The 71,472-nt window shown below is 35.1% G+C and overlaps 7 protein-coding genes across 9 annotated transcripts; 4 read left to right on the top strand and 3 right to left on the bottom strand.

The window, feature by feature from the left end:
• The first annotated feature begins 5,503 nt into the window (after positions 1–5,503).
• LOC127086407 (uncharacterized) lies at positions 5,504–6,097 on the top strand. Its single transcript, XM_051027165.1, has one exon. It carries the CDS (start codon positions 5,577–5,579, stop codon positions 6,066–6,068), a length of 492 nt encoding a protein of 163 aa, XP_050883122.1. The 5' UTR covers positions 5,504–5,576; the 3' UTR covers positions 6,069–6,097.
• A 6,285-nt stretch (positions 6,098–12,382) lies between these two features.
• On the top strand, positions 12,383–15,081 carry LOC127086405 (uncharacterized). The gene is made up of 3 exons (XM_051027164.1): positions 12,383–12,565; positions 12,771–12,825; positions 14,797–15,081. Exons 1-3 carry the CDS (start codon positions 12,481–12,483, stop codon positions 14,957–14,959), a joined length of 303 nt encoding a protein of 100 aa, XP_050883121.1. The 5' UTR covers positions 12,383–12,480; the 3' UTR covers positions 14,960–15,081.
• A 7,403-nt stretch (positions 15,082–22,484) lies between these two features.
• On the bottom strand, positions 22,485–24,269 carry LOC127086404 (uncharacterized). The gene is made up of 2 exons (XM_051027163.1): positions 23,409–24,269; positions 22,485–23,267 (listed from the first exon to the last, which is right to left on the bottom strand). Exons 1-2 carry the CDS (start codon positions 23,989–23,991, stop codon positions 22,855–22,857), a joined length of 996 nt encoding a protein of 331 aa, XP_050883120.1. The 5' UTR covers positions 23,992–24,269; the 3' UTR covers positions 22,485–22,854.
• Positions 24,270–29,555: 5,286 nt separating this feature from the next.
• LOC127086403 (ADP-ribosylation factor GTPase-activating protein AGD5) lies at positions 29,556–35,277 on the bottom strand. Its single transcript, XM_051027162.1, has 11 exons — positions 35,021–35,277; positions 34,006–34,064; positions 33,728–33,818; positions 32,943–32,997; positions 32,740–32,830; positions 32,413–32,638; positions 31,580–31,805; positions 30,997–31,175; positions 30,624–30,857; positions 30,475–30,533; positions 29,556–29,927 (listed from the first exon to the last, which is right to left on the bottom strand). Exons 1-11 carry the CDS (start codon positions 35,069–35,071, stop codon positions 29,774–29,776), a joined length of 1,425 nt encoding a protein of 474 aa, XP_050883119.1. The 5' UTR covers positions 35,072–35,277; the 3' UTR covers positions 29,556–29,773.
• Positions 35,278–35,635: 358 nt separating this feature from the next.
• LOC127086402 (uncharacterized) lies at positions 35,636–36,483 on the bottom strand. Its single transcript, XM_051027161.1, has 3 exons — positions 36,214–36,483; positions 36,004–36,109; positions 35,636–35,913 (listed from the first exon to the last, which is right to left on the bottom strand). Exons 1-3 carry the CDS (start codon positions 36,397–36,399, stop codon positions 35,825–35,827), a joined length of 381 nt encoding a protein of 126 aa, XP_050883118.1. The 5' UTR covers positions 36,400–36,483; the 3' UTR covers positions 35,636–35,824.
• Positions 36,484–48,233: 11,750 nt separating this feature from the next.
• LOC127086401 (uncharacterized) lies at positions 48,234–50,878 on the top strand. Of its 2 annotated transcripts, XM_051027160.1 has the most exons (7): positions 48,234–48,888; positions 49,570–49,647; positions 49,978–50,012; positions 50,120–50,175; positions 50,289–50,384; positions 50,485–50,584; positions 50,673–50,878. In XM_051027160.1, exons 1-6 carry the CDS (start codon positions 48,478–48,480, stop codon positions 50,538–50,540), a joined length of 732 nt encoding a protein of 243 aa, XP_050883117.1. In that variant the 5' UTR covers positions 48,234–48,477; the 3' UTR covers positions 50,541–50,584; positions 50,673–50,878. The 2 variants fall into 2 exon arrangements, with proteins under 2 accessions (XP_050883117.1, XP_050883116.1); XM_051027159.1 differs by having other exon boundaries at positions 50,485–50,878.
• A 10,707-nt stretch (positions 50,879–61,585) lies between these two features.
• Positions 61,586–64,002, top strand: LOC127086400 (uncharacterized). Of its 2 annotated transcripts, XM_051027157.1 has the most exons (3): positions 61,586–61,602; positions 62,734–62,960; positions 63,065–64,002. In XM_051027157.1, exons 1-3 carry the CDS (start codon positions 61,586–61,588, stop codon positions 63,853–63,855), a joined length of 1,035 nt encoding a protein of 344 aa, XP_050883114.1. In that variant the 3' UTR covers positions 63,856–64,002. The 2 variants fall into 2 exon arrangements, with proteins under 2 accessions (XP_050883114.1, XP_050883115.1); XM_051027158.1 differs by lacking the exon at positions 61,586–61,602 and having other exon boundaries at positions 62,610–62,960.
• The last annotated feature ends 7,470 nt before the right edge of the window (positions 64,003–71,472 follow it).

Genomic DNA, 71,472 nt, shown 5'->3' with positions numbered 1-71,472 from the left:
CTAGATCGTATCTGAGTTGCAGAATGAGCCGTACGTTAGGCTGAATCTGATGACGAAAGGGGTAGTCGTACGTTAGACTACACTTCAGAAATGTACCGTATGTTAGGTAGGATCTGATGATGAAAGAGGTAGTCGTACGTTAGACTACACTTCAGAAATGTACCGTATGTTAGGTAGCATCTGAGGATGAAAGCGGTAGTCGTACGCCAGACTACACTTCAGAAATGTACCGTATGTTAGGTAGCATCTGAGGATGAAAGCGGTAGTCGTACGCCAGACTACACTTCAGAAATGTACCGTACGTTAGGTAGCATCTGAGGGTTGTAAGATCCAAACGGGTCGTACGTTAGACCGCGTTGGGGTTGTTGAAGTTCAGAATGGATCGTACGTTAGATCGTATCTGAGTTGTAGAATGAGCCGTCCGTTAGGCTGCATCTGAAAAAGAAAGTAGTCGTACGCTAGACTACACCCCTGAATGTACCGTATGCTAGGCAGCATCTGAGGATTTGAAGGTCCAAATGGGTCGTACGTTAGACCGCATTGGAGTTGCTGAAGAAGTCATATGTTGGGCTGAATCAGAATGAACCGTACGTTAGGCTGTATCTGATAACCTGTATATGTTGTACTTGCAATAAATGTCTGGGATGGGCTTAGAGGTGCCATCGTTAGGAGGATATCGAAGTGTTGTCAGAATGAATGTTCCCATGAACTGTATTTGAAATATGTATCTGAATCTTGAATGTGATTGATAAAGGTGTCTGTCTGAATGAACCTTCTACTTTGACTATATCAGGAGGATAATTAACCTGCAAAGAAAAAGTTAGCTTCATGCTATGTCATGATGCATGAGATGTTTCGTGTTATGCTAAAATAAATGTGAATGTTGTATGCATGCGTATGCTGTGAAAGGATGTAATGAATGAGTTATGCGTATGAGGAGTTCTGCTTGGGGACTCTACTGAGGAAAATAAATCCTGGTTTCACGACATCAAATGCTTTTTGCAAAATCAAGAATATCCAACAGATGCAACAACCCTTGACAAGAAAATATTGAGGAGGTTAGCATCCAAATTCTTCTTGAGCAATGGTGTGTTGTACAAGAGAAATCACGACATGGTTCTGCTCAGATGCGTGGATGGACGTGAAGCGGACCTGTTGATCAAGGAGATTCATGAAGGATCCTTTGGAACTCATGCCAATGGGCATGCCATGGCCAAGAAGATTTTGAGAGCTGGTTATTACTGGTTGACCATGGAATCCGACTGTTTCAATTATGCTAGAAAATGTCATAAATGCCAAATCTATGCTGACAAGGTACATGTGCCTCCGACTCTACTAAACGTTTTGACGTCACCTTGGCCTTTCTCAATGTGGGGCATCGACATGATTGGCGCCATCGAGCCTAAAGCTTCCAATGGTCACCGGTTCATCCTGGTTGCCATTGATTACTTTACCAATAGAAGCCGCCTCTTACGCTAATGTGACAAAACAAGTGGTTGCACGGTTTCTCAAGAAAGAGATCATTTTCCGTTATGGAATTCCAAGTCGGATCATCACAGATAATGGGACGAATCTGAACAATAAGACCATGAAAGAATTATGCGAGAGCTTCAAGATTGAGCACCATAACTCTTCACCATATCGTCCAAAGATGAATGGCGCCGTTGAAGCCGCTAATAAAAACATCAAGAAAATCCTGCAGAAAATGGTGAAAACCTATAAGGATTGGCACGAGATGCTACCTTTCGCACTGCATGGATACCGGACTTCCGTCCGCACTTCAACAGGGGCAACCCCGTTCTCTTTGGTATATGGGATGGAAGCAGTTCTCCCAATTGAAGTGGAGATACCTTCAATGCGAATCTTGATGGAGACCAAGCTAGAAGAGGCTGAGTGGATTCAAAATAGATTTGATCAGTTGAACCTCATAGATGAGAAACGATTGACTTCTTTGTGCCATGGACAATTATACCAAAAACGGCTTAAAAGGGCTTTTGACAAGAAAGTACGTGTTCGGGAATTCAGAGAAGGAGACCTCGTGCTTAAGAAGATCTTGCCAATACACAAGGATTCACGTGGGAAGTGGACTCCCAATTATGAAGGCCCATATATTGTGAAGAAAGCTTTCTCCGGAGTTGCCTTGATTCTCACAACTATGGATGATGAAGAGCTCTCGCACCCCGTGAACTCTGATGCAGTTAAAAAATACTATGCCTAATAAAAAAAACTCGCTAAGTTGAAAACCTGAAAAGGCGACTTAGGCAAAAAAGAGCGTCCCGGTGGGTTGAAAACCCGAAAGGGCGATCCAGGCAAAAGTTAGGGGCATAAAGGCATAAACTGCATCAGTTGTTACTGATTTACACCGAAGAATTTGAGGTGGAAGATTAATCCAGTCACTCCCCTTAGGAGCAAGGTTTTTGGGGGATCATATCTATTAAGGATGTTAGTGGTCACTGAATTCAATGTAAACCTTTCCTTATTGCCATTTTCAAAAAAATTGTAACACTCTATGAAGCTACGCCATTTGCGTGCTACCATTCTTGAATAAAATACAAGTTTTCCCAATCATTGTTAATTTGTGTTCATCTATGCTTTCTTTGTTATGCAAAATGTCATTTATTTGTTAATAATGAAATTTTGAAACTTGGAAAAAGAATTTGAAACTTAGAACAAATTTACTTTGATACATGTGAAAATCGAAGGAAAATCATTTGTTTCCCCAAAAGGCTCAAAGTTTGCATAAATACTCCAGGATCACCAACAAAAGTCCCCATGGAATATAACTCATTAATCCTCTGGAAGGATGGACCTCTGGTTATTCATAACTGTCAATCATGATAGATTCTCCCCCGGATGCGCCTGTTAATTGTACGGGTATGAGTTATTGGTGTTGAGGAATCAGAATCTCTGTCCCTACAAACACCCAGTCTGCTAAGCGTAAGCATTTTCATAATCATGATCATCCATATATCATGCATTCAAATCATGCATAGCCGAAATGTAATTCGCGCTCATTTTGCATTGACTCATGTCTTGTTGTCGATCCTATGATCCTTTGACCTTTGATTCCAGTTTGTCTTTGGTATCCTTAAACCAACATCCGGTTTTCATGGTCATTTTCAAGTCCAATTGTTGTTGGCAAAATCCGTTAAAAGCTGGTTGTAGTCCATTGCTTGCGGTCAAAGTCCAATTGTTTTTATTCCGGTGTCAGGTCATACTTGAACCTGCTATGAAGATTTTTTCTCTGTTTGTTCAATACCATTCAGGTCATGTATGAACCTGTTGTTGAACCCTTATTCCGGTGTCAGGTCATACTTGAACCTGCTCTGAAGTTTTTTCTCTGTTTGTTCAATACCATTCAGGTCATGTATGAACCTGTTGTTGAACCCTTATTCCGGTGTCAGGTCATATTTGAACCTGCTCTGAAGTTTTTTCTCTGTTTGTTCAATACCATTCAGGTCATGTATGAACCTGTTGTTGAACCCTTATTCCGGTGTCAGGTCATACTTGAACCTGCTCTGAAGAGTTTTTCCAATTTTTGTTCAATACTATTCAGGTCATGTATGAACCTGTTGTTGAGCCTTATTCCGGTATCAGGTCATACTTGAACCTGCTATGAAGATTTTTTCTCTGTTTGTTCAATACCATTCAGGTCATGTATGAACCTGTTGTTGAACCCTTATTCCGGTGTCAGGTCATACTTGAACCTGCTCTGAAGATTTTTTCTCTGTTTGTTCAATACCATTCAGGTCATGTATGAACCTGTTGTTGAACCCTTATTCCGGTGTCAGGTCATACTTGAACCTGCTCTGAAGTTTTTTCTCTGTTTGTTCAATACCATTCAGGTCATGTATGAACCTGTTGTTGAACCCTTATTCCGGTGTCAGGTCATACTTGAACCTGCTCTGAAGAGTTTTTCCAATTTTTGTTCAATACTATTCAGGTCATGTATGAACCTGTTGTTGAGCCTTATTCCGGTATCAGGTCATACTTGAACCTGCTCTGAAGATTTTTTCTCTGTTTGTTCAATACCATTCAGGTCATGTATGAACCTGTTGTTGAACCCTTATTCCGGTGTCAGGTCATACTTGAACCTGCTCTGAAGATTTTTTCTCTGTTTGTTCAATACCATTCAGGTCATGTATGAACCTGTTGTTGAACCCTTATTCCGGTGTCAGGTCATACTTGAACCTGCTCTGAAGTTTTTTCTCTGTTTGTTCAATACCATTCAGGTCATGTATGAACCTGTTGTTGAACCCTTATTCAGGTGTCAGGTCATACATGAACCTGTTCTGAAGAGTTATTCTCCATGATTATTCCCCAGCATTGTCAGGTCATATATGAACCTGTTTTGGTCGTATATGAACCTGTTGTAGCATCTTTTCCTTTATTCGGGTTCGGTAAGTCATGTGTGAACTTACTACCGAAATCCCTTGTATTCTAAGTGTCGTTCATCAAACCTCACTTTGAATACTCCCCAGTGTGTGTCTGATTCTCCAGCAGGACTGTTTCCCCAGCAATTTGTTTTTTTTTACCCCATTTGTCTGTCTCCCTGTGGATCATCAGTATTCCCCACAGTTTGGTCTGTCTAGTAGCATCTCCTGTCAAGGGTCCATCATATCCCTAGCAGATGAAAATTACAAAAAAGAATCATGCATCCATGCATATCATGTCATATCATATCATATCATATCATATCATATCATATCATATCATATCATATCATATCATATCATGTCACATCATGTCATAGGGATTCAGGATCAAAATCCGAGTCTTCTTAGTATTTAACCATCTCCCACTACGATCATATGAAGAGTGTCCTGCCTCATATTCTCTAGTTGAAGATACTTAAATAGGGGCAACTGTCATACCCCGATTTTGGTCCTGAATTTTTTATTTTTGTTTGGCACTTGGCCTAAAGTTCATGTGCATACATTCATTCCCAACTCCATATTTTTGCTACACATTGATCATTGTCTATGCCTTTTTTATCATGGTGCTTTTGACTATAAAATGGATTTTAATCATTTGACTTTTGTAATTTTTCAATTTTTGATTTTAATTTTAAATTAAGTTCAATTCCCAAATTTCAATTTAATTTTAATTGTTATTTTTACTAATGATTCAAAACTCTAATTGATTTTAATTTTCAAATAGATGTTAGAATTGATGTCAAAGGTAATTTTAACAAATTATTGGATTAATTTGATTTTAATTGGGTTTTCTACTTTTTTTTTATTTAAATTGATATTTAAATTAGTCTTGGATTATTCCTAAAAAAAATCCATTTTATATCCATAGTACATTTCAAAATCAGAATGGCATTACAACGTTATCATGAATTACAAAGTCATCTTCCAAAGGACAAACAATTCCATTTCCATATCAATACATTGATACTAAAATGTGACATTACATGTTGTTCTTACAAAAAGGTCCTAATCCTACACTAGCTTTTATGCTACATGACATGTTCCAAATACTACACTTCATGATCATCGAACCATCCTTTCATTTCAACGCTATTTCTTCTTCAACGAACCACAACAACAAATCTCATCTGATCTCTCACCATGGCTTCCGCCGCCGCAGCCGCCGTTTCAACCTCTTTACTTCTAACCAATTCCGTGTCCATAAACAAGATAGATCACTCTATTCTCAAGATCAAACCATCCACTTCCTCGCTTCGTCAACGCAGGTTGCACCTTTCTTCTACCAGAAAGCCTCTAATTGTTCAAGCTGCATATAGTGATGGTGGAAGGGGCAACAATGCTAGCGTCTTTGTTGGCGGCTTTATCTTGGGAGGATTAATCGTTGGAACTCTTGGATGTGTATATGCACCTCAGATCAGCAATGCTATAGCTGGAACTGACAGGAAAGAGTTAATGAAAAAACTGCCGAAGTTTATATATGATGAAGAAAAGGCTTTAGAGAAAACAAGGAAAGTATTGTCTAATAAGATTGAACAATTGAACTCTGCTATAGATGAAATTTCTTCCCAGCTTCGGTCAGGGGATAACCTAAATAGGGAAGCCGTGAACTCTGATGAAGTTGAAGCTGTCTAATGAGAGACTGTTGCTTTGCCAAGAATATCGGTGGTTTATTGCTGCCGTGGCTCACACACATGTTCTTCAAGAGGGGTCTGTTAAAGGACGTGCAGCGGATATCATTGCTGCAGCAAACACGGCTGCTGAAGTGGCATTGAGGCTTGGAAAGAAGAACCAAGATGTAACTGATGCGATTCAGAAGGGTTGATGATGCCGAGCTTGAAGAGAATGAAGTTTATGCAATCGATATTGTAGCCAGCACCGGAGAAGGCAAGCCAAAGCCATTCCTGCATCAACCAAATTTTCACAACATGATCAATCTCCAAACTCAGGAAATACAAAGTTTCACATTAAAGAAAGAGCAACAAAATTTCGGTTTTCTAAAAGCCAAGAAATCGTTTCCAAACACTTATCTCCTTGTTGGATGGGTGCAATGATTTCCGCCATGTCCACAAAACAACTACCATTTCCTACAGGGTCATTTGAATTGATTCACGGTTCAAGATGCCAGCTGTTACCCCGCTTACATGATAATCTCTGTGGTGCTGATTTTAAATCTTCGAATCTGCAACACAAGGGCAGTTACCGTCCATGGAAAGTGATGAAATTCTACTGCAAATAATCAACTGTCCAAACAATACAAATAATGGTTCAAAGGGGAATCAAGGTGATAGGTCAAGGATGAGCAAAGGTTCTAACCATGTTTGCTCCTCCAATAACCGGCAAGTCAGAAGTAGCTCCCAATATTCCTTTCAACAATCATGACAGCAGACCATTACCACCATGAGTTGCAACAAAAACCTGCGAACCACAAACACATCGCAAGACCATATCAAGTACAAATGCAGAGTCGAATGCTGCTCATGATAACCTTTTTGCATCTATAATTCTCAAGACCAAAGATTCAGGTTCAACATACTATGCTGGCACTTTCGGATATCATTCCCGCTCCGAACGCAAGTATTTTATGAAGAATTTGGACAAGGCATTTGGTTCCAAGACCTGCATGACGAAAATGTAACAGTCATTGAACGAAGAAGTTTTTGCTCCAAATTTCACTGCAGTAACATCAGTAACCAGCCAAGCAGTAAGAATCCAAAAATCCCAAATTTGGAATTAAGACAAATTGCAAAGAGAAAGTATACGTTTGTTCACCTTTTTTCGAACTTAACAATAAACAGGCTAAACTCGTTTCTGAGCAGCAAAAGCGATTCTGGAAACTTTCTCCTTTCGAACCTTTGAGCATCAAACCGAAACCCTAAGCTGCAAAGATAAATAGGAAAACGAGTTTGTGAGATAGGGGAGGATTTTTGAAAACGAAACCCTAATACTCGGAGGCGGCCGCGATTTCGAAGGTACAAAACCTAATTCCAAAAGCAAAGAAAATCAGGGGCAGAGGCGAGAGAAGAGGATTCGAGGTTTACCTGAGTCACTGCCGTCGCCGGAAGTAAGTCTTCGGTTGGTTTTTTTCCTTGTACTTTTGGTCTTAGCTCGCCGTGGATCGTGAGATTGTGAGAGCGATTTGTTTGAGGTTGAGGGTTAGGGACGCTCGTGAGAGGGGTGAGAGATTGAGGGAGCATTGTGAGATTGAGAGAGAGAGCGGCGGATAAGAGATAGAGAGAGCATTTGAGGTTGTGTTTTTGTTAGAACGAGTCTGTGCTTTTTTCTTAGTGTTTTTTTTATTTATTCCATATAGAATAAGTCATTTTTAAAACTATTAATTTATGACTAGGTTTCCTAGGTTCAGTCAATAAATATTTTCCATTTCCCATTTTATTCTCTTTTTGAAGAAACCAACGGCCAGGGGTTGATTAGGGTACTCTACAGTTTTTTATTATTTAGTTTTTTCATTTTAATTCTTTTTTAGTTTATCTTAGTTTATATATTTAAGTTAGTATTAAAATATCAGTTAGTTACTAAGTGGTCTGGTGGAGGGGAGTGGCTTTTAGATCTTTAGTTTAGTGGGTTCGATACTCCTAGGCGTAGTTTTTCTTTCTTTTAATATTTTCTTTCATATTTATGCTTTATTATTTATATTTCTTTTTTTATTATTGTTTAATAATATAGATTTGTTTTTTCTTTTAATTGCATCATGCATTCGAAACCATTTTTTTAACTTATAAAAATCATATTTTCTCGATTTAATATCGAGCCCATTTTCCACACCCTTGTAAGTCGATTGCTTTTTAAGCATCGCCATCAACCTCACATAGCTTACTCTTGGGCTTTCTTACAATGAGCCGGTTCTCTTGCACTTACACTCATGCATTATTTGTTGTTTGGGCCCGATTTAATTATTTCATGATTTTGAATCCCCATTTGACAAAATGTACCCCACTCCCCCGATGTGTAATAATTTTGTACTATTTTATTTCTTTATTGCTTGGTTGTTTAGTTAATACTAACACAAGAATAAAATCAACAATTTCAAAAATACAAAAAATATGACTCGATTCAACGTCGAGCTTTTTCTCAATAAACGAATCAATTCCTTTCTCTATCCTATTCTTAATCCATGCCAACATCTCTAACTTCATCAAATGCTTGATCCAACGTCAAGCCATTTTTCTAATAAAAAACTCAAAAAATATAGTAATTCATATTCAAGACTTTTTCAATAAAGATGGAAATGGAACGTGGTGTATACCACGCACTCCTGAGACTAGGATTCGAGATGTATATCTCGCCAATCCTAGCTCTCGCCATCATCCAAAATTATCCACTTTGTTCTCTCGAACACTCATTCAAATTTCTCAAACGTCCATCAATACTTGATCTAGGTCAAGTCATTTTCACAACAAAACTCAAAACACCTAAATCTTATTTAACACTTTTTCAATAAAGGTGGAAATGGAACATGGTGTATACCATGCACTCCTGAGGTTAAGATTCGAGACGTATGCCTCGCCAATCTTAACTCTCGCCATCGTCTAAAATTGTCAATGTGGTTTCGTCAAACCCTTTCTCAATCAAATCTAAGATACCTAAATCTTATTTAACACTTTTTCAATAAAGGTGGAAATGGAACATGGTGTATACCATGCACTCCTGAGGTTAAGATTCGAGACGTATGCCTTGCCAATCTTAACTCTCGCCATCGTCTAAAATTGTCAATGTGGTTTCGTCAAACCCTTTCTCAATCAAATCTAAGATACCTAAATCTTATTTAACACTTTTTCAATAAAGGTGGAAATGGAACATGGTGTATACCATGCACTCCTGAGGTTAAGATTCGAGACGTATGCCTCGCCAATCTTAACTCTCGCCATCGTCTAAAATTGTCAATGCGGTTTCTTCAAACCCTTTCTCAATCAAATTCCAAAATACTTAATTCCTATCTTAACTTTTTTCAATAAATATGGAAATGGAACATGGTGTATACCATGCACTCCTGAGGCTAGGATTCGAGATGTATATCTCGCTCATCCAAGTTCTCGCCAGCACTCAAAATACATCCAACCAATCAAACTCTTTTTCTCGCCACCGTGCGACTAATCAAAAACCTTTTCATAAATGAAAGATATATTGTCTTAAGTGATACAAAACAATGTTTCGGCCACGATTGTTGAGTAGAGATAAATGACGATTTTCCAAATGTAGATTTATAAATCCGTTCGATGTGTGGTATGCGTCCACTCCTCATCTGTTTTGGGTAAAACGGTGTTTTCGTCGATTAATACAATATAACTTTCGCTAAAATCGACCAACAAACAAACATTTTTCTACCCAGAACTACGTAAGCCTTGATTTCTCTTTTGAGATACGTAGGAGCAGGATTTATGAATCTTGTCAGGCCCACTAATAAAAAACTTAGGTTTAGTCCTTCGTCAAAAATCCAAAAACATTTTCCTCTCTTTTACTCTTTCTTTTCCACCTAATAATTTGAAAAGTCTAATATTTCAAACTAACATTAACGCACACAACTGACCTAATGGTTCCCGTTGAGTACAACGGACGTGAGGGGTGCTAATACCTTCCCCTTGCGTAATCGACTCCCGAACCCTGATATTGGTTGCGATGACCATATCTTATCCTTTCTTTTGTCTTGGGTTTTATCGATATTTCCCCTTTCCTTCTTAGGAATAAATAAAGTTCGGTGGCGACTCTGTTCAGTCCATCATTGCGAGCGTGCGATCGCGCTTCGCTTTGAAGTCGTATCCCCATTTTTTCGAGGTGCGACAGTATTGTCCGACGATTCAACCGAGTATGAGAAAATAATAAAAGTTCAGTGTTATATTATGATTTTATTTGGTAACTTTTTGTTTCCAGAAAGTACAGGTAATCATGTGAATATAATGTATTTATCTTTATTACGCAACATTAATAAGGTAAACACTTATAGTTGGGGTTCAACTGTGTTGGCCCATTTATATAGTGCAATGTGTAGAACTGCAAAAAAGAATACATGTACTTTTTTTTCATGTGCTTATTTGTTTCAAGCTTGGGGGTGGTCTAGAATGCTGTTGTTCGCCCCGATAAATGAGTGCCCATTCGTGTTCCCGTTTGCAACCAAGTAAGTCTAACACTTTACATTCACCATTTAGCTAATTATATTTATTCTTATAATTAACAGTAAATAATATTTTTCACTTCTTTTTATTATTTTAGGTGGTCAGTAAGGGGAATGAACTACAATAGGTGTCCGAAACACGCTATTGTAGTCTATCGAAATCTATTGGACCACATTGGACATGACGATGTAATACTCCTACCAAACTATATTTTAATTTAAAAATACTTCTCAAATTATTTTCCATCTAACGATTTGGTATTGTTTTACAGTTTGTTTGGAGGCCATATTTGGGTCTGAATCATGATGTGAACCATGACGATGCTGCAGTTTGGACAGCGAATACACCGATTATCCGATTCACTACAGTGGAATTGCACCAAAGTGACCGGGTCAAACTGCAGTTCGGAATGCTACAATAGATTCCGAAATCTCCCACATGTTTAGGGAATTGACATCAAAAAAGGGTCGATGCACAGTGAGATTATTCTGACTAGAGAGACTTTGCAAAAGACATGTGTCGTCAATGGAGGAATCGACGACAACACATCTTGAACGAACCAGTCATCCAAGGTGCAAGACCCACTCAACAATATATGGCATGGTTTAGGTCTGTAACAACTCAGCAATTTGTATCTGAGCCGCAGTATTTGATGGATCCGCGCCAACTTGCTTCGTCATCGTATTCCCCACATCAATTCACCATCCAACACCAATGTGAACCCACCCAAACCCAACAACCAACCACACAACATCAACCGACCACAGACACCCAACAACCAAACACCCAACATCGCAACCCGTTCATGCCAACCACCCAACAACCAACCATCCAACGTCACACCCCGTTCATACCACCCACCCAAACACAAAACCAAGAATCAAACCCCGAATCCACAACCGTCTACAGCCCAGATAATTCATATGGGTCACTTCTTCGTAGCCCCCCACCAATGAACACCCAACCACTGTTTAACTATAGTACGCCCCAGGAACCATGACTTCGTTTTCAAAACGACTCAATGGCCCAATTTGGGCAACTATACCGTCCCCAATTCACCCAACCCCAACGCCCTAACTACGATGACATGGGCAACGAACTCCATTACGGAAGCGCCGTTGGCCAGAGCCCCTCCGGATATTGGGAGCAAATGATGGCACATCTGTCAAATACCACAGGAACTTCAGCCAGACCTTCCAACCAACCATCGCTCGATCAGGTCAGCACCCAAAGACCACAAACACCTCAAGAAAATCGTGGGAGACCTTGGAGACAAATAAACGCACCGGGATGTGGAATCGGGGAACGTTATAATCGGACGGGTCATTAGTTTTTTGTCTGTCTAATGTAACAAATTATTACATATTTAATGAATTTATTTTTTTCATTATTATTTCTTATGTATTAAATAATAAATATTAAATATTAAAAATAAACAAATTAAAAATAAAAAATAATTACAAAAATTAAAAATAAATAAATAGGAGGGGTGTATGCACTAAATGAATTGACGCATACACCCACCATTAAAAATACACTAAGGCGCCAAAGGCATTGGCGCCTTCTCATGAGTGTCAATGCAGACGCCACAAGCATTGACGCCTCCTCATGTGGTCCAATGCATGTGTGCCAATGCTACTGGCGCTTCCTCTTATTGGTATAGGGTGCGCCAATTCATCTGGCGCATCCTCTACCAAACTTGGTTATTTTGGTATTTTTTTGAAAAATTGATTATTTTAGATTTTTTTTTTTAAAATTTGATTATTTTGAAAAAAAATTCTCTTTTTTTTTTTTGTGTCAATTATTAATTAATTAATTTAATGTACCCTAGAAGTAAATCCACCGTCTGTCAATGTTAAGGCAGCCGTAGCTTCATTCTGAAAACCTTTCCGCAGCACCGTCCCTTCTTCTCCGTCACTATGGCGAAAAACAGGAACAAGAAGAAGAAAAATGGTGCCGTTTCAATGGACACAACGGACTCCATCGTTTCAGAAGCACCTCAAGGTACTTGCTTTCCCGTATCTTTTTTTACCTATTTTTTCGGTTGAAATCAACATCGAACAATATTTTTATTTTACTTTTATTGAATGTTTCACTGTATTTCTCTGCTTCTAATCTTATTATTACACTGTAAAGTGTTGTTTTGTTTTGATTTTCTCTTTTTTGTTCTTGGTGTGGCTTAAGATTTGAGAGTTTTGTTTACTTTCAGCTATGGACACATCGGAATCAGTAGCTAAAATCAAGGTTGCTGGTGCTACCAAATTGTAAGTTTACTTTATTGCCCTCATAGATTTAAGCATTGTTTCATATGGTGATTGATTAATTCGCCATACTTGATATTGCAGAGGTCACAGTTGAACATGGTAGACTTTTTTTTTGTTTTTGAAAACCCTAGTTATAAATAGGTTAATTATTATCCGTTTTTTTAAAATTCTTTTGTAGAGGGAACCATATGAATAAGCCAACATTTTCCCAAATGATTGCAATTTGCATCCAATAGGTTGGTTTTATGGATGTGCACAACATGGTTACCAGCCATTTAAATCACACGCTTGGTTGTCTGTGAGGTGATGGTTTGTGAGTGATAGTATTGGTGTTGTAGCTTCGGTTTGCTTTGGATTTTATTAATACAAATTCGATGTGGTATTTTAATTTTTAAGGAAGGCAGAAACATAAAATTTAACTAAGTCACTTTTAGAAGGAGAGGTGCGTGGTAGTTTCTGAAATAGAGTGTTCACAAATATCAACCAGCGTCTAATTTGATTATCATTACAAGAAAATAGCAACTTTTATGTACATTTTGTATGTTCAGAGAAGAATTTGGTAGTCTTGGTAGAAAAAGTCCTTCCTGGTTTTGCTCTTTCTACAACACGCGCAGTTTTTTTTAATTACATTTGCTCTCATCTTGAATACACTTCGGGTGCTAACTCAGTGGTAAGAGCTTACCCATGTATCTTCAAAGTATTGAGTTTGGACCTCTCGAGAATGGTTGTAAAACGACCATATATGCCACTTTAATTAATAAAAATTGCCCCCTTCCCCAATTTTTTTCTTATTTTTTTTTTGGAATGAGGTACAACTGTTTTATAGGGAGTTCAAATATCAGACTCTTTGTATGAAGAAAAATTGATGATATAAAAAAGTCTCCGTTGTTTACACGGAAGGCTTTTTAATATTCCCATAAAGGCCTAACACAATATATACCACACACATAGTTCGATTTAAACATTTTTTTGGTATTAAATAAACTCTTACCAGTCAACTCTATGGTCATTTCATATTAACTTTACACAGGCTATCATGTTTGATTCCTTCTGAAAATGATATAAATTGATGGATTTAGAGTTGAATCACATAATTCTCTTTTTATTATTCAACACTATTCAGGTTCTATTAGGGGTGTTATCTAAGACAGTATGTGATGCATCCCCTCTACTTATTTTATTATACAATTGCAAGATATGCATGTTATTGATATCGATTGCGTGAGTGGATAGCCGAAATTAAAACACTGTTAAATTTCCCTTGTAATTATCTTCAAAACTGATAATTAGAAAATGAACAATTTTCTAATGGTCATTATCTTACCCGTGGTGATCAGCTATATAATTGCAATATTTTGTTTTGATAAAAATTTATATACTTCAGATTGGTTTGCTGTGTTGATGGATTTTGTGTATGTTGTGTTTTGTGCATTCTCTCTCATTTCAAAGACATGAATTTTTCTTCAATACACTTTCTTTTTCTCGCTCGTGATTTTTCATGGGTACATGCATTAGATCTGTAGTCCATAAGAGTTTTTCCCTTAAATACTTGTTTGAGAGAAAAAGGAAAGCAACTATCAATCAAGTCTATGTTAGAGGAAACCAAATAAAGGGGTTATAAAATAGGGAAACATATATAACTTTCTTAATTGTCAGAAGTTATAAATGACAATAGTCTATTAATCGGGGAATTTGTTAGAGATAACTCGTCGTATTCGAGTTCCATTCCATCATGTTTGAACTTTATGGCACCTCCAATATGAAGTGGAGCAAGCACATTTGACTTGCTTCTTCATTTCCATTTATTTGCAAAACATAATAATGCTAAATTCCTCTCAACTCCCACTTGTTAAAATTACTGAACGATGATTACAATTGCATTCTAACTGCATTTTCACATACACACTTCTGCTCTTTCGGCTTGACTTGTTCTAAATTGCTACCTTTTATTATGAATCTCTTCTGAAACAGGAAGGTGAAGCAGAATGGAAGGCCTATGAAGAGATCAAAATGTGCGCGGAAAATGAAGGCAATTGCAAAAGCTATATCCGCAAATGAGAAGTCTGCTCAGAAAGTTTCTAAGAATGACAGCAAAAAAGTTAGAGTTCAATCTGCAAAAACACTCTACGAATAAATAACTAGCTGGGTGGTTCATAATTAACATTTGATACTTTATATCACAAGCACCGAATATACTCCTTTTTGTAATTTAGTTTAGCCAAATTCAATTATTTGTCTACGCCAAGTGTTTTTCAAGATCGAAGCTTCTTATTTTGCTGCATCCTTATTCTTATGGTCGTGTTTTATAGTTCATTATTTACCTGTGGAAAATTAAAAATCATAGCAAGTATCCCACTTTTGAAGAAAACTTGGATTGAATGATCTCAAGATTGTGCTAAGATTTAAAAGTTATTTACTTAATTATTTGGTTGTCTGTGAAGTAACTACTTTATTTAAAAGAAAGTAACTACTTTCTTGTGACCCAAGTTTGCCATATGTGGTTATGTTTTAGTTCTTGTGAAATAACACTACTATAAGGATCTGGGTTTTATCATGGTAGTTAAAAAAATATAGGGGTACGTTTACTATATTATCCATTGAGGGGTTGTTTATTGCACTCTTAGTGGTGTTTACACATTCTTGTAAAAAATCAAAATTGTTCCTATAATATAGAGATGTATTTTTTGAACGAATCAAAAGTCCACATCCTATTCATTCGTAACTGAGTCACATTTTCATTTTGTCAAAAATTAGTATGGAGATGCATCTCCACAAAAAAGGCAAAAATATACGTTTGAACGTGTTTTGAGTCTTCTATGTGTCAGACCTTCCCCCTTTTCCATTTTCAACGAAACTTCTTCTGTGCAAACTTCCTCATTTGTGCGTGAGAACCTCCAGATCCACCCTTTTTCAACATTGCTTGAATTTTCTATTGCATTGCGTCTAATTCAAGAGTTTTATCAATCACTATTCTGTAGTTGCATGTCTCTAATACATTTAGGGGGAACCCCAATACGATTATTTTGTTGTTTGTCTTATCACTTTCATTTTGATTTACTTTTGATTTTTGAGTCTCCTTCATTATTACACCTCTCTTGATCAAATTTTGAAATGATTTGTTTTTAACATGCATAAATAATTGGGTATGTTTGAATTTGATCATGATATTTTTAATCAATTGCACGATTCAGTGAAATAAGAGTCATATATGTTATTGATTCAAGTTAGGTGGAAAGAAAAATCCCAATATTTTGAAATAATGCAAAGTTGAGATTTTGGGTGTGATTAAAATCAAGCACATCATGATTCAAATCACTTTGGACAGAGGAAAATAAAAAAATTTCAAACAAATTTTCAAACAATTTGATTAGAATCAAATTTAACACATGATTCGAATTAGCCAACTCTATGTCACCTCTACCATAATTGATTCGAACTAGACTCTACACTAATTTGAATTATACAATTTTTTCATATTTTTTCGTTGACTCAGCTTAATTGATTCGAATAAGAATTAACACATGAATCGAATCACGAGGTATATGATTCAAATCAGACTTTGCTCTTGATTCGAATCAATTAAAATATGAGTTAAAATTATTTTTCGGTTATTCAACTTCATTTGTTCAGTTGATTCAAATCATGAAATGCTCTTGATTCAAATATAACTAACTTTTCAAGCATATTTTATGCTTAATCTCAAACACATATAAAACCTTTTTGTCATTATTTTGCATGTAACGAGTCAACAAATTCATATTCATTTTTATGCAATTTTGTGAAAAATCAATACCCTATGTTTTTGAAAGTTCAAAGTTCTTACAATGAAATTCTTGCATCTCCAACTTCAATTTGATTTTTGATGTTGATAATGAGAGATTTTTAATTGATTGAAGGAGTCACGCTCTCGAAACTAAGCGTTCTTGAATATTTGATTGAGATTTTCAAGTAGATTGCAGAGTTTAGGTTGTTGTCATTGGTGTTGACAAATTTCAGTGAAAAGAAAGATGTTATTCTCTCTAGACTGCCTTGGTAGTGACTGTGTGGAAGATTACAAATAAGACAAAGTTCTTCTCAAATCTTCGGACAATTCATCACTTAAGGAATCGGTAGGATCAAGGGGTTGATTGCTACACACGAAGGCTTGGAGCATATTGGTGATATTGGAAGATTCAAGAAGTGTCAATTGAGTAAAGATTACGCAGAAGAGTTTGGCATTACGTTGTACACAATTCAAGATCCTGATAGGAGATTTTATAATTTTCAGCATTATTGTGGATTAATGATTGTATGAATTCTTGCAAATATTTGTCAAATAAAAAGGAACAATGCAGGTTCCAATGGAAAACCATTGAAGAATGCACGTAGGCAAAGTGATGATGAACGTCGAAGCACTATAAACCCGGTGTCATCTCTTTCCTTACTCTTGCATTTAATTTTTGTAGGACTTGCATGCTTAGGTATTTCAATTCTAGCATAGTTTATTGTTTACTCAATTAGTAGCGATTTATAACGTAACCTTAGGTTTTGTTAGAATTGGTGCCTAATTTAGCTGCATTGATGATTAAATTCTGAAAAACAATTGAGGATATAATTAATTATCATTGAATCGTTGTATTAACACACCTTGTGTAATATACAACTCAATCAATTGAATACCTTTGTGTATCATTATCAAACCATCTGTGATGTTTGTGAATCAATTTAGTGTTAACGTGATCAAGTTTTGAAAAATATAATTTTCATATTCTCGTTTCAAACCTTCCACGCACACTTTTGAAAAATCTATGATATTCAGTTTTTGAAAAGCGGTTGAACTTTTCAATAATGGTTTATTCACCCCTCTACACTATTTTTCTACTTCCATATTCTCACCCAACAATTGGCATCAAAAGTTGGTCTTTTGATTGTGTCTAATCGACATCCACAAGTTGAGAATATGACAGACGATGACGATCCTAAGGGAGCGTATAATAAAGCATCTATTTTTAAAGACGAAAATTATACTTATTGGATCTTCACACTTTATCCTCATATCTTCTAAGATTGATTTCAGCCAGATTATTTCACATATCCCTTGTGCCATTGCCCTAAATTGCGCTTCAACACTAGATATTGATGCTACATTTTGTTTCTTACTCTTCCAAGTCACAAGATTTCCACCTAGGAAAGTGCAATAACCTGTAGTTGATCTCCTATCCACAATTGACCTTGTATAACCGACATCGTATATGCTTCAATACTTACACTCCTATTTCTTTCAAACGAAATTCCTCTACCAGGTGTTGCTTTCAAATATTGTACAATTCGGAGCGTAACTTGTAAGTGAAACCCCTTTGGCCGGTACATTAATTGGCTTACTAAGCTAACAAAAAAAGTAACATCAAGTCTAGTATGTGAGATATATAGAAGTTTTTCGACTAATCTCTTATACATTCCCTTATCAACCATAACATCTTCTTTTGTGTTTCCCAAATTTACACTTGGATCAACTGGTGTATATGTAGGCTTACATGATCATATCCCTTGTGCCATTGCCCTAAACTGCGCTTCAACACTAGATATTGATGCTATTGTTTCTTACTCTTCCAAGTCACAAGATTTCCACCTAGGAAAGTGCAATAACCTGTAGTTGATCTCCTATTCACAATTGACCTTGTATAACCGACATCATATATGCTTCAATACTTACACTCCTATTTCTTTCAAACGAAATTCCTCTACCAGGTGTTGCTTTCAAATATTGTACAATTCGGAGCGCAACTTGTAAGTGAAACCCCTTTGGCCGGTACATTAATTGGCTTACTAAGCTAACAAAAAAAGTAACATCAAGTCTAGTATGTGAGATATATAGAAGTTTTTTGACTAATCTCTTATACATTCCCTTATCAACCATAACATCTTCTTTTGTGTTTCCCAAATTTACACTTGGATCAACTGGTGTATATGTAGGCTTACATGATGTATTGTCGGTTTCCTTCAGAAGATCATTAATGTACTCCCTTAAGTGTTGTTTCATCATCTGTACACTTGGTTTTGATAACTCTGTAGTAGTCTAACTCCATCAACAAGACTTTGAGATGATTAGAAAATTCTATAACTGTTTTGTTGCCTTGTTTAGTCTCAAATGTTTTCACCTTCACATCATATATTTGGGCAACATTTTTGGCTTTAAAATAAGTTTCTACTAATACTTTCCAAATATTCTTTGTTGTACTTAGGAACATGCAAGTGCCACTAATTTCTGGAATCATTGAAACCTATAACCATGCAATGATTGTTGAATCTTTTGTATCCCACTTGTTAAATTTGGGATCCATCTTTTCGAGAGGTTCATCTGTTAGGTGTTTTGCTTTTTCTTTACCTTTCAATGTCGTTTTCACAAGTTGAGATCACTTAAAATAATTCTTTTCATTCAACTTGTAAAGCTGAGGAATAATAGGTAATTTTGATTCAGACTTGTATGCATCTGTTTCATCTTTACCGCCAACTATTGAAGAAATTCAGAAAAACGGCAAGTAAAAACCACAAGCAAATGTGTGAATGATAAAAAGAAAGAAAGTGGTCGGATGGGAAAGTGAACACACAAAACGAAGACAGAAACATTTGATATGTAATCTGGGAGATGGATGTTAGAGTTTTTGACAAAAGAACCGCAATTAAGACGGTTAGGTTTTTTTATGCAGAAACGAGACCATCTCGAATGAGAGCTCGTGATACCATATCAAAACTAATAATTTAATATTATTTTAATAATGAATATATAAATACTAATCTCTTCAAATAGAGATTTCTGACCTAATAAACCTTATTAAAATCCAAACTTAAATTAATAATAAAATTAAAAATAACAAACTAATAAAAATAATTATTTATAACATTTCACTTTTTTTTTTGAATTACTCACAATTATATAATTTGCTTCATGCTGCTCACTTCGTGAAAAGTTGTTGACATGTGGAGATACTTGACTTGTATGATTGTAGTTGCAAATTATACTTGAACTCGACTAATTTGATCACCTTATTGTAATTTCTCATGGTTGGTCTATGGAAAAAGTTGGTTCAAAGGTGTTTTGGTTGTTGATGTATTGTATACTTATAGAGGTATATGCTAATCATGCTTTGTTAGCTACTTACTTGTATTTGTGGTTGGGTAAAACATCCATTATGCTTATTTGGGTGGTTATTTCTTGAAAAGCATGAGTACACATTCAGTTTGTGATAGAGATCTGATAATTGAAGGATGCTATTATTATTTCCATTATGTTGTATGACTTTCTTTAAGGCTAAAGCTCTGCTCCCACCCATTCTCTCTCTTCGGACCCAATATGAAACTATTTAGAAACTCTTTCACAATTTACATGATGCATTCTTTAACACATGAAATAGAAGGATTGGTGAAAAATGCATTTAAAATCAAAGTAGTAGGATTAAAGAAAATTATGATGATTGATGATGATACATAACAAAGTGGAAACAAGATCAAATCTTAGTTGTTGGTTGATTGACGTATTTGGAAAATGGTCAAGCATGGCGGTTGTGCAGAGATGTGATTTATAAAGGTCTCTTTTGGCTTGTAGGAATGTTAAAATTCACATTGTTTTCATCACAAAATACTTAGGTGTTTATATATCTCACATAAACATAATTTGTACACATGTGGGTTAGAGAGATGAACTAAAAATAGTCTAGAAAAAATAATTTAAAATTTGCATTTATTAATTTCCAAAAGTGAATTTAAATTAATAAATTAAAATTATTAATTAATTCCGTAAAAAAGGATCTGCAAATGAATATGTGTCGATTTATTTTGATTTTTTGATCGAAACATATTTTTTTTCAAGAGACAAAATGAAAAATTTAACTATTGGTTGTAAAAAGACCGATATACTTTAAAGTTTTTCATATTAGTGTATCAAATTATAAGGACCACTCCTAAAAAAATGATCTTTTTTTGTCATAAGATGAATTAAATAAGAATGTTTTAAGTGTCGATATTCCATGAGATAGAAACAACGTAACATTTGAATTTTTTAACTAAACTTTTGTAATAATAACACATAAAAATGATCTATAAAATTTTATATCATTTCGAATAAATCTCGATTTAATTTGATTTTTTGATCAAAACACTTATATGTGTTTTGATCGAAAAAATTAAAATAAATCGAGACTTATTCGGAATGATACGAAATTTTGAAGATACTTTATACTACAAAATAATATCTCAAAATTCAATGCAAACGTTTTCTTTGTTTCCGTTTCATAAAAATTAACTCTTAAAAAACATTATATTTAATTCATGATAAATAAAAAAAAAGTTAAATTTTTGTGAGACGAATCCTGTGAAATTTATAAATGAAGTATAAGGTGTAGAATGATGTGTTTAAATTAATTAAGGATTAGCTACAGATTAGTTAGGGTTTTGTATGATGTTCATATTAATGACAAAATCTTTGTCTCTATAAATTTAACTAATATAATTAATATAAAATGGGATCAAAAATACCATGTGATAATATTACATGGATATTTTTTGAAATTTTTATTTTAGGAGAACAGTTACTTAAAGAATATTTTTGAGAAATTAAAAGTGAAATTTCAAATATTTAAGGAGAAAACAAACCTATTTAATTCAATAATTTAATTCAATAATAAATTATTCTATTCATCAAAATGATTTTTGAGAAATTATTAAAAATGATTTTTGTATCACAATAATTACTATCACATCGCAAAATTTGAAGAAACCAAACAAATTTCAAAAGGAAAGTCGAAGAATAAAAAAACTAAATTTTAAAATAAAGACTAAAAGTTAAAAAATATTAAAATAAGATATGTGTTTAAAAACCAACATAATATTAACTTTTTGTATTCAAATACAAATTGATAATATTAGTATTAATTAGTTAGATTTAAAAAGTAATAAACATTTTTAAATTTTTTTTAAAAATTTTAAATTATTTTCTTTTTAAATGTAAGTTATTAAGAAAAAATTACGATTTTTTAAACTAAAATATCACATTTGGATAGTATCATATTTTAAGTCAGACATTCTAAAGACAAAAAATCTGTCAATATTTTGTATGGGTTAAAATCTTCTCCATTTTTCTTTTTCTCTATTGTCTCCATTATTATAATTTGTGTGTAATATTGAAGTAGTCAAATTTCATTAGAAATAATTTTATTCATTATTTTGTCAGGCTTGAAAAATTAAGTTTCACAATTATTAGTAGTTTATACACATAAAATTACACTAATTTGTCTATTCTCTACTCGTTATATACACACATAAAATTATAGTAATTTGGCCATCAATTTCTTTTAGGAAATGGGGAGGATATCTACTCGTTTTGTATAGCTCGATTCTTTGCCCGTGACATATTGAAATAGTCAAACCATTAGAAATAATTTTTCTATTCATTATTTTGTCAGACTTGAAAAATTAAGCTTCATAATTGTTAGTACTAGTTAGTAATTATTTTCCTAACAAGGAAAGCTTTCATGGGAATTCTCCAGCATGGAAAAAAAAAAGTGACCGTTGTGATGTCAGACCAATCAATAAATTTTATTTTTGTCTGGCCCAAGCACTAAATTCTAACATCACATACAAGTAAAAAAATGAATCCATTTCTGTTTTTGGCAACAAGAAAATAATTCAAACACCAAATACTTCCCCTTCATCATTTATTTTGATTTCAAGCAAAGCATTCTATAAACACAATAAAGAACAAAAAATCCAATTGAAGAAAATTGAATAATATCCCCAAAACATAACAAAACCTTATATATGTTTCTTTTTTTTCTCCCAAGAAAACCAACTCAACATGAAAAAAAAACATTGTTCACTAGAAATAAATGAACCTTTGGATTATACTGGTATATCTGCCCGTCAGCAAATTTTACTATTGAAGTTGCATTTTCCCCAAAAAAATATGACCGTTGGATTATATCTGCCACGTCAGCAAATTCTACCATTGAATTTACATTTTCCCCAAAATATGACCGTTGGATTACATCTACCACGTCAGCAAGTTCTACCATTCACCATTTCCCGATACTGTCTCAGCGATTCCTGCCTCTGCAACCTCATCTCCGCGTTAAACTTGTTAATGAACGCTTCAACTCGCCGATTCAACTCGTCCTGACTCAGCGATGATTCTTTCCTCATCTTCCCACCGGATCCCGGAGAAACACTCTTCTCCCTTCCACCGAACGTCTCCGATTTCTTCATCACCGGAACACCGCCACCTCCTCCTACTCCACCGTTCAAATCAGCTAACGGCACGCCGCTACGGCGTGGTTGTGATTCGAACGTGTCCGACTTTTTCAAATGCCTATTTAACGGCATCGCTCTCCCTTCCGTTATCGTCTTCCATGTGTTCTCCAACGTGTCTTGCTTCTTCGTCTTCGTCACTCTCAACGAATTCACCTTCCCTCCTGTAATATAATAACAAAACAATTTCAATCTTCTTTAAACTTTATTTATTTTTATAATTTAAAATTTCAAAAATCAAAAACAGAAAACGGTTACAAAACAAACCAGAGAGAGAAGAAAGAGAGAAGATTATGTGAAGATACCTTCAGGACTTGATCTAACGGCTTTCCTGAACCTTGAAGAAACCGGAGGTTTCTCGTTCTCATCGTTAAACACAAATTCAGACGAGTTCTTCGGCAAGCTTGGAACGAGAACAGAGTCATCGGCTTCGATAACCGTCGTTTTCGCCGGAGTATTTTCCTCGGCGAGGTAAACAATAGGATCGTTAGATTCGTTACCTACCGCAACTGTTTCATCGGTATCTGAAACGAAGCCATTGTAGTTAATAAGCGGTATGATTTCTGAGATCTCGACTGGTACCGGCGCAGGGATCTGAACCGGAGAAGGTGTTCCGTCAAAGGAGGCGGCGAAAGGAAGAGGCTCCGGCGGGGAATGGTGGTGTTGATTATGAAATTTGGAGGTGACAACGATGGTGAGGATGATGAGGTTGAGGAGGAGATAGAGGTAAGGCGGTGTGAAGCATGTGAGGGTAAAGGACCATATGGTTGGAGCTTCGTTGAGGATGAAGTGTGAAACAATTGGTACCGTGAGCTTCAACGCCACCGCCGTTGATAAAACTCCAGTAGAGATTAGAGCCAGTTTCAGTGATAGAAAATTCATTTTCATTTTCTTTTTATTTTTATTTTCTGATATTGTTTTGTGTTTTTGTAATAACGGAAACTTAACCTTTACCCAGTGCTTCTACTTCTAGGAGGTTTGAGAAAGGAGAGAAGAAGGGTATTTATAACGAGTGTGATAAGAAATGTTGACCGTTTGATGAAACGTGTAAAGGAAAAATTAAAAAAATTTATGGCCACTTTGGTTCTAATAGTGGTAGTAGAAAGATAAAGTCTCTTTTTATTGTCACTGTGTTGTATGCTTAGCTTTTGAGCTAAGTTATATTAAATAGAAAAAAATGTAATGAGACGTGACAATAAAAGACACTAGTGCCACATCAAATGCAGCAAAATCAAATCAACACCCACATCATCATTTTTTCTATTAATATAGCACTATACTAAAGGGATTAGTGTTGATTAATTAATTATGTTAAGCTTTTATTTAAGAGTTTAATTAGTAGGAAGAGGGTAACGGCTAATGAATATGACCGTTGAAGCCGGAGCGGTAGTAAACCAAGTTGGATACTGAACTTCATTCATCGCAGCTCTTGTGGGCCTGATTTTTATCATGGCCCACTGATAAAACCCACCCAACCGACCATTTGAATGGGAAGCATTTTGACCCGTGTGAAACCCCCTCTTTTGGTCTATTCATTCATCACATTAAATTACATCAAACTTAAAAGAAGAAAATGAGCTCTTTTCATTTGGACGCTAGCCAAAAAAATTATCATACTTTTTAAAACTTAATTATCTATATATCAAATAAGTTTTAAACCACTTAATGTTAATGTCGACGAAAAAATATATGCAGGATGTGTGTGATAAGTGAAATGTTTGATAATAAATACTTTATAGGTCAAAAGCGATAGCGTATTATGAATGGTTAGTTACAATTTTCCCCAAACGCCTACCATAGACAAATTACGGTATGGTCCACTGGATTTGCTGTTTCACTAACCAAAACAAGACAATGATCATCTTCACCGAATGCGACACATATGCATACTTTCTTTTATGTGGTTATGTTTCATTTGAGAGTTGTTTCATACTGTCAAGCGAACACCAACCTCTCAATCAAATATGGTTAGAAAATTTTGGGTTTTGCCTTGTAATATATTTAATACAATAAAGAACTCACAGAGTTCTAAGCACCACGACCGTAAGTTTAGATGACTGTTGTAAAATTGATCTCTTATATGTTTTTTTATAATGGAAATTTATCTCTTAAATTGCACCAAAGTCAGATATTGTTATCGTATTGAGTTGGCTAATTGAAAATGGGAACGAAGATGATATTAACAAATTAATGGAAAGGCCAATGTGTTTGCAACAACAATTCATGCTAGAAGATATTACCGGCTCTGTCTTAGCTGTTTATGACTTAAACACATTTTTTAGGTTTGAGGGAAGCTATTTTAAATTATGGCATAAAAAATATCTTTTTTTTTAGTTATAACAAATGTTATCCTCTTGACTCAAAACACGTCGATCGATTTGTGGGTGAAACAGATGAGCAAGTTGCAAATAATTAAAAAAAATTTTAAATTGCACGATAGGTTCTACCATAAAAATTTGAATGTTATAAAGGTATCAATTGATTACTTCATCTATGTAATCAATTGGTTCTATTTAAAAAAATATGAGATACTTTAAAAAAAAAGATATTCTCTCCGTCCCATATTATAAGCAAATTTCACCTTTCTAGATTTATTAAATAACTAATGTATCTAATCTATATATAGACTAGATACATTAATTATTTAATAAATCTAAAAAGGTGAAATTTGCTTATAATATGAGACAGAGGGAGTATATGATACTGAATAAATTGATGAAAAAATATATAGTAATCTACTGCTTCAAATATGATATGGCTGATGATATAAGACTTACTTTCACAAAATCTAGAAGATATCTCATGATATAATTATTGAAGATACCACTTTAGATGAAAAACTTTAAGTAGATGTTATAATTGATAAATTGATCGCCTCTTGGAAGATCTCAAAAATTCTCTAAGACACAAAATGAAAGAGCTATCTCTAAAAGTTATTATAACCCGTCTCCATATAAAGGAGGAATCTTGAAAACAAGATGATAATAAATAAAAATTGTTTCAAGTAATACAAAGAAATTCCCAAAACTTGTTATGAAGGCAAATGACAAAACTCTAAAAAATTAGAACCACGTTATGAATAAGAAGGATTATAAGTATAAAAAATGGTTGATATGTGAGCATACGAAGACTTGAAATAACAATAGAGTCGTCATCGAAATTTATTTTTTAAATGGAAATGTCGATAAAACCATAAAAGAACAAAAAAACATGGTCGTCACAATCAAATTCAGTTCGGGAGTCGATTATGCGTGAGGAAAGTATTAGCACCCCACATATCCGTTGTACGAAATGGAAACCATTTAGTCAGCTTTACGAATATGAGTGTCGGTGTATATTATTTGATTTCTTCTAATTAATATAATGTGTGGAGAAAAAAAAACTAAAAATAAGTTTTTTATTAAGGTGTTTGATGAGACGTTGGATCTCACTCCTACGTATTTTCAAGTGCAATGGAAAACTCAAAGTTACGTAATTATTTGTACCAAATGGTTGTTGGTTGGTCGATTTTAGCGAATGATGTTTAGGTCGCATTCAACAGTTAAGCGTTGCTAATTCGTCGCGCAAAGGCGAAATGAAGTGTTTGCTTGTATTGCGTTTGAATGAATAAAACATCATTCGTTTGTAAAAAGTTTGCTTAGTCATGCTGAGGCAAAAAAATAGGTTTGACGAGTTGAAGTTGTTTTTAGGTGGATGACGAATATTCGAAAGGCAAGCTCTACAACTTGTATCCGAACACGTAGGGGAGAAAGATGCCTACGTCTAATTAATCATTTTTCATCTGATTTTATGATAGAATATGTGAGGTGAATTGAGTCATAATTCCTTAACGGAAGACAAGTATTCCAAAGGCAAACACTACTTATTGTGTCCCAATACTCGGAGAAAAAAGTGGCCTACATCCGATTAATCATTTTTCGTCCATGAAAGAATGAACCAAATTCGGTTAATTATTGTGTTTTTTGGCAGGAAAACGAGCATTCAAAATGCAAGCTTTACAATTTGTATCCGAATACCCGAGGAAGAAAGAGGCTTATGCCCAATTAATCTTTTTTTCATCCATTTTTTATTAAGAAAAGAAGTTTCCAAGTTTGATTAAATTTTGAGAGAGTGACAAGTATTTGTAAGGCAAGCTCTACAGCTTGTATCCAAATACTCGGGGAAGAAACAAATCTATGCTTAATTAATCATTTTCACCCGATTTAATTAAGAAAAATAATTGAAGTCTATTTGATTAAGCGGAAAAATGACTTAATGTTATCAAGTTGAAAAAAGTTTGATTTCTTATTTGAAAAAGATTTGAGATCGAAGAAATTGTGAAAATGGTTTTAGATTAAATTGATAAAATGTGGAAAGTATTCGATTTTGTAAAATAAAATAACAATATAAAATCAAATAAAAGAAAATAGTAAATAAAGGAAAATAAAAAGTATGGGGGTGCAATTAATTTAGGAGGTAAAGAAACGAAAATAGAATGGACTTAAAATCCAATGAAAATAAAGCAAGGGATGCCCCTAAGAAAATGGGACGTGGAGTGGCTCAATAACCAAGTGTCTCGTACCAACTGGGGGGTGGGGGTGCTACAAAAGGTAAAAGGGTTAGAGCCTAAGCACAAAGGAGCCCAATAACTGAAAAGTGAAACAACAAAAACAAAAACAACAAAATAAACTTTAGATCAATCAGGACCATCTGATTTAGATCAGATGACTTATATCTCATCTCTCAGACCTCTTGATAGATTGAATCAAAGCTCTAGGATTGAATCTAGTGGTTATCATGCTAAGGACCATGGAGATCCACCGGATAGTGGCATGTACCGATCCCACCATCTGGATCCAGATCCCATTTAGCCACGTGTCCATAGACCACCAACAACAAACAAAAAAAAGTAAAACAAGATCAGACGGTGGAGATTGAAATTGGAAATTCAAATCTCTCTCTCTCTTTCTCTTTCTCTCCCTCTCTCTCTCTCTAAACGATTTGCAACAACCACATTAAGAGTTTTTTAAAGGATGATGAGTGTTCGGAGGATCGAGAACTACATCTCGTATCCTAACCCTCGGGAGCTCGTGACCTACAACACCTTTCCTTTTCATCCTTATTTGCGAAAAGATGTTAGATAACGATATAGGATTTTTTATTTTCATTTGAGAAAATGACTTGATGTTAGATCAAACATTTTTATTTACGTTGCGGAATGGTTATGAAAATTGGATTTTGAAATGGAATGATGGTGGAAGTTGACTTTTAAAAAGGAAACTCGGTGTTGACCAAGTATTTTTATTTTTAGAAAAAAGGTTGATTTTATTTTGTCAATCATTTAATTAGTTCATTTTATGTAACTAAAGGTAAAAAATAAAAGCAAATAAATAAATAAAAATTACAATCAAAGGAATGGGGATACATTTGTCATTTAGGAAATAATTTAAATAAAGATAAAACAAATAATAATAATACTATAAAACCAACAAATCAAAATAAAATCAAAACAAAAGAGAAAATAAATAATAGTGCAAACATGAACATGGGAGCGCAAGCCTATGTGTGGGATAAAGAAACATTATGGGTCTAAAGCCCAATCTAGTAAAAACCCTAATCATAAAATAAATAATAAAAACATTACAAAAAAAAAGAAAAAAAGCTGGTGTTGGAAAAAGGGGGTGTTACGCCCTATACCCTCTTCATTCAAAACTTGTTTTTTATTTTATTTTTAAATTCAAACAAAACAACCAATCAGATTGCAACCCGTAGCTTGCTTTTATTATAAAAAAGGAAATAAAAAATACTTTTTCAATATAAAAGAAATAACTACGGACTGTAAATGGAGTTCGAACACCGAAAGTTTCTAGATTCAAAATAAACGAACTCGATCCGAATTCAATTCAAAATTTCAGGTAAAAACCATTTATGGAATCATGTTTAGAACTATCTTAGGAAGCTATATGGGCTTTAGGGTTACTTAAAACAAGTTGGAATCAACCTTTTTGAAAAATTATACATGAATGTGAAGAATGTAACACCTCTCTTTTTTTAATTTATTTATTTAATTATTTAAATCAGCTTTTATATAGGTTTGATGGTATTTAAATCTTTAGTATTCATATACAACGTTTTGGATTGATAGAATATAATTTTAATTATTTAATTAAATAATAGAATTAAAAATATTAAAGAATAATGAGAATTATTATTATTAAAATACAATTAGAGTAATTATTTTTTAATAAATAGGGGAATAAGTGAGGCCATTGTGGAAATCACTAATTGAGAAAGATTAGATTTCTAAAAAACAAAAGTTAACAGAGAATTTTTGGGATTAGTATATGAATACTGAATTTCGAAAAGAATAGGCCAGGAGAATATGTGTTTGAATCCATATTAATTATAACCAGTAAAAGAATATTTGTTGAAACCAAACACCAAAAGTATGTATAACCATTTGATAAGAGAGATAGAAGCAAATGTAGGAATATATGATTAATATCACTTTTATTGTAAAAAGCGAATACACCTTCTGATAAAAGAAGAAATGACCCGAGACACGAGTAAAAAATCTGAACTAGCTCTACAAATGGTTTACAACCCACGGATTGGCCAAGGGAGAAATTGAAAAGAAAGTGCAGTTCCTGTAATTTTCATCTAATCTTTCTATTATGCTACATGACAGCCATCATTGTTTCGCAAACATCCCGTTTGTTAAGGAGGAAAAATCATATTCCTTGGCAGACTTGGAAGTGGTTGACGGAACAGGAGTTGACTGAGGTTTACTCACTCCCATTGTCATCATACCATTGACTGGACCAACTTGCCCCATACCATAGAAACTGCAACAAATGGAAACTTGTTTAATACAAAAATCAAGATAGAAGGTTTTCAGACAATAAATGCAATTGAGTTGATGTCGAAGGAAGTAACAAGATAGGACAGATAATAACATAACATATAGAACAACTGAATTGATGCAAGAAATTTTCAGGCAGTTTGTAGATTAATGCCCTGTTTACAAGATGATCTTCATTAAAAAAAACGTAATATGGTAAATTAATGGGAAGCTGTTCAAACATGTGTGTGTGGTGTGGGAGCGGCAAAAATAGTATTTGATTCAAGTGAAATGAAAATACGTAATGAAAAATCTAGCTTAACGGATGATCTATTTTTGACAATCATAATGGTTTGGAACAAAAACATAACCCCAAAAATAGTCTTTTGGAATGACAGGATACGAGTAACGGAAGATTTAGCACAAATATAAGCCCAGGTTTACTGAGCTCTGTGGAGCAAGAGCAGGTAATATTTGCCAAAAATTACTATAAGTTATCCAATCTGATATTAAAATTAAGTTGGCTTTATGAAGACTAACTAATGGCATACCCAGATGGTGGATGTTGAACAGAGTTCCCAGCTGGATGTGCTGGAGTCATGTTCCTAGTCTGATCCAGAGAGGCAAGAAATAAGTTAGTCACTAGACACACAAACATATCATTCATCAATAAAATTTCTGGCTTGCTCGAGTCATTTACCTGCATAAGTTTCTGCAGCTCTCCCTGAGCATCCATAGGCATTACTCCAGATATTGGGAATCCAGTAGGTGGCCAATTTTGGACAGAAACATTGGAACTCAGTTGTTGTATGCCAGTAGGATACTTGAGATCGACACCAGTAGATTTAGAAGCAGCAGCCATTAGAAGAGACTGCTGATGTGCTAGCATGGCAAGCTGTTGTTGATGCATTGCAAATGGAGATACAATGTTGCTCTGCAGATATCCAACAAGAATAGAAGAACTTATATATTTAATAATAAGTATTAAAGCATTGATTAAGCAGAATAAATTTCAAATAGAAAGCAATTCCACAATCTTATCCAAACCTATTAAAGCATTGATTCATACATACCTTCTCAAAGAGGCTCATTATATCATTTTTCACATCTTTCTGTGGTTTCGCTGGAGCTAAACTTGGTGTCACAGAAAATGAATCTTTAAATAGATCCTCAATTCCAGAAGCAGACTGAGAAGTACTCTCAACTGCATTTGGTGGACCAGTTTTCTCCGCTGTTGACACCTCTGCAGCAGCTGAAACAAAAATAGCAATGAAATTACAACCTTCAAGTCTGTTTACCTAAACAAAAAATTTATATTTCATTTTCTTTTTTCAATTTTAAGTTTTAACACAACTCGTTTACTATTTCCAAAGATTTGTATAGGAAACATTAAAAACAGTTTTCCCCCTGATTTCCGGTTTTTCTGAGCAAATATTTTGAAACAGAAAATAAAGTTTAAACAAAGTGACCATTTTTTAATTAGAAGTAAAAACAAAAAGCATATTGTCAAAGTGAACAGGCCCAAGTTCTTCACAACACAATCAATAGAGGCCTCTTCAAATCTTCCTAAACAAAACGCCGAGCAACATTTTTAATGTGCTTGTGTAGAATTTATTTTTCCCTTTTTCCTTTTACTTTTTAAGGACACAAACATACACTGAAAGCCTGCCCAGTTATTATCATCAGCAGTAGCACCAGCTGCTTTGGAGCCATTTGCATTTGCATCATCCATGGACAACATGTTGAAAAGGTCCGTAGCATAGTCTACTTTGGGAGGGGTACTTTGAGCTGTGTCTATAGAAGGCTTTGAAGTTACAGCTTGTTGTTGCGGGGGTACTGGTTTCACTTTTTCGGTGTCTTGAGGTTGGGGAGCAGGAGTTACCTGTTTATAAAATGATTATTTCATATAAACGCTAATAATCTCAAAATTTCAAGTAGAAAAAGGGAAGAAATTTCTTTGCTACTGAAAAAAATCTAGAATACCAATTGCTCATAACAATATAATATGATGTTATCTATCATAGCATATGCAAAATTGTTTTATTATAAGACTCGGTGTAATCTCCCCTCCAATATTACTTCCATTGCCAAAAAAAGTAGCATTTCATGACATTAACAGGCATTATAAATGGAATACTCATGTTATCAAGGTTTTAAAACCAGAACCGGACAGTAGGCCTGTCAAAAATAGTTAATACAGTATTAATATTTATGTTAGTACAATGTTTAATCAATCATGTTATTGAATATAAATAATTATACTTAATATTTAACATGTTCAACTTGAATACATTACTTTATACATACTAAAATCACAAAACAAATATTATTTAATTACTACCAGTTCAACCACGGTTAGACCATTGAACCTTAAATCAGTATATTCTTCAGTTCAACATCCGGTCCGTTTTTCAGAAAATTCCACATAATGTAACATAAGATGCACATAAGAAGAGGAAAAAATGGTTCACGTATAAAATAGCAATTACCTGCTCAGGTACTTTGCGAGGAGCAGGAACCCTACGTCTTGTAGCAGGAACTGCATTTGATGGCTGGATTTTCTTCCTTTCCTCAAAAGTATTTTCAGGAACAGTGGCGTATTCATGTCCACTTTTTTCTGCAGGCCTCTGCCATTGTGAAGGAGACTTATCTTCCCGTAGTCCAGAAGGTGTTCTTGAATTCCCATCCCTTGGAACCCATCTCTTCTCTTCATACCTTTAAATATATGCAATAGTTGAAATCATATGCAAAAGACAAGATGCATACACTTTAAACAGTACAAGTATGAATTTAGCCAGAGTCTTGGGGTTTATTACTTTGCACGAATGAAATTTTCAATTCCAACCCTGTCGTAGTTTGGAGGTAATTCTGCTTCCCAGAAACTATTGGCTTTATCGTTTCCCATTGCTGAATAGGACCAAAACAAGAAATTCTAAAATAATGAGTTGATTGTATAATTAATAACATCAACCAAATTCAAATTAACTGCAAAAGATCAGGACCATTCAAATTCCCTTACAATGAATGAATGCAACTTGCTCTGGAAGCCAAGTGTCAAGAGTTGCAGAACGAACCTGACAGGAAAGCCATACGTTAATAAACAATAAAGAAACGCCTCAAGTAATTGGAACTTTTAGAAAGTCTTTAATCACTATAAAAGCCAACATTTAGGACTTAAGAGCCATACTTCAGTAATTCCCATGTCAACTTAAGTTAGTACTAATACTTGATTTCGAATGGAAAAGCAACAAAATCAGATTGAAAAACTTTGGCAACAAAAAATTATTTAATTGCCATAAACACTGCCAGAGTCCCAGTAAAAATAATAATAGTCCTACTATAAATTAACAAGTGAAGTCCCCACAGAAGCACAGTTTACCTCTAAATATACAACGAGTCAGCGACTATATATTTTCTCACTAGGTGGGGTTGGCTAATAATATACAAATAAAAAAGAGTCGATTTCCTGTTAAACAAGGAAAATGATATTCAATCACAAACCATCTGCTTCTTGATACTAGCAAGGGTTTTGAATAAGCATGATATAAAAATTGCAGAGGCTATCCAAATGAATAAGCATAGATTAGAGAATCAACACATTCAACTAAACACATTACAATTACGGCAATATATGTGCCGAGCACATAAAGATAATCATAATACATATCCACAAACTACTCAGTAATATGAAGACTATATCCACAAATGACCATATAATATGGTTATCCGCGAATCTCCCACACTTTTGATATTTCACAGTATGATGTACATTACATACCAAGAACAAAAGGAACATAGCATCACCTTTGATATATGTACTCCCAAACTTCTATGTATTCCTGAACATTGCATGCATATAAAGATGCCAAGATTTACACTGGCCCATCTCGGAGCTCTGCAAAGTAAATTATTATATAAAGTTGAGTGCATACTGTGAATAGTAATAATAATAATAATAAATCTTGGAAATGAAAAAAATGCAAAGGACATCCACATTTTATGAACCAATTTGTATCTATTTACTTTATTAATTACTGACATGAGATCTGGATAGGACCATTCAGATCCAGATAAATACATACTTAGATTTGCAGTCAGCACATTCCCGATTCTCGGGTAATTTAAGCAGTCCTTCCAGTATCTACATATTTGAAGTAAAAAAAAAACAGAAAAATGTAAGCCAGAGAGAGAAAGAGAAGGGAAACAGAAGATGTGACAAGGCCTAGAATTAAATACGTTAAGTAAAGGGTACAATACTACAAGTTAATATAGTTCATACATTGACAGGAATTAAGGATCTCAAATATCAGTGACTGCAAGGAAAACTTTTTCTCAACCTGTTAAACTGGATCCATCTTCATGTTGGGAGAGAGAACCAACTACGAAATATGAATAATTCTTAAGGCACAAGTAAATTTTTCTCCTTTTCCACACAAAATATCAATGAAACAAGGCATCCCAATTTAATAAAAAAAAGCCAGAAGATCCTCGCAATGTTTTATCCTTTCTTGTCATCAATATTTATGACTTAAATCCCTCCCTTCAGTCATCATGGATTAAGTCATCCTTAATATCCCAAATTTACAATTACTCAAACAAACAAAATGAGTGGAAAACATAAAGCATTGGGAAAATATATTTGTTTTCCTTCAGTTATATAAATGCAACTAGTATTTCTGATTTTCAAATATTGATATAGAAAACACAATCAAAATGAAAACAAAAAGTCTTTCGCAAACTAGATAAACCTAAGTATCCAATTGTGCATCAGTAGAAAAGTATCCAAACTACAAATTACAATATCGTAACTGATTAATCCTAACAAAGTGAAACACTATAGATCAATCAACCTACCAACTATCAATAAACGAACATCAGAATCAGAGTTCATGAACAAGCAGATTAAAATCAAAGAAAACTACGCATTTCCAAACAATTCCAGTGAAAACAAAAAGTATCAAATATACATTAGAATACACAAACACACACTAGACCAGAATATAAAATAACAAATCATACAATAACGGATTCAAATCGAACGAGTAAGGATTAAATTCATGGAAATTACGAAGACAACAGAAAGAGTAATTACGAAACCTTCTTGTGCTTGGCGTTAAGCTCTTTGGTAACGTTGGCCTTTCCGTTCATGGCGATTGGTTGAAGAAGAGCAACAAAGACGAATCGGAGAGGGAATTAGCAGAAAGCGAAAGCGAGAGAGAGGAGGAAGAAGAAGATCCAAGGTCAAATTGGTCTTTTTGTGCTCTTTCCCCTCTCTCTATCGAACTAAGCTTTTCGTCTATGGTCGTTAGTGTTATTAAATATGATAAAATAGTGTTCGCAAACTCACAACGCACTCCTTGACTCTTTTTATTTATTTTATTTATTTAACATGCTTTTATTTTGTCACCTTTGTTTTCTTTTTGGCTGGACCACACGCTTATTAAATAAGGACAAATTTTATTATTTTTATTGAATGAAAGGACAAATTCATTTACTATCCGGATCCGGATCCGGATCCAACTTGATTCACCACTTCAAATCAATTGATAAGTTCATTAGTTAAATTTGTAAAATTAGCGTTTAAATAGTATTTATTAAAAAGAAATGACACAAAAAAATCCATATTTTTAATTAACAGAGAACCATAATAAAATGTAGAGAAAAAGATTATAAACTATAATGTACTTGAAGTAAAATATAAGAGTAAATGAATCTGTTTTAGTCATGCGAACTAGTTCTTTCACACCAGATCAAAATGAAATATTACAACAAGCATAACAAGAATCAAGAGTGTTCTTCTGGACAGTATATCAACTAATACATGATGATGATGATGATGATGATGATGGACTTAACACAGATCTCATTCTTCTATCAACTTTGCCACCATCATCAGAATTCTTATGTGTATCCACATTTAAAAAGTATAATGTCTTTCTTATTGAAATATAAATAAAAGTGGTAACCTGCTTCACAGGATACACACGACCCTGCAAAAATAAAAGAAAAAAAATAATACATATTATAAACCAAATGTGCCATTCCTAAGCATATAACAGTAACAAGAAGTAGTTAATTACCATAACTGCTACCAATGATGCAATGCCAAGTGGGGCCAAATCTCCGATCAAACTCTGTCTTTATCTCCTCGGCAACTCTTGCGTCCAAATAGTACCTCTCAAAAGCCTGGTTCAAGAAAAGTTCAAGACTTTACGAAACTAGACACCATGAAAACCAAAACCCAGAAAAAAAAATCCAAACGAAAACCGTAAACGAAGGAAGGAACTAACGGTGGTAGCTATGTCAAATGCCTCGTTTTTCATCTCGTCATACAGACGCTGATTAGCGGCGCTTCTCTCGGGGGAAACAGCTGGTGGTGGTGGTGGTGAGTCGGGGATGGGTTTCACCGATGGAGCTTCGGCAACGTTCTTCTTGTTCTTCTTCTTATTCTTCTTGCTCTTGTTTTTCTTCGCCATCTTTCTTTGTTGGGTTTTGGTGACAAGAGAGGAAGGTGAGGAGTGAAGAAGAAGATGCGTACAAGTGCTACTGATCAAGCTTGATAAGGCGGGAATATATATAGCAAATGAAAGTGAGAATGGTGTGAAAATTGAAATTATGAATTAGTTTAAAAATTTGTCCAATACAAAATAAAAATTACTGTAGTTTTGTACTTTTATTATTGATTATTTTTGGTGAGGTTTAGGCTTTTAATAAATTGAGGTGATTTACGTGGAAACTATTGAAAAGAAAAAATAATATATTTATTTAATTGAAAGTTAAATTTACATAATAACTAAGAAAAAAGAATATGTAAAATAAAAAAGAATATGTAAAATATTTTTATATTATGTATATTTCACCAAATCACATTTTTAATTTTAAAATATTGACATTAATAATTGAACGTTATAATTTTATTGAATGATTGTGTAAAACTATTTTACATTGACAGTGCATTATCTTAAATCTCGATAATTAGCCCTATATTGGGTCTAATAATACTATGTTTTAACATCCCCTCAAACTTGATTGAATATTTAACTTTCCAAGTTTGGAAACTAAACAGTTAAATAGACTCAGGTATAGTAGTTTCGTAAACAAGTCTGCCACCAAATTTTCTGAATTGATGGGCATGAAATGAATGGTCTTGGATTGGATTTTGTCTCGGACTAAGTGGCAGTCCCTTTTTATATGCTTCGTTCATTCATGGAGCGCCGAATTAGTAGCGTTGTGAATTGCACTTTTGTTGTCACAATAAATGGTGATCGGTTGAGGATGAGAAATACCAAGGACTTGAAGTAAATAGATCAACCATTGAGTCTCACATGATGTATTCGCCAATGTCTGATACTCTTCTTCGGAAGAAGAAAAAGATACAACAAGTTGTCTCTTTTTTTCCAGCAAACCAAATTGTTGTCAAGAAAAAATTGAAATCGATTGTGGATCTTCTAGTGATGGGGCATGCTCAACAATCTGAGTTAGTGAAGCTAGTAAGGTTGAGCTCAGAGTCTGATCTGAAATAAAAATCCGTTTATGGGGCACTTTTGAGGTACCAAATTATTCTATAAGTTGTGTGTAAGTGGATTTATGTTGGTACTGACAAATGTTGGCTTAAAATGCAAACAAAGCACACTATGTCAGGATGTGAGTGTGTGTAAGATACAATAGTTTACCTATGATGCTTCTAAACCGTGTAGGGTCTACAAACACACGTTCATGGATCTGATCTATTTTATGACTGGGGTCTATGGGGGTAAACGCACGTTTGGCTCCAAGAAGCCCAATATTTTCCAATAAGTCGAGGCAGTATTTATGCTAACATAGGGTGATTCCTTTAAAAGATCTTACAATTTCAAAGCCTAAGAAGTATCAAAGATAACTAAGGTCTCTGATGTTGAACTTCCTATCCAGAATGCTCTTGATAGCAGTAATATTATACATGTTAGTTCCTGCAAGAATCAAGTCGTCTACATACACTAGTATAATAGTAAAATCAATGTTAGTTTTTTGTGTGAATATAAAGTAATCAAACTTGGATTGTGAGAATCCAATGTCTATTAATGTATTAGTCAATTTCTGATTCCATTGACGGCTAGCTTGCTTAAGACAATAAATAAATTTATTGAGTTTGCATACCATATTTTTAGGCATATTAAGGCCAAAGGACATTTCATGTAAACCTCTTCCTCAAGGTCCTCGTGGAGGAAGGTCGTGTTAATATCTAATTGATGAACATGCCAATTGATGGAAGAAATAATATAAAGAAAAACTCTAATAGTTGTCATTTTGATGACATGACTAAATGTTTCTAAATAATTTAACCCCTGTGTTTGATTGAAACATTTAGCAACAATTATGGCCTTATATCTCTCAATGGTGCCATTGGGTAAAAATTCCAACTTTAAAATCCGTTTACAACTGATTTCTATTTTGTTATGGGTAAGAGTTATGATATTCCAAGTGTGGGTGTCATTGAGAGATTTAAGTTCATTAGTTATGGCTTCTTGCCAATTTGTATCAGTGATGGCAGAAGAGTAAGAAGAAGGTTCCTTAATGGTGGATATATTTAAATTTAACAACCTATGATGATGAGATAAATTATCACATGACAGATATTTAGAAAGAAGATAAGGATTTATACTTGTATTTAGGGATGACAATTTGACACATCCCCAATGGGAACCCGCAAATTTACCCATAACAGGTATGGTAAAAATCCACAAAAATAAGTACGGGTATGTGCTCGGGTAATTACCCATAAAAAAAGCGGGTATGGGCACCTTGGTACCCAACCCGTCCCATACCCGCACACTATATATTAATGTAATTTTATTTTTATTTATATATTTTAGTTTATATTATTATATAAAAATGTATGTCTATCAATTATAAGATGTATATCAATGTTAAGCCATTACATATTTAAAATAAGTGTTCGTTTATTTCAGCAATAAATTGTTTGAAGTTTTTTTAATGTTTTTAAAAACTTAAAATTATATGATATTTTATAATTGATCTATTTATTTTTAATAAAAATGCGAGTCACGGGTACGGGTATGAGTACTTACATATCCATAGGGCATGGGTACGGGTGCTAACTTTAGCACCCAAACGGGTATGGGCTCGGGCACGGGGATTTTTTTAAATCGCGGGTATGGGGATGGGTATTATAGTACCCTGCCCAAACCCTGCCCATTGTCATCCCTACTTGTATTGTAGGGTATAGAAAGGTTGGAGTTACCTGAAATGAGTGATCAATGGTAGTCCTGTAGATAGGAAGGGGGTTTAGAATTTCTTGTTGATTTTCCGATGTTGGTAAGATTGGGAGGTTGGTTGGTAGGAATGGGAACAAACTCAACTGGATTAGGATGACATGGGTTGGAATTGGATTCATTTGTAGTGGTTGGAGGTGGTTTATGGTGGGAAGATCAGTTTCTGTATGAGTTGGGGTGGGAGGTGGAGTATCACAGTTGGGTAGTCTATGGTATCATCAATATGAGGGTGGTATAAAGGTTGAGGTGTGAGGGAATGAGAGGGTCTAAGTTGTTGAAAAGAAAAAATATTTTCAAAACAAACAATATTCCGAGAGATGAAAACATTCTTATTGTGGACATCATATAAAATGGACCCTTTGACACCAAATTTAAACCTAAGAAATACACACTTTTTGGACCTAGAGTCTAGCTTAAATCAATGAACAATTTGACTACAAGCACAAACCAAAAAACCAAAAGTTTTAATGCTAGAATAATAAGGAATATCATTGTAAAGTAATGTAAAGAGCATTGATGAAGTAATTTCGAAGGTGTTATGTTAATTAAATGTACAACATAGGATAAAACATAAGACTAGAAAATTTAAGGTGTATGTGATTGGAATAGAATAACACGTATCACCCAAAGGATGTGTTGATGCTTTCTTTCAACCAACCCATTTTATTGAGGTGTGCTGACACAAGAGGCCTGATGATGGATACCTTAACTCGAATAATATGTTTGTAAATGAAACGTTGGTCCATTATCAAATATAATGGTCTTAATTGTTGTATTCAACTGAGTTTGAATAAAAGTGACAAAATATTTTATTAAGGTAGAGGTTTCAGACTCATTTTTCATCAAAAAAATACAGCAATAACGACTAAAATCATTAATCACAATTAGAAAGTATTTGTGTCCAAGTAAAGAGGGAGTAAAAATGCCCCCCTGAATGTCCATATGGATAAGATCAAGACATTTTGAAGTTTTAGTCATGCTATCAGGAAAAGAAAGACATTTTTTGTTAGTGTTAAAGCAAGTATCACAAGGATCATGGGATTTAGACCAATATTGCAAAGGAATTTTTTTATTGATGTGAAGTAAAGTATCATGAGAGGGTGACCTAGTCTATTGTGCCACAAGGTACATTTATTTATGAGGTGGTTATTGGGATAGGGAACATCATTATAATCACATGATTATTGAAATCAGATAAAATCAGATAGTATAAGCCTTGACGTAGTCTACTTGCATCAATCTTCATTAAGGTATGGGTCCCCTGTATGAGACAGTGAATAGATGTAAAAATCAAGGCACAATTTAAAGAAGCAGTGAGTCTAGAAACAGATGCCAAATTCGTAAAAAAAGATGGTATATATAAAACATCATGAAGATAGAAGTTATTAGAAAAATGAATGGAGCCAGAAAAATTGCGGTGACTGTGGCTCCATTAGGAAGCCTGATGTTAAGAGCTTGATAGGTTTAAGAAAATAAAAAATATGACCTGGAATGGCACACATGATCAGTGGCCTCAGTGTCTAACAACTAGTCATGTATCCCTAAATTTTGTATATTAAGCATCGAAGAAGAGATACCTGAAAGTGAATTGTGAGAAGTTTAAAGGTGTTGGATTATGCTTGCAGTTGGAGGGGAACTTTGATGAAGGAGAGCCAACAACGCACATTGTTGGTCAGCAATTAAAATGTGAATTTCCAAGGGTTGGACGATTTTGGATTACAGAGAACGTGTTTTGAAGGCTGGAGAGCTGAAGAATTCATGATGGATCAATGATTTCATGAACTTTAGTGATTGAAGACCTCTTTTCTTCCATTAATTTATAATGTCTATACTTTTTGTTTTGTTTTTCTTTAATATTATGAGTAGCTAAACCCCTCAATGCTAGTGGGTGTCCCTGATTCAAATTCATGATACAATTTTGATTTGAACCTTGTAATGACTTTGATTTGATGATATTTGATTTACTTGCAAATTGTTCTTTATGCTTTCTCTCTAAGACAAATTAAGTTTGATTTACGGTTAATAGTTAGACTGAACAACCATTATCAACGCTTAATTGTGAGTAGTTCATAGTAGTTATCACCTAGGACTAGGGATACCTTGTGGAAATCAGAATATTCTTGATTAAAATAATGCTTAATTTCATCTGTAATTCACTATGACATAGGGATTAATTTGAATGATTAAAGGTTTTCTTACTAAGGACTTGGGAGTAAACGCCTTTAAGAACCGGTAATCAGTGTTATTGAATTAAGTTGTTGCAATGTCAAGTTACCGTTGTCGATGAATCTAATCATACACCTTTTCTAGCATGTTCACTCATAATCTATTTTAAATTACTCAACTGCTTTAGTTACTCTCTCTTGCATTTTATTTTCTATTTTTCAAACCAACAATCCAAAACCCCTAAGGTTTTTGTTTAACTAATTTAGAACCAGAACTCTGTATCGTCAAGTAGTCCTTGGGATCGACATTTGAGGAAGTGGAATGTAGGGGTAAACAAGACTAAATCAATCACAGCAAGACTTGTTGCTAGGGACAAGGTTAATGGTTCTTTCTTAGGGGATTACACTAGAATATATGACTATTGTCGTGAACTGTTAATAGTAATCTAGGGTCAACAATTAAACTAAATGTTGAACCTGTTCAAGAAGGTGTTGACGATCAAAGACCCTTTTTTTAGGAGGTTGTACATATGTTATGCATCATGTAAGGAGTGATTCAAATTATATAGACATGTCATAGGTATGGATGAATGCTTTTTTAAGGGGCTTGTGGAGGACAAATTCTGGCAGCCATAGGCAGGGATCCTAATGATAAAATGCTTCCTATAGCATTTGCAATTGTAATATGAATCACTTTGAATCATTTTGGTGTTATGTAATGTATATTGAACATGTTTATGTAAAATGTCAATGTCATTTTGGAAGCTTTGTGGAATTCTGTTATGTCTTGGAGTTATGTAGTGTGTTATGCAAATCAATTTATGTGTTATGCAAATCATTTTTAGAATTCATGTTATGTGAATTGATATTGTAAATTGGTTAAGTAAATTACATGTGTCACATTGTGTTGACGGACTGGTTTATGAACTGATATTGTAAACTGGTTAAGTAAAACTGATATATTTATGGTCTGGTACAAACAATAATCTGCCAAACAAGTCAACTCATATTAAACTGATACACTATGTTACATACCAACTCATCCATAACAATATAGTGATACAAACTGATATTGCTAATTGATACAAACTGATACATATCAACTCATCCATACAAACAAATACATACAAACTGGTACATACTCCTAAAACATCATAAAAAACAATACACATAAGATTACAAGAAACATAATATTCCATGTTTTTTTCGACTTCAAGATCTTGTTCACTTGAGTTTTTCCATCATAACTTTCCCTAATTCTTCATTTATAACCATGACTTTTTCAAACTCCTTTTTTTGCATCATCAATTTCCTTTGCCATGCTTTCCAACCTATTCATCATAAATTGCCCCTTATCATCTCCCAAATCCTCATAGAACCAAATGAAAAAACCACACCCTCTTTGCAAGGATCCTTGAAAATTTCATATATGTATCAAAACGAGTTTATCACATTTGGGCATAAATCAAACTGAAATTAGGGCTTACCTTAAAATTTAGGCAACCTCAAAAATTCTTTCCGAAATTCTTATCAGTTGTTGCCATACGAATCACAGTTTTGTCTTCATAATGACATTTTGATACACATCGCAAGCTTGTATATCCACTAGATTTACAACTTTAAGAGTTCTTCTATTTCAGAAACGAAGAACATTGGTCGGACTACATGCTTCGAAGAAAACAAAAAAAACAAAGATGAAACGAAGATTAAAAACAAAAATGAAAACTCAGCTACCACATAGTTTAAATAAATGGGCGTTTGAGAAAAACAGACGAAAGAGACTCATATGCATCTATTAAAAAGTTAAAGGATCAAGGTGACACGAAAAAGTTTAAGGAACCAACTAAGGATATAGTTAAGAGACTTAAAAAAGATATTTTTTCAAATAATTATAATAAAAAGATGAAACTAGTTAAAATAATATTTTAAAGATAATTATTTAGAATTTTTTACGAAAATAACCCACTTTTTCAAGGAAATTCCCAAAATACCCCTGGTTTAAAAAAACCCCAAATTACCCCAATTTTAGGAGGAGTCGCCAATTGAATTGGAGACTCCTCTTAAAAATTGAAGGGAGTCGCCAATTGGATTGTCTAGGGCAGGTGTCCTAGCCAATCCAATTGGCGCCTCTGTGTAGGGCTTAAGACGAGGCGCCAATTCCATTGGAGACTCCTTCTAAAATGCTATTTTTTTGGTAAATGGTATACGTGATAGATAAATTTGATATAGAACCAATTGATATTAATAAAATTTGCCATTTACACAAAGAAACCTAATGGTGATGACCGGGATCACCTAACCGACCTCCGGTCCCACATCCTCTAGCTACCTTAACCCGTGGCCCTAACCCACGTTGATGATTCGGTACCGATGTTTGAGCATCTGAGGGCCCAGGAGCGTCACTACCAACTACAGGAGAAGGTCTGTTGAGGTAGTCAGACAAGTCGGCATAGTCTTCAGTATGCATCGATGGTGTACCTCCGTAGCTGAGCTCATGACCCATGCCAGAGAAGTTGGGATGTGGTTGACTCATTGATGGGCGACCGGGACGGTTGAAGGGAGACATGGGTGTGAACGATGCATCGAGGAAAGGTTGGAAAGGTTGTTGGGGTGTTTGGTAGAGATATGATTGTTGGATGTTTTGGTTTTGTGAGGTCTGGACTTCTTGGCTACGGTAGGAGGAAAGGTGGTTGGTGTTGAATGATTGTTGGGTGTTCTGGCTTAGGCGACTTTGGTAGGGTGATGGGGTGGGTGCGAAGCGATGTTGAGTCTCAGGTTGATGGTCAATTTGTTGGTGGTGGTATGGGGTATGCTCTTGGTATTGGGGTTGGGTGTATGGAATTTTTGGTTGTATGTTTGTGTGTTGGTTGAACGGAATGTTTGACGGACAGGGGGTTGTGTGTATCCGGTCTGACACTATTGTTGGGGGTTTGATGTTGAGGTGTCAAGTGTGTAAGTCATTTGGCGTGGGTCGTACAAGTACATATCCTCAGCGATGAACTGAAAACCAACCGATCTGTACCAAGCCATATAAGTACAACTTGGTTTTTCTTCAGTTGGCATGACTGCGTCAGTTAACACATGGTCATGACGTTGCTTCCATTTGCGACACTCCGATCTTGCGAAGCTTTGCCATGGTTTGAAGTTCCATTGCTCATTAACTTTGCTCAAATGCCATTCTCCTAGGCTAGCTAGGGGATCTGGGATATTTTGGGGGCATACCAAACTGCAGCTTTACACGATCACTGTTGTGCATCTCTACAGTTGTAAACCGTATAATCGGTGTGCATGCAGTCCATACGGCCGCGTCTTCAGCGTTGACTTGATGGTCATGATCCAAATTAAGGTATGGACGCCAAATAAACTGAAATGTAAAAGAAGATTGGATTATAGTCAAGGTAGAAGAAGTTAACAAAATATAACGAAATAATTAAGTTATTTTCCTTACGTCTGTCGATCGAAGGTGATCCAACAGGTTGCGATACTCAGTAATACAGTGTCTTGGACATCTGTTGTAACTTATACCACGTGCAGACCATCTACATGAAAAAGTCAAAAAATATTAGTTAGAGGTAATAATCTTTAAAGAAGTAAGTAAAGATATAGCAATTTAAACAACTTACTTTTGTGCATATGGAAATGTGAAAGGGTTGTTGTTGACGAGTGCTAGGGACGGTAGTCTTGACCAAACCCATGCTTGTAGCAAAACAGCACATCCAAAAAATATAGATGTGTCTTTATGTGAGTTTTTGCACAAGGAGCTATAGAGATAGGCTAGACAAGCAGATCCCCAAATGTAACTTCCTATTCTTTCTACATGTCTAAGTAAAGGTAAATACATAATATGCATGCTAGAACCATTACCTTCGGAAAAAAAGAGAGCCAATTAACAACATAATATAACACCTAGCTTTTATTATTCGATCATCTTCGGTAGAATGCTCATCTAAGTATAAACTATTATAATACGACTTAAGGCATGAAAGTAGTATACCTTGACCTCTTGCGTTATCATCTAACAAATCAGTCTCCAAGAGACCCATGCAAATTGAATTCGCATAGTTGGTTTTACCATTAACATCCTTACCTTCAATGGGTAGTCCCAAAAGCATGTAGACGTCTTCTAACGTCACGATACACTCACTGGTTGGGAACCAAAATATGTGTGTCTCTAGTCTCCATCTTCCGCATAAAGCTAGAATGAATTTGTTATCTATGGACTAAGACAAAATCTTGCTTATATGACCAAAATCGGCGAGTTCAACATAAGGTTGAATCATCGGGTCCATATGGACATATTCGTGGACTCGAGTTCGGAACCTTGATACATCCTATAAAAGAAAGAACAAAAAACTTGACTAAGTTGGTATGTTAAAATAAAAGGGGGTTGGTGAAGATGAAAGATAAAAAGTTAACAAAAGAAAAAACTTACTTATGTTGCGATATTTGCAACCGTTCCTCTATGTGATTCGCCCATTGTGAGGATAGACATTTTGTCGGGGGGTTTATGTAGATGAAACTACAAGAAGTTGTTGTAGATGAAATTGTAGAAGAAGTATTGTAGAAGAAGTAGTGAGAGTGATGGTGTGGAAGAAGTGTTGATGAAGTGGATGTATTTATAGGCAAATGGATGGGAGCATGAAAAGTTGTGCTTGCATGGTGTCTCCACTTGAATTGGCGACCATGTACAACCTTTAAGAGGGGTCACCATTCAAATTGGCGCCTCCATAGGGACATGCATGCAAGACCTAAGGCTGATTGCTTGGTTTCAAGGTCTGAATGCATGCTTTGACAAGGTGTTTCCACTTGAATTGGCACTCATGTGCAAGGAATGAGCGGGGGCGCCACGGTTTTTATGAGCACTAAAAACATATGTCCCAAGAACTGTGGCAATTATGGAGACATTGCCAGCATGATGCCAAACAGGACCTGTGCTACAGGTAATAGAATCTTTCACCGTCTCTTTTGGGCATTTGACCCGGGCATCAAAGGTTTCACATTCTATAAACCTATTAATTTAAATTGATGGCACTTGGTTATACGGAAAATACAAGGGTACTTTGCTCATGGCGGTTGCACAAGACGGCAACAACAATGTCTTTCCCATTGCCTTTGCTCTTGTTGAAGGTGAAACGATTGGTGGATGGGGTTTCTTTCTTCGACATCTCAGAACGCATGTGGCTCCACAAACCAATCTCTGTTTGATTTCTGATAGACATGCTGCCATTGAGAGTGCCTACAACAACCATGACAACGGATGACATGATCCTCCTTCTATCCATGTCTATTGCATCAGACACATTGCACAAAATTTCATGCGTGCTATAAAAGATAAGAATCTTCGCAAGAAGGTGGTGAATGTTGGGTATACTCTAACTCAACCATCATTTCAATATTATCGTGATGAAATTAGACTGTCTAATGAAGACGCAAGGAGATGGCTAAATAACATACCAGTAGAGCAGTGGACAAGAGCATTTGACAGAGGTTGTTGATGGGGCCGCATGACAACAAACCTTGTGGAATGCATGAACGGGGTATTAAAAGGAATTCGAAATCTGTCGATAACCGCCTTGGTAAGATCGACCTATTATAGGTTAGCTTCTATGTTTGCAACCAGAGGTGAAAGATGGAGTGCAGTGTTAATGTCCGGGCAAGTATTCAGTGAGTGTTGTATGAAGGTCATGAAAGAGGAGAGCATCAAAGCTAGTACACACGCTGTAACAGTCTTTGATCGTCATAGGCAAAATTTTAGCGTCCAGGAAACAATGGACCACAACGAGGGGAAACCAAATTTAACCTACGCTATTAGACTAAACAGAAGTTGGTGCGATTATGGAAAATTCCAGGCCTTCCGCATACCTTGCTCCCATGTCATTGCAACATGCGCTTATACTCGTCAAGATGCTTACAACCATTTATCTGATGTGTACAAGGCCGACACCGTCATGAATGTATATAATCAAAGCTTCTCGGTACTACCAATGGAGGATTATTGGCCTCCATATGAAGGTGATATTGTTTGGCACAATGACGAGATGCATAGAAAGAAAAAAGGAAGGTCAAACAGCACGCATATCAGAACATAGATGGATTCCACAGATAAAATGATAAGATTATGTAGTATCTGTCGTCAACCAGGACACAACAAGAACAACTGTCCCAATCGAGGAGTATCATCTAGGTCTTAAGCTTTTTGTAACATTGTATTTCTGTAACCTTCAATCATTATATATCATTAAGTTTTTGTTACAACGAGATTCACAACAAACATCAGTACAAAATAAACTATCTGAAAACAGAAATATTTCTAATTGATTACAACAATCAAATTGATGTCGTCTCGACCGAACATCATTTCCCTAACATCCTTATCAGTCTTCATTCGCACCCAACCAAAGATACTGTCAAGTCTCTCAATACTTCTAATTTTTTTTCCCTTCTGGTATTTTCCCATCTAACCAACGAACCAGCTCCCTCTTCAGTTGATCGAACATAGTGATGTTCCAGAACAACATCAGCATCTGAGCTTTGTCTCTCGCATAAATCACCTTTCCGTATCGGCGATGAACACCAAACATGATTGTCAAATGATTATATGAGATGTGAAACAATTACTCACACAACGCATCTATTTATAACACAAAAATTACATTTTAGGAGGAGTCTCCAATTGAATTGGCGCCTCCTCTTAAGCCCTACACAGGGGCGCCAATTGGATTGGCTAGGGACCTTCTCTAGTCAATCCAATTGGCGCCTCCATCCAATTTTTAAGAGGAGTTTTCAATTCAGTTATTTAAATCAATTTTTCTTTAAAGTTTAAAAAAAAATTCTATTACATTTCTTAACTTAACTTGTTGATGCCAAAGTTAGCAATAAACCAAAGAAGATAATGTAGAGTGATGGGTCACTTAAAACTAACGTGGCAACAGTTCCATGGATTTGGAGAAGACAAATTAGTAAGAAAAACCAGAGTGAAGTGTTCAGTTCAATTTCCGATTCTAAGTTGATAATTCAAATTTGATACTGCACACAACTAGAATAACATCATCATCATTATCATCAACAAGGGTTCTATTCTCACTAAGATTTCATTTTCCCATTTACAGTATTCTCCATGTTCACCCTTGTGCAATTCTCAATCAAATTTTCACACTTGAAACCCAATTTCAACTTCAATGATGGTGTATACCGGACACAACCCACTTTCTCTTTTTCTCAGTTTGACCCAAAGTTTACTTCTTTTCATCTGGGTAGCTTCAAGTTGAGAGCATACAGGGAGAGACGGTCCTTCTTGGGAGGTACAGTGTTTAAAAATGGGGTTTTGTTGGGAGAGAAAGGGTGCAAGAAGAAAAAGAGAGTGGTTTTGGTGAAAAATAATCAAGGGTTTGGATTCAATAATGGTGGTGGAAGAGATGATGGTGGCAGTGCTAGGATTTTGGGAAATCTTGCTTTGGCTATTGGGTTAACTTATCTTTCAGTGACTGGACAACTTGGATGGATTTTGGACGCTATTGTCTCCATTTGGGTATCTCTCTTCCCTTTTTGTTTGCTTTTATTGGATCATATTTAGTTTAGAACTAACTAGTTATCATTAAACTCCAACATTTTTAATGCTTTGACAATTATGCATATTAATTGTTCATTTTATGCTATTTCAATTCAATCTTGTTTGAGTAATCTATTTAAGGATATCATTGTCATTATTTATAGCTTAGTTGGATAATTAATCAGGAACAGTTCTTCAATTCCCTTGTGTTAATTAGCATCTAGGATCTTCAGCTCAACCTCTTGATATTAAATTGCAGTTGTGTTCCGGACTGATGCGGTAGCGAACTAGTTGGTCCTCAATCACCGCATGTTTACCATGATGTTAACCAACTGCAAAATTAATTTTTACTGAATGGATTTCGTAAAATTGATTCTAGTTAAAACTGAGTTGCACCTAAGGTGATTTATGTTTGGATAATTTATGTTAAAAGTGTTTTTATCAGTTCATTTGTTTGGATAGTTTTGGATCATGCTGGCTTTTGAATATGCATGCAATCATAGTTTTGGTGCTTCCTTTTTGTAAATTTTCAAAGAAACTATCTTTCTGTTCCTTAGTTCATTTTGTCTTTTAGTGAAGTTTTTCCTCCGAAACTAGTACATGTAAATTTATCACCCAACTGTTATTTGAATCTTCTCATTTTTCTTTATTCGAATGCAGATCTTTGTAGTGTTAGTACCGATAGTAGGTTTTGGTGCTTTCCTCTGGTGGGCAGGAAGAGATATAATGAAAGGCACTGTGAGGCTTCTTCAGAACTTAACTCTAAAGCTTCTTGCTCTTTCAACTTACACTTTTTAACTTCTGAGATACATTTCTTACAATTGGTTTATGTATTGCTTTTACAAACTTTCATGTTTCAATTTGAAGTGATTTTTTCCAATTTCAGAGCGAGTTTTGCTGCCCTTTGTGGTCCTATCGACCCGAGACATTAGTCTTTGTTGTTGCGCAAAAAATATCTAATTTTCACACGCAAAAATAGCTTTTTTATAATTTGGACTAAGTATTCTATTCTAAGGTGATTTGTGCCTTCACTGACTAGGTTTTGTTGTGTCTCTATTGTATCCGCAGTGTCCAAACTGTGGAAATGATTTTCAGGTTTTCAAGTAAGATATATTTCATGTACATCCTTATAAGCTACTTATATATGATTTATTTTGAAGTAGTTCAGATTGTCCATCTTTACTTTATAATGTCGAGTTATTTTTAACAGATCCACTTTAAATGAGGAATTGCAGTTGTGCCCCTTTTGCGGTCAACCTTTTTCTGGTAAGAATGGACATCTTCCATATATTTTTCATTCGTTTTTCTGTCAATATTAAGCTTAACACTTCCTATCCGTGGTTAGAAAATTAATCGAGACACCTTTGTTTTGATATTAGTTGATGGCAATGAGTTTGTAAAGGAATCTGTAAAGTTTTCAAACCAATCTACAACATTTGGACAAGCATTCGACAATTTCTCGCGTTCTAGAAATGGTAACCTTCACAAGGCTTGTTTAAATGCTACTTCTTCCCTGTTTTATCATCCCTTCATCTTTGATGATGATGCTGTGTGCCCTTGTTTCTGTTATCGCAGACGAGGATTCCGGTAGAGCAATTGATGTTGAAGCTGAAATAAAAGACGCGGATTGAGTCTTTGCTGAGTGTGTCCTTATTATTCTGAAAATATATTGTTGGTGCTGTTTCTTGCTCTAATAACTGTCTCTCTCTCTCTGTGCCACTAAATAACCTGTATGAGATTTGTAATTTTATCTCATTTTTCAGGTTAACTATGCTGAAGTGAAGTCTCATTCACTTTAGCACATACTAGAGGGAAGAGTGTAGTAGTGTGCAAGCATGTCAACACATTTTTAGATATGATAGGAATATAGTGAGTTGAGTAGCATTACAATTGTAATATAAGTTTTGATAGTGATGTTTCTCTTTCTCACATCACACATCTATTAACAAAAATGCGTCTTCAATTGTTATTTTTAAATTTATTCAAAAGAAACATCTTAAACATGTCCTCTACAAAACCTCCAGGTTTCTTCATGTATATTTTCTCAAGTCCTTCATATAAAATAGACGTTTTTGATATCAATCAATTTCAACTCAAAATTATATTGATTCACGTACCCATAAAGACCTTTATACAACAATTATTTACCATAAATAAAAGGATTTCATTGTAATAAATCACTCCACCGGAGTAAAACCTATTGCTAAAAGTCTTGCTTTATATCTCATTTCTTTAATTTCAAAACATCTTCCTGCTTTTTGAGAATCCACTTACAACTGGTTTTATTGGATAATGACTAAAATCTATCACCGAGTAATATTTTTTTAAAAAAACTATAAAATCCACATGAATTGTTATAATCTCAACACGAAAAACAAAATCATACTTGTTTATGGGAAAAATAAATAGCACTAACATAAAGGGAGGGGGATGGGTGCGCATAACATATTGATTGATTGGTGGATTGGTGGAACAATGCGTAAAATTGCAAAAGATAAAACTAAAATATTTAGAAAATATAATGAGAAAAGAGATTAGGCCGTCTTCGAGTTCTTTTACTATCTTTCTATGATAATTATGTCTGAAACGATAATGGTCTCGCAAAATATCAGGACTATTTTGACAAAATAGTTGTGCAAAATGTCTTGTTATACAACTCTCTTTGTTAGATTACAATCCCCCAATGGTTCAGGTGAAGTTTCTAATCAAATTTGTTTCAAGTGTACCTAAAGCTCTATTGACACTTGACCTTTTTGATGCTACTTTCTGAACTAGAGGAAACACGTCAATTTTTCCTGAAAATATCTCATTATCATTGTTATCAAATCTAGGTCCAGCGACTGCTACCAAAACATGACATTGCTAATAAATTTTTTATTTTTTCATGTGCGATATAGCTCATCCTCATTTTCAAGAAGGTAGTACCACTTTTCATCCATGTGGACAATATTATGCATAGACTTAAACTTAGGATCATGAGGAAGACTAGTTTCTTCACGCATGCATGTCTTTCATGTGTGGCTTTAGTGCATTTGAATGCCGACGCAAAGTCTCGTCTTTTACAAACTTCATTTGAATAGAGAGCATCAATATTAATGTCCTCGTCATGGTTAAAAATCCATGTTCAAATTCATTTTCACAATTGTCTTCTTCATTTGATGAACCACCATTTAGGCCCATAAAAGACAAGTTAAGGTTACTCGAAGAAGGATCATTTAGATTAATGGAAGGTCCTATGTTGCATTCCATCATTTCATTAACGTACCATGTTGCTATATATGGTGCGACATGTTTTTCTAGTAGCATGATATTAGTTTCAGCTTCGTAAAATTTGGAAAAAAATTCACTTTTACTCTTTTCTTTCAAATCTTGTGTCCGAGTATGTTCCATTCTTGGCACTCTAATTTCTACAATAAAAACATTGTATATTTTATCTGGTTATAGTGATTTTCGTATAGAATGAGTTTTTCCATACTTCTTAAGAATTTGATTAAAAGGCTACAAAGATATAAACTATTAGATGCAACACTTCTTAAAATTAATGTAAAATATACTAAAAAGCACGCAATGAGTGAGCGTCATCAGTGACCAATCACCCTTTGTCTTTTTGCTAGCTTCACAAATTTCTAAGAATGGTTTTTCTCTATTAAATATATTTCTTCATTCACCTCTATTAAACATCTCTTTGAATGTCTTTTGTTATGGGTCATGTAACCCTTCGGACAAATTTAAAGCTTAACAAATAATATCAATATAAACATACTTTTTTTGAATCTACGTGCTTGGAGATATCATCGTTAGTTTGTTTTGATGATGACAAGGGAGGAAACATCATTGAAGATAACAAATACATAATTCAAATAAATTTTGGATGTTGAGAGTTCTTTGTAACGAGAGAAGTTAATTTCAAATGTCAAGTAAAGATTATGAAGATGAAACTCTATCAAAAAGATATCTCAAATCCCATCACTCACACAACTGAAGAATACAATTAAAGTGCTAATCATGTTGTTAAATTAAATAAAGTATCTTAACGTGTGAAAGAAAGAAAATGAGAAAGTTTGTCTGACATTGTGCTTAGAGTCTTAAAGTGGTTGGTTAAAATATAAAAGGTCCACAGTAAATCTTGAAGTATTGAGGAAATCACACACGCGAAAAATTATTTCAAAATCCTATCTGATTTGATAAAACTCCTTGAAAACATATAAATACTTGTATAGAATTGATTAAGAAGTATTTCTAATCAACTGGGGAAATTTTTACATTGCCTAATCGATTAAGTACTTGGTCCAATCGATTAGAGCAAGGTAAATGACCTCATAATCGATTATAGCAGATTTTAATCGATTAAACCATGTATCTATTTTAGGGTTTTCTTTTTTGGATTAAGGTTGTCGTATTTTAAAAGCTTTTAATCAAATATCAACTAGAGTTAATCGATTAAATTAATTAACTTTCTCATTGATCATTTTCTTTTTTGAGCCAAAGTTTTTTCTATATAAATGAGGTTTTTTCTCATTTCGTTTTTCATCAAAATTATGAATAGAAACCTCTTTATTTCTACTACTTTCTTTGTTTTGTATTTTATTTTCACGACAATTACGATAATGCTAAATGATCAAATTTTTGGAGAGTTGTGTTGTATTTGGTGTTATAAATCAATTGTTGTGTTCAAGAGTGTGATTCTCTTGTGAATTGTATTTGTAAAGGACCTAAAGGTTGTAAGCCTAAACCTGAAAAAAATCTTGGGTGAAGGTTCTTAAGTTTAACTTGTGTAAAAGCTCTATTTGATTGTTGGAAGGTTCGTGGGCTGATCCAGGAAAAGCTTAAATCTGATTTTACTGGAACTCTCAAGAGAAAACTCTTGGGGACAAGACTATGCTAGATGATTAAGTTGAATTTGTATATATCTCTAGTGCACTCTCTCTAAACTCTTTATTTTATTTTTTTTGATTATTTTCATTTATGTCGTGTATCCCTCTTCATATCAATCTTTTTTCTATATAATTCTCATCCTTTATCATAAAAAATTTTAAAATTAAAAATAATTTTAATTAAATCACGAATCTTGAATATCACAATTCACCCATCTCTTATGTTTGGAGTCACTTGGTCAAGACCTTTAAAGTGGTACAATATATCATTTACTTTATCATGAGACAACTAATAGTCTGAAGCCATTGGAGCCACTATAGGTTACACTTATCTAGAACTATAAGTGGGAGAGTCGACCTCCCCCTCATCTCTAGTCTCAAAATAGAAGCTTGCACCTTAAAGTTAGTCATCTCCACCTTAGGTTTTGAGTCTTTAACTTATAGATCTTGACACTTTATCCACATACGAGTTTCGTTAAAAGTAATATCCATTATTATAATGAATTTTGATCTTTAAGGTTTCATCTTCTAGAGCTCGTATCCTTCACACCTTCAGTATAATCAATGAAAAAACACTTCACACTCCAAACATCAAGTTTGTCTTGTTTGATATGTGCAAAAACCAAAGCTTTGGAAACTTAATAACAAAATTAATCTATTGGTTTCTCACTCAAAGCACCAAATAATATGTAATAGAAACAACTTCACCTCAAAAACCTTACATAACTTAGATCCTAATAACATGTGCCTTTCCTTCTCTGTAATGCTCATATCATGCATTCAACTAGGACATTTTGTTATGGTATGTAAACTGCAGTTCTATATCTCTTTATATCTTGCTTGATGCAAAACTCATTGCAATACTCTTAAACAAAATTTAAAGCATTGTAAGTTCTTAAAACTTTTAGTTTAGTTTCCAATTTATTTTCTATAAAAGTATGACATTCATTAAAATTTTCGAATGTGGTCACTTGTATGTTTCAAAATATGAACTCATACTTTTCTAGAAAACAAAATCAACTATATTTACAAAATACAAACTACCCCTGTGTGTTGTCTCCTTGATGGACCCCAAATATCCAAATGAACATAATCAAGTGCTCTACCAAATCTATGCATGTTAATCCCAAAATTTACTATATGTTGTTTTCATGTTTTGCAATGATTACAATATTCTAGTTTTTTTCTAATTTATCACTACCTAACAAACCATGCTTAGCAAGTTCAACCATACCTCTTTCAATGACATGTCATAATCTCAAATTTCAATCTTATCATAAAAGTCTTGACTAGATAATGATGCATTATCAATAACAGTGGAACAATTTAAAACATATAAACCACACATTTTAGATAGTTTAGCAACTATTATTGCACCATGCGAAATGCTTAACATGCCATGTTCAACTTTAGTGCAATAGCATGAATCAACAAACATTCTTATAAAAAAATTAATTTAGCTAAGTTCGAGAACATACATCTCATTACTTAAAAGGAAATTACGGTTGTAAAATGTCTTAATTTGAACTGTCCCACTACCTTGAGACTTGCAAGCCTTGTTATTACCAAATCAGAGAACTCCGTTACTTTTATCTCAAAAATCTTAAACTTCTTTGGACACATATGATAAGAGAATTTTGAGTTCATGGCCTAAGTCTTCTCCATGTACAAATTCGTTACCACTGGTGCATAACAATCTTATAACCATCCCCATCTAAGGCAACTGCAATCTGAATAAAATCATATTTGCTCCCCTTCTCGAGATAATCCTTCTTGAAGTTGTCGACTTTATGACAAATAAAACATCTATACTTGGACTTATCAAGCCCCTTGTACTTGGATATACAATTACATTTTTCCCCTTTTGGCTTCCCTTACTCGCATTCATCCCTTTTGAATCATTTAAGTCTTCTCCACCACTATCAACCTTAATCTCTTTCATCTTGGTTAACTTCTTGATTCTTATATATGACTGCATCACCTCTAAGATGTTGATACATGTTTTACAAAAAAAAGGAATTCTTGAAATACTCAAAGGATATAGGTAATGAGCTCAACAAAATTTTATTCTTGTCCTAATCAATTAAGCTTCACCTTAATATTTGGCTAGTCATAAATAATCTTGTGAAATTTCGTCAGTTTTTCCTCAATTGATTTGTTCTCCACCGTTTGTAATGACTAAAGTTGTTGTTTCAGACGTAACCTATAGGCCAAAGACTTGACCATATAAAATTCAAGTTTGATCCATTTTTCCATCACGAACTTCTCCCTTGTGACTTTCCTCAATACTTTTATTAGAGCCACAAGATGACAACACTCATGATCTTATCTACCATACTAATCTTCTCTATTTGTTTTAGGATTATTGACTTCAAAATCTCACATTTCAATACTTCTGCATACTTTTTTTGAATCAAGGTGTTTTGTATATTTAATTTCCGTAATCCAAAACTATTGTCTTCAGAAAACTTCTCGATATTCCATTTAGAATTCATGGTAATCACTTGTAAACTTAGACTATTTGTCCGACGGTGGGCGCCACTTGTTATGAAATGAGATACTAAATCACACAAAGAATAGTGATCTGTGAGACAAAAAAACATTGAAAACCAATACTCAATAATGTCATACCCTAATTTTGTCCCACCATTATCCTTCTTCTTTTAGTTTATCTTGCATTGCATCTGTTGCATTTTAAGGCCTAGATCAATTGAAACTTCAGGTCAAATTGATCATGGTTACTCATTGCATTGCATTTTGTTGGTAGTTTAGTCACTTATAAATTATCCCAGCTTCATTCACATTCTTTGGCATTATCCAATAAATATTAGGTCATACTTGCTTTATACATATCACCATTCAAATTAAAAGGACCTTTTTCTTTCTTTTTTTAAATATTTGAATTAAATAACAAATAATCATGGTTTTTATTATTTCTTCTTCATGTCATTTTATCTATGTCTTATTTTAGTATCATCACCATTATTTAAATCCAAATCTAGTTTCCTTTGCCACCATTTTCTTATACATCATTCCATTATCATATTCACCATTCTCAAGGCCATAATATGATACATTTTTACCACACCATTTGTATACCATTTATATGACATGAATAAAATGAGTGTACAATGATTTTAACTAATTGGAATAAAGTTTCTCATTATTCACATGTTTTTACATCGTTCATAAAATAGCAAAACAAAAGTGATAGTTTGAATTTGAAGATACAAAGTTGATTTCATTAAGTCATAAATTAAATTACATGAATTCATTGTCCATACATCAATATTACATAACTTTTGCTCTACATGCATAACATTGAATTAAAAAAATGAAAAAAATAAAAACAAGTTTCACTAAAAGAGAAGCATACGAGTCTCACACTTATACAACCAAGCATCAATATAACATCATCAACCATGCCCTCATACCATCTCCATCCATTCATAACCCTACATCCAAACAACTTTGAAAAATTAAAATAGAAGAAGATTGAATTAGGTTAGACACAAGCTTCACACCCTATCAACCATGCTACATCATACATGACACCATCATCAACAACATACATCATCCATAAAAAATAAATGAAAATGAAAATAAAAAAATAAATAACAAGATTAAGTGCATAATGTGTGCATCATCAATAAGTTCATCATCAACATACACCAAATCTACATCATCACCATCATGCCATACAATTCACTCACGCTTCGAATCACACAATTCACCCATCCTCACACTTTTTACCACTCTTTCACACGGATCATAAACTCCCCCCAAATACCTTATCAACAAATTCTTTTCCCCCCAAAACAATTCATGAGTTTCATCACCTCACTTCAAAAATCCCCTGATAAAATCAATCATAGCCCCCACAAAGCTCTAAAAAAAGCTCCTTAAGCTTTTCATCATAGCTTAAGAAAGCTTGAGCTAAACCCCCACACTCACTGCCACTCTTCTTTTTAGAAAGCTTAACTGAGGTATACAAGGGTCTCTAGAGCTCTCACCGGAATTCCAATTTTCCATACGTTGTTTGATACTTTATCGTTTGAGCTATTCCAATTATTGTATTTTGTTGAAATTGTTATTGAATGTTGAAGTTGGGGCCTAGTGTTTCGGTTTGGGGATGAAGGTATATATATTGTTTCATACATGATTTGCTTAAATTGAGTTCATATTTAGAATCAGGGTAAAAATTGAGGAGGGATGGGGTTTATGTTGGTATATTTTGGATTTGAGTACGTTTGGTCGGAATCTGGGTTTGGCTCAGATGAACACTCGTTGTGTTCATCATGAGTTCATCCCCCCACCGTCGTGTTGATCTTTGAATTGGAAAGAAGGAATGTTATTTGTTTATTTGTTGTTTGTGTGACAGTGAGAAGAGAGAAATAAAGTATGAGAAGAGACAAACGGACAAAGAGAGAGAGAAAGAAAGTTTGAGAAGAGACAAACGGAGAGAGAGAGAGAGAGAAAGAGAGAGAAAGAGAGAGAGTGGGAAATAAACCCCACGTGAGGCAATTCATGTTTTTACTAACTTTCATATCTCCACCCTTGGCCATATGTGGCCACACCGTGATCGTCTAATTCGCTTACTTTTTGGTGTTGACCTGGGGTCCCAAGAGGGGACCCCCACCATAATCCCCATGTGCCCTTGATTTTCGCTCTTTGATCTTGGAGTATGCACATCCAAGGGGTGAGGTTGAGTCAAGACTGAAGGAGAATAGTGATCCAAAACACAGCGGAATTTAATTTTTTTTTCTCCTTTAGCGATCTTTACGAATGGGCATGATCAGTGATAGAATAATTACCTCTTGTGGTAATTGAAACCTTTGATGTAGATCTAAGGAGTGATCACAAACGTTGAATGATGACAACGTCTCTACTCAGTCCACACAAATGGATTCCTTCAGTCTCAGTGCTAGCTGCTACGAATGAAGGCTTTGAGTGAGAGAGAGAGAAACAAGATTTTTTCTGAACAAATGCTTCTGCACAAGGGTTCTATTTATAGAACCACTTGTGTGGGCTGTAAGCTAAAATGCCCACTTAAGTGTATGTGACCCATATCTTATGATATACCAAAATCATTTTAGCGCGTGGTACCTTACCATATTTCGTATTCTACTTAAGTGCATCGTACCTTACGATGTTCTACAATTCACTTAAGTGCTCCGTACCTTACGGTGTTCCTTATTTACTCTATCTCTCATCAATTCGTCCTTTTGTGTGTGACCCTGTAGGTTTTCGCGACATTGGCAATTATATTAAATAACGTATTTAACATAATAAACAATAAGCGATATCTAGCAACACATTACTGCTACCCAAGACACGAAAATGTCATGTGATTTGGCAAATCCTTTTGTGATAATACTTGTGTGTACAATTATCTTTTTTCCCTTATGTCTATATTGAACACAAGGCATAAACCGTGTCATCCTTGTCCAGTTCAATATTGGGCCCTTAGACATTTATCATGTTATGCAGGATGGGCAAAAACTCCATCTAGGTCATTCATGTCCCTCAACATGCTTCGTGGAGTACCCACCAACTGTCTTTATGGTCATCCAATTACGGACAATGTTTGATCAGCAATAAAGCACTCAACTCTACATCTAGGGTCCATAGTGGTTTCAGGTCGAAGGGTGATATACACCACTATCACCATGAGAATAACTTATGACACTTTACATAACATTCTATATAGTATTCTCATAACGGGTCAATCCAGTATGAATATTACTCCTAATATTCATACCTATATTTAAGACTTGATAACTCCTTATCCATGATCCATGAGATGTGATCATCAGTCTATATACATAATAGTCTTAATGCTTTAATGTTATCTCACTTCACAACAACGCTCGACTACGAATACTTTAAGAATAATATCCTTATGTTTAATGGGATCTCATGATTAAGTCACACTTGATACATTAAACGGACTAGCTATTCTAGGGACTTTATTAAACAAACATAATAAAGAAAAACGCCTTTTATTATTAACAAATAATCCGATACAAGTACCAAAAATATTGGCCTCTAGGGCTTACACCAACAAAGACTTTGACTCCCTCGACCTCTTTGAGAGGGGCCTGTTCGCATTCATATTGGGCTAACTTTGAGCCATGTTGCTATGCCCCCTCCCCTTTTGCTTGTCATCATTTTTTTATTTGTTTTGAGCCTTTGGCCCATGTTGTTTATATTCTTTGCTAGCCGCATCTCCCCTATTTTTATTTTCTGAACCTCTTTCTCATTTGTTTTTTTTTTTTTTTTGTTATTTTATTTTATTTTATTTTATTTTATTTTATTATGTTTTGGCTATTAAAAATCATGTTTATAAAATAAAATCAACCTCATTTATAATAAAAATCTTTATAAACATCAAGAACATTCAAAAATCAAATTCAAACTTCTTTTACCAAATTCAAACGCTTTTCAAATATGAACCAAAACGCTTAATCGCCATCAAACTTCTTTTTAATTTAAACACTTCACCAAAATATTTTTCTTAATAAAATCGGAAGAAAAGGAACATTGGGGTATACATTCCATGAAACTGTGAATAATCGGCCCGAGGCACACGTTTCGCTCTTACCGAGCATTCTTCTTCCGTTGTAAAACACTTAATCAAACTTGGATGAAAAAGGTACATTGGGATACACACTCCTTGAAACCTCGAACAATCGGTCCCGAGGCACACATCTTGGCCTTACCGAACGTTCGTCTTCACAAATAAAATTTCAAAAACACTTGGATGAAAAAGGACATTAGAGTACACATTCCTTGATACATTGAATAATCGGCCCCGAGGCACACGTATTGGACTTACAGAGCATTCGTTATCCACCTAAAATAAAATTAACCAACCAAAATTTTTCTTTCTCATCTTAGTGCGATGTAAAAACCTTTTCATAAACGAAATATACTTCTTCCATTCCGAGACAATGCAAACAAAGCTTCGTTCCTACCATGTGCGATAGGTAAGAAAGCTTTTCGCTTGAATGCGGTGAAAACATAACTCTATGAGATTCCAAGTCATGGTGTTCATTCTGATGCATCTCACAACGTTCCCTACTTTCATGACTGATTAGCAAGCAATATTTTCCGCTCGAGTGCGAACTAAGCATCCTTCACTAAAATTGACCAACATACAAACATTTGCTACCCCAAAATATGTAACTTTGAATTCCTCATCGTACCTGAGGATAAGTAGGATTAAGACTCACAATCTTGTCAAGCACCCTAATAAAAAAACTTTTTTTTTGCGTTTGTTTCTTTTTCCTTTTTAAAATTTTAATGACTCGAAGAAAGCAAATATACAAAAGCTAACACTTATTTGCGAAACTAACTAAATAGTTTTTGTTGAGCACAATGGATGTGAGAGGTGCTAATACACTTCCCTCATATAATGGACTCCCGAATCCGAATTTGATTGTGACGACCATTTTCTTTTTTTCTTTAAGAGTTTTATCGATATTTTCCCATTTTTTTTGGAATAAATAAACTTCGGTGGCGACTTTGTTGTTATTTCGAGCATTCGTTACGACCGTGTATTTTTTGCACCGCGACAAATAATCTCAAGCAATAATAATCTCTCAACTAATGTAATAGAAAAAGTAGCATAACAAGAAAAAGAATATGATAAAAGATGAGAATCAACACACAACAAATTATTTATCTAGTTCGATCCAAAATGATCTATTATAGAAAAGAAATTAACTATTTGATCCTTTATCAATCAAGAGTCTCAACAAGAGATTACAAAATAAGAGATTACAAATGAATCACGAAAAATGAGCTTCACAAGTTCGCAAAAACTTTCTTTAATTTTTAATTATATGTGACTCATACTTTCATTATATGAATCACTCATTTCCAAAAAGTTTTAGAAGTGTTTATAAATCCTTAGTTAACCTCAAATGATCTTTCAATTTTTATGATTAGAAATCTTTAGGAACCCCTCCCACAGTCTCTTTAAGTTTCTCTAACTAGAAAACCTTCACCCATTGCAAAAAAAAATTATTAAAAAAATATATTTAAGAATGAAAGATTTTAAATTAAAAACACTTAATGTTTCTCTAAAATGCTTAGTGTTTTCTCCAAATTACCTAACATTTCTGTAAAACACGTATAATATTTGGAAAAAAAATTCAACTTTTTATTTTAAGACAAAAATTTCACAATTTTTTTTACCTTATATTATTATTATTATTTTTTTTAATTTTCTCTGCATCGATTTTTTTTCAACCTGAGGTAAATATCTTTATAAGTGTTTTTTAAGTTTAAAGTTTTCATACCTTTAACTTAATTTTATAAAAAAAATACTCCAAATTGATCCATTAACTTATAAAAAAAATACTCCAAATTGATGTATAGTTAAAATATCTTGTAATCAGATTTTCTTTATATTTGAACTGATTCCTTATTACTCAAACCCTTTTTTCACTCAAACTTAGAGAGGAAACACAGCACATCCTTTGCTTCTTCTAAAACTTACAAGTGACTCAAAGTTACAAAATCGGATTTTGGTCCACAAATCCAACACGCTTCGTCTGTCCTAACGTAACAATGAAAGCGTTAATTAACACATAAGTTTGAATATGTATTGATAGGAAATTTACATGCTCAATTATACTGTTACACTTGCACTTTATTTTCTCATAGTCTCATGGTTGAACATGAATAAATTAGTAAAAGTCAATAACAATCTCTCTGTATATAAGCTGTTCATAATGTCAACTTCCTTTACCTCTTTCTATATTGTAAATGTTTTGACAATTCCAAAGATGCCACAAAGAATTCCAGCAATTCATCCTACTCATGTTCATGTTAAAATCAATAGAAAAATAACCACTTGGTGAGTTTTCTATAATAAGGAGAGTTCACATTGATCTCTCATTGTATCTAACAAAGAAAGGAGATTCATCATGAAAGTGTTGAGCAAAAAATGCTTAATATTTGTTCTGTTATTATCAGTATATGTATCATCATGTGTGAGTGTGATGCAGACTAACGTGGAATCTCAGACATGCACAACACGTAGGAGTCCTTGTTTTCTTAAGAAACTACCGTGTCCTGCTCAATGTCCTTCAAAATCACCAGCTAACCCAAGAGACAAAGTTTGCTATCTTGATTGTGATTCTCCTGTCTGCAAAACTCAATGCAAGAGTAAGATTTTTTGTATTCAAATACATGATACATAAGCATATAAGTTATTGATGTTAGAGTGTATATAACAAGTGCTCATTATATGTTGGATTGGATGTGATCAGGTCGAAAACCAAATTGTAACGGCCGCGGATCTGCATGCTTGGACCCTCGGTTCGTTGGCGCGGATGGCATTGTTTTCTACTTTCATGGAAGGAGGAATGAACATTTCACCTTGGTATCTGATGTCAACCTTCAAATCAATGCTCGTTTTATCGGCCTTAGGCCGAAAGGGAGACTGAGGGATTATACTTGGATTCAAGCATTAGGAGTTCTCTTTGATTCTCACAACTTTTCTGTTGAGGCCACTCCATCAACAATTTGGGATGATGAAGTTGACCATTTGAAACTCTCGTATGAAGGAGAGGAGCTTGTAATTCCAGAAGGTCACCTCTCTACATGGCATTCTGTGGAAAATCAGCTCAGAGTCGAGCGGATATCGAACGAGAACGGTGTAATGGTTACAATCCCTGGAGTTGTTGAAATATCTGTCAATGTGGTGCCTGTGACCAAGGAGGACAGTAGAATCCATAACTATCAGATTCCTGATGATGATTGTTTTCCTCATTTGGAGGTACAGTTTAAATTCTACGGTTTATCGTCCAAAGTTGAAGGTGTTCTTGGTAGGACTTATCAGCCAGATTTTCAAAATCCGGCAAAGCCAGGCGTGGTAATGCCGGTAGTTGGAGGGGAAGACAAGTATAGAACCACTTCGCTTGTTTCTGCAGATTGTCTGGCTTGTATATTCTCTTCTGGTAAAGATTCTGAGCAGGAAAGATTGGAGGTTATTGAATCTAGTATGATGGACTGCACTGGTGGTGCCAGCAGTGGTAATGGTATAGTTTGCAGAAGATAAATTTGGTAGTTTTTTCCATTGTTTTCCTTTAATAATTGAACATATTCTAAGAATAAGTATATGTGATATACTCAGTAGCTAAAAGTTAATGTCTTGTAGCCATATTATCTGATGAATAAGAAGTATAATAATTTGTTTGTTTATAAATGATTGAATATTGTGATGATTATATGGAAGTTTTTTTTTAATAAGAAAAAAGATAAAGTTTGTTAATCAGTAGATAAAGACATACGTTATGCATGTCATAAGGTCAGTCAATGACAAAGTTATAGGAGGTGAACAATCTTAATTCAACAAAAGTGTATTGAAAGATGAGTTATTGATGTTGAATAAACTTAATGTTAGAATTAATGGGTTTTTAATAATAAGTTAATAGAGAGAATTGGAGGGTCAAGAGACAGTGGGAAAATTAAGAGTATTTACTATTTATCTTAATTAGTAGAATAGCTAAAGTTTTCTGTATGTATAAAGGTCCAAAATTGCATTCTAATAAAATACAGAAGTTTACAAACAAAATCGTTTCTTCTGACAAATTGGCATCAGAGCTAATGGCAAATATGATGAATCAAATGCCGTTACCACGGCTAACGAAGTTGAATTACGAAAACTGGAGTATCCAGATGAAAGCTCTTCTCGGATCTCTAGACGCGTGGGAGGTGATCAAAGATGGGTTTGAAGAACCAACAGATGTTGAGGGATATACGGCAGCTCAAAACAAGGCGTTGAAAGAGACGCGATCGAAGGATAAAACGGCACTTTACATACTGTTTAGGGCTGTTGATGAATCGGGCTTCGAAAAGATTGCCGGTTCGACTACGTCGAAAGAAGCGTGGGACACACTGGAGAAAGTGTTCAAAGGAGCAGATCGAGTAAAGCAAGTTCGACTCCAAACACTTCGTGGCGAATTGGAGAGGATGCAGATGAAGGAGTCAGAAAATGTATCTGACTACATCACGCGTACAAAAAGTGGTGAACCAACTCAGCAGAAATGGCGAAACAGTAACTGATGCACGAGTTGTCGAAAAGATTTTGAGATCTTTAACAGATAAGTTTGAGAATATTGTGTGTGCAATAGAAGAGTCGAAGGACCTTTCGACGCTCGCAGTCGAAGAGCTCGCAGGTTCCCTCGAAGCACACGAACAACGTAAGATGAAAAAGAAGGAAGAAGGAATAGAGGACGCAAATCAAACCAAGGAGCAAATCAAAGACGAAAAGGTACTCTTTTCTCAAAATTTTCGAGGAAGAGGACGTGGTCGTGGAGGACGTGACAATGGTCGAAGTGGTAGAGGCAGCAACTTCGACAGAGGACAGTCGATCCAGCAAAATTGGCGTGGCAGAGGACGTGGTCAAAGAGGTGGTAGGTCGAACCATTCCAACTTTGAATGCTACAAGTGTGGGAAGTATGGCCATTATGCGAAGGATTGTAACTCATTCAAATGCTATAACTGTGATAAAGTGGGACATCTTGCAAAAGATTGTCGAATCGAAAATAAGGTAGAAGAAACAACCAATCTAACCTTGGAAGCTGAAGCAAATGAAGGTTTTCTCTTGATGGCTCAAAATGAGATAAACACAAATGACAATGTTTGGTACCTTGACTCAGGAGCAAGTAACCATATGTGTGGTCACAAACACCTGTTTAAAGAAATGAGAAAGATTGAAGATGGCAATGTGTCTTTCGGAGATGCATCGAAAGTGAAGGTCGAAGGCAAAGGAACGATTCGTTACCTGCAGAAAGATGGGTTGATTGGATCAATTCAAGATGTTTATTATGTACCAAATCTTAATACCAACATCTTGAGTTTGGGACAACTTACAGAAAAAGGTTATTTGATACTGATGAAAGAACGGATACTGTATTTGGAGGACAAGCTGGGACATCTGATTGCTCGTGTCGAAATGGAGAGAAATCGAATGTACAAACTGAATCTGATAAACGTTCGAGAAAAATGTTTACAAGTAAATGTCGAAGACAAAGCGTCACTATGGCATCTACGCTTTGGTCATCTACATCATGCTGGTTTAAGAAGGTTGGCGAAAAAGAACATGGTGCATGGACTACCAGATATGGATTATGAAGGAAAGTTCTGTGAAGAATGTGTGCTGAGCAAACAAACAAGAACTTCATTCCAAAAGAGGGCAGAATATCAAGCTAAGCATATCCTTGATTTGATTCACACCGACATATGTGGGCCAATCACGCCAGAATCTTTCAGTGGCAAAAGGTACTTTATTTCCTTTATCGACGATTACTCACGGAAGACATGGGTCTATTTCTTGAAAGAAAAGTCTGAAGCATTCGAGGTGTTCAAAAGGTTCAAAGTAATGGTGGAGAAGGAGACTGACAGACACATTAAAGCAGTTCGATCAGATAGAGGTGGTGAGTATACTTCGACAGCCTTTATGAAGTATTGTGAAGAGCAGGGTATAAGGAGATTTCTAACTGCAGCATACTCACCTCAACAAAATGGGGTGGCTGAAAGAAAGAATCGAACAGTCCTTGACATTTGTCGATCAATGCTTAAAAGCAAGAACATGCCAAAGGAGTTTTGGGCAGAAGCTGTAAAATGTGCCATTTATGTTCAAAATCGATGTCCACATTCGAAGTTAGAAGATCAAACACCACAAGAAGCGTGGAGCGGACAGAAGCCAACAGTCTCTCATCTCAAAGTATTTGGAAGTGTTGCTTATGCACACGTACCAGATCAACGAAGAACGAAACTTGAAGACAAAAGTCAGAAATACATACTCATTGGGTATGATGAGAAAACAAAAGGGTACAAGCTATTTGATCCCATAAGAAAGAAGGTGATAGTGAGTAGAGACGTTCGAATAAACGAAGCAAGTAAGTGGGACTGGAACAGTTCGACAGAAGCTGTTGTCGAAGTTGAAGAATCATCTGTCGCTGTACCATCAAACATTTCGACAAAACTTGAAGATTCTGACGATGAAGATGAACCTACACAACCCAGAATGCGAAGTTTGCAAGATCTGTATGATTCGACAAGTGAAGTGCACCTTGTATGTCTCCTGGCAGATGCTGAAAACATCAGTTTTGAAGAAGCAGTACGAGACAAGAAGTGGAAAAGTGCCATGGACGAAGAGATGAGGGCGATTATCCACAACAACACTTGGGAGCTAATTGAATTGCCAAAAGGTAGTCAACCCATTGGTGTAAAGTGGGTATTCAAGAAAAAGATGAACGCTCAAGGAGAAATAGAACGATACAAAGCGAGACTTGTTGCGAAGGGATACAAACAGAAAGCAGGAGTTGATTATGACGAAGTATTTGCACCTGTTGCAAGAATGGAGACAATTCGATTACTCATATCTCAAGCTGCTCAATTCAAATGGCCAATATTTCAAATGGATGTCAAAACAGCTTTTCTGAATGGTGTACTAGAAGAAGAAGTCTATGTCGAACAACCACTCGGGTACATGAAAGCTGGAGAAGAGAAGAAGGTACTGAAATTGAAGAAAGCGCTATATGGGCTGAAGCAAGCACCGCGGGCATGGAACACACGTATCGACACATATTTTAAGGAGAATGGGTTCGAGCAATGTCCGTACGAACATGCCCTCTATGTGAAGAAAAAAGGAATGAATGTATTACTTGTTGCTCTCTATGTTGATGATCTTATTTTTCTGGGCAGTAATGATGAGATGATAGAAGAATTCAAAAGCACAATGACACGTGAATTCGAGATGACAGATTTAGGCCTGATGAGATTCTTTCTTGGTCTGGAAGTTCGACAAGAAGAAACAGGAATCTTCATTTCACAAGAAAAATATGCAAAAGAAATCTTGAAAAGATATAAGATGGAAAGCTGTAATCCGGCTTCGACGCCAATGGAACCAGGAACAAAACTGTCGAAATTTGATGGAGGAGAACGTGTCGAAGCAGGAAAATATCGAAGTTTGGTAGGAAGTCTTCGCTATCTCACATGTACAAGACCAGATATCTCATTGAGTGTAGGCATTGTAAGTCGATTCATGGAGGAGCCAGTTTACACACATTGGAAGGCATTGAAGCGAATTCTGAGGTACATCCAAGGAACAGTGTCACTTGGGATGTTTTACTCGAATTCAGAGAAATACAAGTTGGTTGGTTACTCCGACAGTGATTGGTGCGGAGACATAGACGATCGAAAAAGCACTTCTGGATATGTGTTTTTCATGGGAAATACTGCATTCACTTGGCTTTCTAAAAAGCAGCCAATAGTAACACTTTCGACATGTGAAGCAGAATATGTAGCAGCATCCTGGTGTGTTTGTCATGCAATATGGCTCAGAAGATTGATGAGTAAAATGGAGATAGAACAAAAAGATGCTACAATAATACAAGTTGACAACAGGTCAGCAATTGAGTTAGCAAAGAATCCAGTAAACCATGAAAGGAGCAAACACATTGACGTTCGTTTTCACTTTATTCGAGAACACGTGAAGGAAGGAAGTGTCGAATTGAAGCATGTAGCAAGTAAGGACCAAGCAGCAGACATTTTCACAAAACCACTATCAAAAGAAATCTTCGACAGAGGCAAGAAATTGATAGGGATGATGAATAGAAGAAACATTTAAGTTTACAAAGGAGTTTTGTTGAATAAACTTAATGTTAGAATTAATGAGTTTTTAATAATAAGTTAATAGAGAGAATTGGAGGGTCAAGAGACAGTGGGAAAATTAAGAGTATTTACTATTTATCTTAATTAGTAGAATAGCTAAAGTTTTCTGTATGTATAAAGGTCCAAAATTGCATTCTAATAAAATACAGAAGTTTACAAACAAAATCGTTTCTTCTGACAAATTGGCATCAGAGCTAATGGCAAATATGATGAATCAAATGCCGTTACCACGGCTAACGAAGTTGAATTACGAAAACTGGAGTATCCAGATGAAAGCTCTTCTCGGATCTCTAGACGCGTGGGAGGTGATCAAAGATGGGTTTGAAGAACCAACAGATGTTGAGGGATATACGGCAGCTCAAAACAAGGCGTTGAAAGAGACGCGATCGAAGGATAAAACGGCACTTTACATACTGTTTAGGGCTGTTGATGAATCGGGCTTCGAAAAGATTGCCGGTTCGACTACGTCGAAAGAAGCGTGGGACACACTGGAGAAAGTGTTCAAAGGAGCAGATCGAGTAAAGCAAGTTCGACTCCAAACACTTCGTGGCGAATTGGAGAGGATGCAGATGAAGGAGTCAGAAAATGTATCTGACTACATCACGCGTGTACAAAAAGTGGTGAACCAACTCAGCAGAAATGGCGAAACAGTAACTGATGCACGAGTTGTCGAAAAGATTTTGAGATCTTTAACAGATAAGTTTGAGAATATTGTGTGTGCAATAGAAGAGTCGAAGGACCTTTCGACGCTCGCAGTCGAAGAGCTCGCAGGTTCCCTCGAAGCACACGAACAACGTAAGATGAAAAAGAAGGAAGAAGGAATAGAGGACGCAAATCAAACCAAGGAGCAAATCAAAGACGAAAAGGTACTCTTTTCTCAAAATTTTCGAGGAAGAGGACGTGGTCGTGGAGGACGTGACAATGGTCGAAGTGGTAGAGGCAGCAACTTCGACAGAGGACAGTCGATCCAGCAAAATTGGCGTGGCAGAGGACGTGGTCAAAGAGGTGGTAGGTCGAACCATTCCAACTTTGAATGCTACAAGTGTGGGAAGTATGGCCATTATGCGAAGGATTGTAACTCATTCAAATGCTATAACTGTGATAAAGTGGGACATCTTGCAAAAGATTGTCGAATCGAAAATAAGGTAGAAGAAACAACCAATCTAACCTTGGAAGCTGAAGCAAATGAAGGTTTTCTCTTGATGGCTCAAAATGAGATAAACACAAATGACAATGTTTGGTACCTTGACTCAGGAGCAAGTAACCATATGTGTGGTCACAAACACCTGTTTAAAGAAATGAGAAAGATTGAAGATGGCAATGTGTCTTTCGGAGATGCATCGAAAGTGAAGGTCGAAGGCAAAGGAACGATTCGTTACCTGCAGAAAGATGGGTTGATTGGATCAATTCAAGATGTTTATTATGTACCAAATCTTAAGACCAACATCTTGAGTTTGGGACAACTTACAGAAAAAGGTTATTTGATACTGATGAAAGAACGGATACTGTATTTGGAGGACAAGCTGGGACATCTGATTGCTCGTGTCGAAATGGAGAGAAATCGAATGTACAAACTGAATCTGATAAACGTTCGAGAAAAATGTTTACAAGTAAATGTCGAAGACAAAGCGTCACTATGGCATCTACGCTTTGGTCATCTACATCATGCTGGTTTAAGAAGGTTGGCGAAAAAGAACATGGTGCATGGACTACCAGATATGGATTATGAAGGAAAGTTCTGTGAAGAATGTGTGCTGAGCAAACAAACAAGAACTTCATTCCAAAAGAGGGCAGAATATCAAGCTAAGCATATCCTTGATTTGATTCACACCGACATATGTGGGCCAATCACGCCAGAATCTTTCAGTGGCAAAAGGTACTTTATTTCCTTTATCGACGATTACTCACGGAAGACATGGGTCTATTTCTTGAAAGAAAAGTCTGAAGCATTCGAGGTGTTCAAAAGGTTCAAAGTAATGGTGGAGAAGGAGACTGACAGACACATTAAAGCAGTTCGATCAGATAGAGGTGGTGAGTATACTTCGACAGCCTTTATGAAGTATTGTGAAGAGCAGGGTATAAGGAGATTTCTAACTGCAGCATACTCACCTCAACAAAATGGGGTGGCTGAAAGAAAGAATCGAACAGTCCTTGACATTTGTCGATCAATGCTTAAAAGCAAGAACATGCCAAAGGAGTTTTGGGCAGAAGCTGTAAAATGTGCCATTTATGTTCAAAATCGATGTCCACATTCGAAGTTAGAAGATCAAACACCACAAGAAGCGTGGAGCGGACAGAAGCCAACAGTCTCTCATCTCAAAGTATTTGGAAGTGTTGCTTATGCACACGTACCAGATCAACGAAGAACGAAACTTGAAGACAAAAGTCAGAAATACATACTCATTGGGTATGATGAGAAAACAAAAGGGTACAAGCTATTTGATCCCATAAGAAAGAAGGCGATAGTGAGTAGAGACGTTCGAATAAACGAAGCAAGTAAGTGGGACTGGAACAGTTCGACAGAAGCTGTTGTCGAAGTTGAAGAATCATCTGTCGCTGTACCATCAAACATTTCGACAAAACTTGAAGATTCTGACGATGAAGATGAACCTACACAACCCAGAATGCGAAGTTTGCAAGATCTGTATGATTCGACAAGTGAAGTGCACCTTGTATGTCTCCTGGCAGATGCTGAAAACATCAGTTTTGAAGAAGCAGTACGAGACAAGAAGTGGAAAAGTGCCATGGACGAAGAGATGAGGGCGATTATCCACAACAACACTTGGGAGCTAATTGAATTGCCAAAAGGTAGTCAACCCATTGGTGTAAAGTGGGTATTCAAGAAAAAGATGAACGCTCAAGGAGAAATAGAACGATACAAAGCGAGACTTGTTGCGAAGGGATACAAACAGAAAGCAGGAGTTGATTATGACGAAGTATTTGCACCTGTTGCAAGAATGGAGACAATTCGATTACTCATATCTCAAGCTGCTCA

Source organism: Lathyrus oleraceus, chromosome 5 (genome assembly GCF_024323335.1).
Source record: "Lathyrus oleraceus cultivar Zhongwan6 chromosome 5, CAAS_Psat_ZW6_1.0, whole genome shotgun sequence".
Lineage (NCBI taxonomy): Eukaryota > Viridiplantae > Streptophyta > Magnoliopsida > Fabales > Fabaceae > Lathyrus > Lathyrus oleraceus.
This window is presented reverse-complemented; position numbering and strand designations above follow the sequence as displayed.

Coding starts and splice junctions, on each gene's coding strand:
- LOC127086407 (XM_051027165.1), top strand. CDS start 5,577: ATGGCTTCCGCCGCCGCAGCCGCCGTTTCAACCTCTTTACTTCTAACC.
- LOC127086405 (XM_051027164.1), top strand. CDS start 12,481: ATGGCGAAAAACAGGAACAAGAAGAAGAAAAATGGTGCCGTTTCAATG. Junction 12,566..12,770: donor CGTTTCAGAAGCACCTCAAG/GTACTTGCTTTC, acceptor GTTTACTTTCAG/CTATGGACACATCGGAATCA. Junction 12,826..14,796: donor GTTGCTGGTGCTACCAAATT/GTAAGTTTACTT, acceptor CTTCTGAAACAG/GAAGGTGAAGCAGAATGGAA.
- LOC127086404 (XM_051027163.1), bottom strand. CDS start 23,991: ATGAAAATGAATTTTCTATCACTGAAACTGGCTCTAATCTCTACTGGA. Junction 23,268..23,408: donor CGTTAGATCAAGTCCTGAAG/GTATCTTCACAT, acceptor ATTATATTACAG/GAGGGAAGGTGAATTCGTTG.
- LOC127086403 (XM_051027162.1), bottom strand. CDS start 35,071: ATGAACGGAAAGGCCAACGTTACCAAAGAGCTTAACGCCAAGCACAAG. Junction 34,065..35,020: donor TTAACGCCAAGCACAAGAAG/GTTTCGTAATTA, acceptor TCAAATATGTAG/ATACTGGAAGGACTGCTTAA. Junction 33,819..34,005: donor TGTGCTGACTGCAAATCTAA/GTATGTATTTAT, acceptor TTTACTTTGCAG/AGCTCCGAGATGGGCCAGTG.
- LOC127086402 (XM_051027161.1), bottom strand. CDS start 36,399: ATGGCGAAGAAAAACAAGAGCAAGAAGAATAAGAAGAAGAACAAGAAG. Junction 36,110..36,213: donor CATTTGACATAGCTACCACC/GTTAGTTCCTTC, acceptor TTCTTGAACCAG/GCTTTTGAGAGGTACTATTT. Junction 35,914..36,003: donor CATCATTGGTAGCAGTTATG/GTAATTAACTAC, acceptor TTATTTTTGCAG/GGTCGTGTGTATCCTGTGAA.
- LOC127086401 (XM_051027160.1), top strand. CDS start 48,478: ATGTTCACCCTTGTGCAATTCTCAATCAAATTTTCACACTTGAAACCC. Junction 48,889..49,569: donor ACGCTATTGTCTCCATTTGG/GTATCTCTCTTC, acceptor ATTCGAATGCAG/ATCTTTGTAGTGTTAGTACC. Junction 49,648..49,977: donor GAGATATAATGAAAGGCACT/GTGAGGCTTCTT, acceptor TTGTATCCGCAG/TGTCCAAACTGTGGAAATGA.
- LOC127086400 (XM_051027157.1), top strand. Junction 62,961..63,064: donor CTGCAAAACTCAATGCAAGA/GTAAGATTTTTT, acceptor GGATGTGATCAG/GTCGAAAACCAAATTGTAAC.